General features: G+C 37.4%; 1 protein-coding gene and 1 long non-coding RNA gene across 3 annotated transcripts in view; one reads left to right on the forward strand and one right to left on the reverse strand.

The window, feature by feature from the left end:
- Positions 1–24959: 24959 nt before the first annotated feature.
- On the forward strand, positions 24960–53457 carry LOC123797687 (uncharacterized). Its single transcript, XR_015725806.1, has 5 exons — positions 24960–25103; positions 26259–26370; positions 26731–26884; positions 28571–28714; positions 52726–53457. It is a non-coding gene; the product is annotated as an uncharacterized LOC123797687 (long non-coding RNA).
- A 10827-nt stretch (positions 53458–64284) lies between these two features.
- The window catches only part of RALYL (RALY RNA binding protein like), a 693040-nt gene continuing 685235 nt past the window's right edge, over positions 64285–72089 (reverse strand). For both annotated transcript variants that reach the window (XM_087864778.1, XM_045806051.2), the window contains exon 9: positions 64285–65263. In XM_087864778.1, coding sequence (XP_087720904.1) covers positions 65246–65263 — 18 coding nt within the window. In that variant the 3' untranslated portion in view covers positions 64285–65245. The remainder of the gene's footprint in view (positions 65264–72089) is intronic.

Raw genomic sequence — 72089 nt, forward strand, 5'->3', positions numbered from 1 at the left:
TGGGGCAGGGGCCTGTTGTACTGATTCTCAGATGGACTTGCCCTTAGAGGAAATGAGCCTTCAGGGCTCAGGGAGGAGGAGCTTGCTGTAAGCAACTCCGGCCTTCACTAAGTGGCGCTGTTTTGCTCCCTGAAGGCTTTCAGTACTGTCGGGCAGGTGGAATATGGTGGTATCTTGCTCTCTATCCCTGCAGCTGAAAGTTCGCTCCCCCCATTTTTCCGGGAGCCATCAGAGAAGAGCAGTCAGTCACCCCTCTTATGCCCCTAGTTTCTGTCAGACACCTGCATTCACATTGCCTGTGTCTGGCCTTTTCGTATTTCAGGTACGTGACTGAGTTTCAAACTTCAAATTTAGGGACACCTGTGGTGCGGACCCATGCTGATCCTCTGGAGGAGGGTCTCACCACACTTTTGCAAGCCAGTCCCAGGAAAGCAGTCCAACAACTGTGCAAGGGTTCGAAGTCCATGGCAAAATGGAGCAGAAAGCTGCATCTAGACTCGTTGCTCTTAGCTGACATCCCCGCTCCTATGATTATGAACAGTGTAGCATGTTGGTGCCACCCGTTGTTCTTGTGACCCAGAGGATTCTCAGACCATGCTGTCACTCCTGGGACTCTGCCTCATTTTGCCACCTGAGCACCTTTAAGCCAGGCACCTCTGCCAAGGTAGCCAACTTCTAACAGTTAAGATTTTGCATTCTGGGCTTATTATACTTTGCAGTAGCCTCCGTAAGCAGGGCTCCCTCCCCGCTGTGGTATCCAGAGTTATTTCTCTCCCAAATCAACTCTCTACACCTCCTACCTTCCAAAAGGTGGCCGCTTTTCTAATTTGTAGCTTTTGTTCTCTCAGACCTCCGATTAATTTTCTTGGGTGTTCAGAATGATGTGGTAACTATCTAACTGTGTTTGAGGGATGAGACAAACTTAGGATCCCCCTACTCCTCTGCCATCCTAACCTAGAAAATATTTATTAACGATATTAATAAGTATACAAAAATAGCAGAATTTCATGTATGACCTCATTACAAGTACTTAAACATTACAAATAGGGTTCAATTCTGTCTCTGTCTCTGTCTTTGTGTTGGCTTTATTTTCATAGACTCTGTGAGGTTGTAAAATGGCCAGTAGAGGCTTTGGCCTCACAAGACCCTCAAAGCTTCAGACCCTGGAGAAAGTAATTATTTTTCCTAAGGCTTTGGGGAAATACCAGGGAGAACTCTAATTAGTCCTATCTGATGGAAGTCAACCTCACCTCAACAAATGATGTGAATGAGAGGAATTTCCCTAAAGGAAGAGATGTTGCATGTCTCTTTCTCTCTCTCTCTCTCTCATGCGTGTGTGCACACATGCACACACATATAGTGCACCAGGTCTACTATAAGTATATTTTATTTTAGTTTGTGAGACAATAATATGAGGCCAATTTTGGAATTACTATGTAGCCATCAAGACAGAGTGGAATATCATTACTCTTATTTTTTGAATATTCCAATAACTTTCTATACTCAGAAATGAACTGAGAATTAAGGTAATAGTATTTCAACTTATTTGAGAAAATGACTCACTTTTAGGTCATTTTCTTTAATCTACCTTGTAATAAAAGCTTTACTTCAGGCCTTCAGAAGTTCTGGATGAAGGTAAAATTTACTTTGAATACTTCTAAAACTATAAAAATACTGCCTTTGAGTGTTCTCTATTGATTATATATGTAGATTACCTTTATAAACTGCCCTTCTTATGAGGTATTAATTTGTGCTTGGAATATTTTATGTCCTTGGTAACTTGATTGATTTTGAGCAAAGTGAGTAAAACATAGATTTCTCACTTAAGTAAAATTCAATAGAAAGGCTTTCACCTGACATCAATCAGATTTTATTGAGGGTTTAATATAATTGTCTTTGATATAACATTTCATTTCATTAATAATGGAAATAGGAGTATATGCCGGATCTTGAAATGAATTATAATTAGAGCTATGGATATGATTCCAGACCACATTCGAGTATAAATTTACTTCTGTTTCAACTAACTTGATAAATAATCATGGCTTAGATGTTCACAATTCTATATCCATTACTTAACAACCTCAAGAAGTAGGTAAATTATATTAACATAAAACTTGACATGAAAAGGTTATCTGCAGTTATATGGAGCAATTGGAAGGGGCCAGGACCTTCATGGTGGAGTGGGATATGAACAGTAGGGGAGTAGGGGTAGGAGGGTTTAGATGCATGGAAGGACAGTGCTAGAAGTACAGAACACAGTTTCAGATTCCAGAAAGAAATGGTAAGATGTATGGATTATGTATGAAAGTGTATGGCTGTTGATGATTGTCCAATATATTCAGTTCCCATGTGTGGGAAGGAAGTTCACTTGGAAGGAATATGAGCTGTAGCACCTGTATTACAGAAGAATACAGGGACAGGAAGGACTAGACTAGGGTGTCCACAAGAAAGAGTATGGGTTTATAATTACTGGGAGTATAATTTCAGAGCTAGATAAACATACAGTGTATTGTGTAAGTTTGGCATAGGGTTCCAGCACATTTGTTTCAAAAGCCACAGAAATGATACACCTGGTCCATAGTGAAAATACCAAGTCAAAGTTCAGTCTAAGATAGCAGCATTCATGACGTATTTGGGAGCCAATGTTAGACTTTGAAAGTCAAGGCAGTGATGTCAAGTCCAGAAGATGAGTGAGGGAGGACATAAATTTTAAAAAAGAAAATAATAATGAATTCCTTGTTTTTTCGGGGGTGGTGGTGGTGGTGCTGGCCATATATCACAGCTGTGAGTTTACCTGTCTGTAGGCATAAGGCTGGTTGAGGCATGAGGACATAGTTGATATAAGGGAGGTGAAATATTAGTCTGAGAGTTTTGCAGAAATGCAGTGGTCAGCAATGGGCTCAAAAATTCAGACAAGCAGTTAGATTGCCTCATAAATTCAGATAAGCAGTTAGTTTTAGGGATGTCTATCATGAGTAATAAGGTCTCAACCACTCAAAGGATTCAGAGTCAAATACTTTATTTTTTTGACAGAGAGAAATGGGAAGATAGTAAGGAGATTACATATATATAAAATACATATGCCTAATGTATATATACATATATACACAATAATATCTAATATCAAAAAGGGGAAGGGGTATGAACAGATGATTCACACAAAAAACACTAATGAAAAAAACGTAAGAAAAGCTGACCAACCTTTCTGACGTAACAAAGAAAGAAAGAATAAGCAGATAATTTTTTGAATCATCAAATTGGCAAAAATTAAAAAGTGATAAGATCTATATTAGTTTCCCATGGCTGCTGTAACGAATTACCACCAACTGCATGGCTTAAAACAACATAAATTTATTCTACAATTCCGGAGGCCAGAAGTCTGCAGTTTCATTGGACTAACATCAAGGCATTAGCGGAGCTGTTTCCTTCTAGAGGACCTAGAGGAGAATTCATCTCTAGTGTCTGGAGGCCACCTACATTCCTTCCTCACATCACTCTAATGTCTTGCTTTCATCATCACATCTACTTCTACATCAAATCTCTCTTATAAAGACATTTGTGATTATATTTGGGGCTCTGATTGTATTGGGGGCCATTCCAGATAATTTAGAAAAATTTCTTCAAGATCCTTAACTTAATCACATCTGCAAAGTCCATTTTCCACTTAAGGTAATATTCATCAGTTTCCAGGGATTAAGACTTTGTTCTTTGGAGGCCATTTTTCAGATCATCACAGCATCTAATGTTTGAAGAATGTGTGGAAATGTTTTTTATAGAAAATATGGCAGTACCGAGCAGATGTCAAATATTTTGACTTTTGACCCAGTAATTTAGCTTCTAGGAATTTATTTCATAACAAAAGGTGCAGATATGCATGTAGAAGGATGGTTACACATATGAGTGAAAAAAATGGAAAGCAGTATAAATGTCCTTTATGATATTGCTTAAATTAATTATAACACTTTCATGTAATGGATGAACATTTGGAAGCACACAACATTCATTGTAGAAAATTTGTAGAGTCAGAAAATAAACAGAAATAAAAAATGTTTTTGTTAACAGTTTAGAGAAAACCCTTCTAGTGTTTCAAATGTATATATGCACATAAAATTGTGACACAAGATTGGGAACCTATTATACACTTGGCATTGTAACTTGCATTTAAAAATATTTTTACTGTGAAATACATACAGAATGGTATGGAAAATAAAATGTACAGCCGGACATTATATCTCAAAGCAAGCACCTGTGCAATCACTGTAAGGGTCACATGAAATCCAGCATTCTCAGCTTTGGCAGTTCAGAAACCCTCTAAAGCTTTCCTCCCAGTCCCAATACTTCCCACCCAAAGGTAGCCAGTATTCTAAATTGTATGTTGATGAGTACTTTGATTTTCTTTGTATTTTTATTGCCTAAGTCTAATTACTAACACCAAAATTTAATTTTGCCTGTTTTTGTATTTTATTCATATAGAATGATTAGATATGTGTTGTTGTTTTTGTTTGTGTTGGTTTTTTTTTTTTTTTTTTTTGGTCTGGCTTCTTTCTCTGAAACATGATTTTTTTGAGGTTTAGTCACAGGCTATAGTTAACTTACTTTCATCGTTGTGTAGTGTTAAATTGTATGAATATATGATAATTTAATCTATTTTACTGTTGATGCAAGTGTGGATTGTTTTCATTTTTTTGACTATTTAAAAATAATTCTACTACACTTCTCTTCTAATGTTAATTGATATTTTTGTCCTCTCAATCAAGAAATTTAGAACACTTTAAGACCATTATCCCTCTCCTGTCTTCTGTCTTATTCTTGCCTTCTTATTTTAATTCTCTTGTATTTCAAACCTCTTAAGACATTTAAAAAATTTTATACAGTCATTATTCATTTGAATATACCCACATATTATTTTTTTTCATTTATTCCTTATTGTATCTTTTTCTTGTTTAGATTTTTTTTCCCTAAAGAATACCTTATAATATTTTACTTAGTGTGGCTCTGCTAGTGGCAAATCATTTTAGTTTTATTTATCTGAAAATGTCATTTCATCCTAATTCTTAAAAATGAAATAAATTCTTTATTTTAGCTTTCTAGGTTTGTAGAAATCTTTCAGCACATTAAAAATTTCATTCTGTTGCTTGTCCACTTTCATTAAATCTGTTGAGAAATTAGAAGTCAATTTTACTTTTGTTCCTTTGAAGGGAATCTTTCTTTTCTAACTCTTGACATTTTCTCTCTTTTTTTTTTTTCACCAGTTTTACTATATTGGACTGAATGAATATGTAGACATTAAACAGTGTCTAGTCCATTTGGGCTTCAATAACAAAAACATCATAGACTGGGTGGCTTAAAGAACAAATATTTATTTCTCACAGTTCTGGAGGCTAGGAAGTCAAAGATCAAAGTGCCAGCAGATTTGGTGTCTGGTGATTTTTCCTGTTTTGTGGTCTGTGCTTTCCTCACTTGTCCTTCCATAGTAGAAGGTGTGAGGAGGCTCTCTGGGGTCTCTTTTATAAGGGCACTAATCCTATTTGAGGACTCCACCCTCACAGTTTAATTGTCTCTCAAATGCCCCATTTCTTAATAGCATCACACTGGGGGTTAGAATTTCCACATACAAATTTGGGGGGGATATTCAATCCATAGCAAACCCATTCACTGAGTTCTTACTTTTGCATATTTTATTTTTTCATTTTAGATTTTCTGATGGTAGTTTTTCAAACAAGCCATACCAATTGTATATATTTCTCAGTTATTTGCTATATTTACCATGTTTTTAAAATCTTTGTGAATGTAGAATTTTGTCTGCTCAAACAAAAGCATAATTAATTACAAGTCTGTGTTTAATAATTCCAATATCAGAAACCCTTTTCCATTATCTGTTTTTTTTCCGTGCAACAACTTTCATTTGTTTTTATCTAACATGCAGGGCACCCAGTAAAGTTGATTCTCATTATTCACTGTAGTTATATTCCATAAAGTCACTGTGAACAAATATGGAACCTTTGTTCCTAGGAGAAATACAGAAATAAGTTCCCGTGAGCCTCCGATCACAACCTTATCATCAACTAATCAATATGTAACCTTATCTTATGTGTATTTTTGTTTAAAGACACCTTAATTTAAAAAAAAAGATTTATATATTTATTCTAGACAGAGAGCATGTGAGTCGGAGAAGGCAGAGAGAGGCAGAGAGAATCCTCAAGCAGACTGAGTGCAGAACCCAACACACAGCTTGAACGACCCTGAGATCAGGACCTGAACAGAAGTCAAGAGTCAGCAGCCTGACCAACTGAGCTACCCAGGTACCCCATAGAGACACCTTAATTTTTACACACACACACACACACACACACACACACACACACACACACACACACACGTTTCTTTACAAAGAATTAGTTACATGGTCTATAGGTTCATTTGCTAACATCCTTCTAAAACAAGCCAGTCTCATCAGCATTGAAACAGCTCTTCCACAGAAACCTTTTCCCATAACACTTAGCAGATATTAAACAAATTCTCCTGTAGTTTCCTGATCTGCAGAACCTGCCTTGCTTATACTTTTAACATTTTTTGCCTATATCAACTTTTGAAATGTAGAAGGCAGAAGCCCTAGGCAAGAAGGGTTTAACAATTTCCTGATCCTGGGTAACGTGACTATAAATTTCTGACTTTTAGTCTCATGAGTGTGCTGGTCATTCTACTTTCCTTATTTGTTGTCATCTCACGAATCCACAAATGTAGCCACTTCTCCATGGCTTCATCACACACTATAGATGTTATTTTAGCACCTTCCTCAGTGGCCTGGTTTATGGATTGATAAATTTCCTCTTTCTTTTTCTGGACATATTGTATTGGTGATTCCCTAACATGGAACTCACAGCCAATGACTGTAGAATCAAGCTTATTTAGCACAGACGTTTTCTACCTAAGGAGCCTTCTCATACTTAGGAACGCTAGACAACACTTAAGTACTCCATTTGGAGGCCATTTTAAGCAACAAAATCATCACCAAAAAGCACAAAATTGGAAGAATGTAGAACTAAGTAGACTGCAAAAAGAATACTTACAATATGAGAGCTGACATAGGAAGGCAGAACATCACCTTGTTTGATCTCAATTGGAGATATGTATGTTGAGTGACTCAAATGTTTTGGCACTCTGTGCATGTCCTCAAACGACCATGAAAATGCCATGAGTATTGATTTGGGGGTTACAAATAAATTTTAGTGAATAGATGAATAATCAGGATTGACTTTATCTGGCATTTCCTAAAACCAATTTCAGGAATTGAGATTTTTGTGTCACCCAGATGGCTTGAGGCTAGGATGCAGTCTTTGTGAGGGCAATTACTTCCAGTGCACTCTTATTCCAGCAGTGTAGCCTTTTGGTGTCCCAACCGAAAACATGGAGTGCCTCACAATCCAGCTTTTTTCCTGTCTAGCCCTGAAGCTGTCAAGAATGTTGCTCAGTCACTCAGCTACTTTTTCTAGAATTGGTCACCAGCCTAAGGGTAAAATATTCCAGGCTTTCTTCTCTGAATTTCTGTCCTGTCCTGGACCTTGTCTCAGTGATTCTTCACTAATAACATGCTTTTAAATTTTATCATATCCTGATCATTTTTACATCATCATCTTCATCAGATAACAATCTGTGAGATTGGACTCCAAGATCTCTTTAACCTAAGACTTTGAAAAATGTACTATTACATTTTTATGAATTTGTTTTTGTTAGGACACAGGGATAGATCACACATTTGGGGCTGATGGGAATGTAGTTTCTTTTAAAGAGTATAGACATTTCAATTTTCAGTTATTCTGGCAAGAGGTAAAGATAAGGTTCAACAGTTGGGTTTTATAGAAATGAAGTGAGGGGTCATTTTACTCTGAGAAATGAAGTGTTTCTGGTGACATTGTTGGAGAAAGCAGTAAGCTGCTATTAGTCATGAGCAGCAGATCAAAGCTGAGGAAGATACTTCCTGGTAAGGAATCTAGGTTAAGTCTGGGCCTTGACAGAGTTATAAGTTATTTCTTGTATTGACTTGCCTTTTATTATATCTTTAGCAACACATCATTAAATGCAATAACCTAGAATCACTTGTCCCATGCAGAATTATGGATGCATTCATTCAATTCCTGGAGGAATGAAAGACAGTTCTCTTCCTCTGACATCAGAGTATAGAATGCACTGGTAATAGACAGCTATGCCCTACTTGGCAGTGACCTCACAATAGCCGTCTCCATTGGAGGTAGCATAATGAGTACATTAGTTTCCTGGGGCTGCCATAACAAAGAACCAAAAACTGGGTAGCTTAAAGCAACAGAAATTTATTGTTTCCTAGTTCTGGAGGTTAGAAGTCCTAAATCCAAGTGTCAGCAGGGCATTGCTTCTCTGACAGCTCTAGGGGAGAGTCCTTCCTTGCCCTTCTAGCTCCTAGTGTTTTCTAGCAATCCTTGGCATTCTTTGACTTGTAAATGCATTACTCGCATCACGTGGCTTTCTTCTCCCTGTGTGCCTTCACATCATCTTTCCAGTGTGTATGTCCACATTTCCCCTTTTTATGACCTTGTCACATATTTAGGGGTTCTGGGGTTAGAACTTCAACATATCTTTGTTTGAGGGGGCCCAATTCAATCCATAACAATGAAGAATCCAAGAAAGAAAAATGTTAGGGATCTGATCCTAAATACAAGTGAAGCAGTGTACTAGGAAACTCTCCTATTCATGATTGAGGCATCATTTTTGTGGGTTTATGCTATTTTATAAAATATAACATAGGCAATGTGGGATATTTATCAGTTAAGTTTCAGTCAGGGGAGCAGAGTCACTGTGAGTTTTGAAATGAGGAATTTATTATGGGACTTCTATCTACACAAGTGAAGGATCTGGGGAAAGAAAGGTCCAGAAGGGGAGTTGGAAGTTCAGGAAAGGAGTCATTAACATGTTCATCTGAGAAATCAACCACATCTAGTCACCAAAGTGAAACAGAAAGGGAGAAGCTCATGGGGAAATGCATGGGAAGCCGTTGCTTCTATTTGGCTCCCCCCATGTGTGTCTGTAGACAAGTGGTTGTTTTGGGTCTGGAATCACTGTCAGTCAGGAAGATGAGCAATTAGGAAAAAGGACTGGATATGGAATGAAGGGTAAAGGAATCCAAGAAACCTAATTTTCCTCTTTAACTGCATGCCACAAGAGAAGGGCAGAGGTCTTCAGGGATTCACAAATTGAACGTGAAACAGAAATAAAAATTTATTACAACATTAATGGAATTATAAGAAGGAGATCTAGGGAAGTTGCACTAAAGGGATTAGATTGTTTTATTTCACAGACAAAGAAAGTTAATAAAGTGATCTATATTCACATAAGGCTTATGAGAAAGAAAGTAAGCACTGCCTGTGACCTGGGTATAAAGACTAACTTTTCCTTTTGGAAATTGAATGTAAAACTTAGGAGAACCAAATTATGCCTTTCATGTATTGAGCCACTGACTGGTTCAGTATAGTTCAACATATATTTGTGTACAGATTTTTTTGTTTGAGTAAAGATGTTTAACCAGGTCTTCCTTTCTTCTTTTCCCTACGTTCTTCCCCCAAAAGACCAGGTCATTTGTATTAGCGTTTTCCACATGTATGTGTGTGTATATATATACACGCATATCATAAATAATATATATATATCAATATATGTCACATATGTATGATATATATCATAAATAAACTATAAATTATAAATACTATAATAGTATAAATATGAATAAATAAGATATATTTATTATGAAGAATTGGCTCATACTGTTGCGGAGGCTGACAAATTCTAAGATCTTGTAGGGTGAATCAGCAAGGTGGAGACCAAGTTTGGGTCCCAGTAGGAATCTGAAGACCTGAGAACTAGAAGCAGCAATGGTGTAGCTTTAGTCCAAAGGCCATCAGCATTGAGACTTAGGAAGAACAGATGTTTTGGTTATGTTAGAAGGTAAAAAAAGCCAATCTCCTAGCTTGAAGACAGCAGTCAGGTAGAAACAATTCCCTTGCTTGGGAGAAGAGTCAACCATTTTGGTCTATTCAGGCCTTCAACTGGTTGGATGAGGCTCACCCACATCAGGGAGGGCAATCTACTTTGCTCAGTCTACCAATTCAAATGTTGTTTTTTTTTTTTAAGATTTTATTTATTCATTTGACAGAGAGAGAGACAGCCAGCGAGAGAGGGAACACAAGCAGGGGGAGTGGGAGAGGAAGAAGCAGGCTCCCAGAGGAGGAGCCTGATGTGCGGCTCGATCCTCAAATACCGGGATTACACCCTGAGCCGAAGGCAGATGCTTAACGACTGAGCCACCCAGGCACCCCATACCAATTCAAATGTTAATCTCATCTAGAAACAGCCTCACAAACACACCCAGAATAATGTTTAACCAAATATCTGAGCACCCAAATATCTGTGGCCCAGTCAAGTTGATACATAAAATTAACTATCACATCACGATTCTCAAAAACTTTATAGGCTAGAACTTAATCATGTCCTGGAAAGAGCCTCTGAGTACTTTTATTATTATCTCAAGTTAAGGGTATTTAATTGTTTTGTTTTGGTTTGTTTCTATTTGAGTGTATAGCCTATTTCTCCTGCATCTCCATCACAAATGTTAAAGAAAAAAACCCCCACCTTAATCCAGGGGTCCTTAAGGGGATGGGCTGTTTTTATCCCAAAGGCATTTTGGCGATGTTTGGAGATATTCCTGGGTATTACATAGCTGAGAGTATGAGGGAATTCCCTGTAGTAACTAGTGGGTAGAGGCCAAAGATGCTATTAAATATCTTACATGCACAGGGCAGCCCCATACAACAAAGAATGATCTGGCCCAAAATATCAATGTTATCACTGTTGAGAAACCTTAACTATAACCCAAGAAAGATTTGAATATCAGTTTCATTTCTGGACTACTTAAAGAGCCCTCTCTGTTCATTGAATAAGCCCAAAAGCTGAGAGAATAAATGATTTAAGGAGATAAAATTAAAAAAAAATTGAGCAGGGCATTTCCAGCAAGGAAGGAAAAAGATAACCAGAGGTAGGAGCTATTACAGATCGTTTTTCCTCCAATGCTTGGCTGACTTCTTTTCCAAGCTGGTTTACCAGGTCCTCATTCATTTGCTCAATGTGAAGATTGAAAGATTATATCAGCCTTGAATAGGAGACGCTTTTCTCCTGAGCCAGTGCTTTTGAGGGAAGGGATCCATTCCTATCAATTTGGAAAGTAGCTGGAGCACATATATCTAATTTTTTTAGCAGTGATTATCCATCATTTTTCAAGTGATACTTAAATATCAAACATGTTCTAATGAGGTTACGTAATTCTTCTGTTTTGTATTCTCCAAATGATTTTGGGAGTGAGGGACTAGAACAATGGTCACTTCAGAGGACTGAATCCTGTTTCTGGTGGTGTTTCTCATGGCAAGTATTAGAAGAGGGTGTTTTGTGGGGGTGTTGTCACATTCGTCTGCACTCTGTTTTTCTAGCCTCTATACAACACATATATACCTACACACTGAGAGTGCTTACACTGTGAATAGTTTAGTAACAAAAATGGAAAGTAAGAACATTACTTTGTGTAGGAAAAAGTTATCCTTTTTAGAATAATAAGATTTTTCAAACCTTTATATTTTGGGAATGCAAATCAGCTACTCTTTCCTTCTAATAAAAGAAACTAGCTCGTTAGAAAAGCTGGCCAATTTACTTTGTATGGCACAGGCATACATTTTTTCTTGTCAGTTTGGAAGCTCTAATGACCTAATTTGATAAATTGGAGTGATATCAAGGTTTCCATCTAAGTATTTTATTTATGCAAATAAAGATTTCTATTTTACATTTCATCTAAAATTTAAGGGTTTTGCACTTGTGTTGTGATAGAACAGTGTTATTTATTTCAGACTTCTTATTTATGGAGATGGCTGTATTGTAGATTTCTATTCTTGGAACTAGAAATACAGATAGGCAAGTCATAAAAATAGCAAAGCATTTATTTCAGAAAATACCCTGAATACAGTAATTGGTCACTAAAAAGATAAGGTGGTAATTATGGCTTTTCCGAGAAATGAGAACCTGAAGATTTTATAATTAGATCATTTCTAATATCTGGCAGGCTTCATTTTCACAAATTCTATTTTAATATACATATGGGTTATTTCATTCTAGGTTATTTTATTTCTACTATCCAGGGGACTGTAACCTTTCTTTCATCTATGAAAGTGAATGTATAATATCCTGATAAATTTAATATACTCTTTAAATTATGATGTTAGTCATGCAGAAAAGCACATAAATAATTGAAATATCTTTTCTCTAAAAGGAGACATTGTATTATAATTAGATCATTAACTGTAGTGAATTGGTTATATTTACAGGAGTTAAAAATAATCTGTATTTTCTTGGTCATGAACCCCTAGATTATATCTAGACAAAAGAAATGAGACTTCATGAAAGTTTCTGACCATTTTGGTGAGAAATTTGGTTTTTCTCTGTTTTCTTGTATTCCTATTTAATTCCAATTAATAAACATTTTTTTAAAGATTTTTATTTATTTATTTGAGAGGGGTGTAGGGACACCGGGAGAGGGAGAGACAGTCTTAAGCAGACTCCCTACTGAGCAAAGAGCTGGACCCTGAGCCTAAACCAAGAGTCAGATGCTCACTTGACTGCACCACCCAGGTGCCCCTCCAATGAATAAATATTAGTAGTTGTCTATAAGTCATCTTTATGTGAGGCCATGCACTTTATGATGCATTTTTCCCCATGAATTACTTTACATTTTGGGGTCGAGGTGATGTGGAAGTCATTCATGTAACATCTTCCCCCTTAACACTATTTTCTTGTTTTATTTGCATAGTATTTTAATTTGAAGCAAAAAATCATTCTCTGGATCCTTAAACAATTTACAACACTTCTAAACAGTTTCAGCTCATGTGGAACCCTCTGCTCTTTGTATATTCATACTACTATGATTGCTGGAAGTCAGAGCATCCTTGGTACCTTTTTTTCAACATGCCATTATTTTTTTAAGTGAGGGAAAGCCTACTTTAAATGCCTTGGCTTGACTGTCAACAGACTATGAATTTGGCAGCTGATCCATTATATGACTGATTTACATGCTAATAAGAAATCATGACTTGTCAATTCGTTCCTGTTTCAAAGTAATGCGTGGAAGCATTCTGTTACAGAAAAACTTTCGAACATTTACAAGTTAAGCTTTACTGGGCTCCTGGGTGGCTCAGTTGGTTAAGCATCTGCGTTTAGCTCAGGTCATTATCCCAGGGTCTTGGGATCAAGTTCTGCAAGGGGCTTCCTGCTCAGCGGGGAGTCTGCCTCTCCCTCTGCCTCTGCTCCTCCCCCACACTCATGTGCACTCTCTCTCTCTCAAATAAATAAATAAAATCTTAAAAAAAAAAAAAAAGTTAAACTTTACCTTTAAGCTGTCTCCTAGGGATTGCATGTGTGATATCAGTTAGCTTTTACTATTGAAATGATAGAGGACCCCGTTGGCACTCTGAACTGTGGTATTTGAAGGCTTGCTAACACTATTCGATGTGAGTGGCCAGAATCACTGGATTCTAATGTATGCAAATCTGAAATTTTCCTAGATATTAATAATTGTTTCTCAAAAAATAAATGTTTGCTAATTTACACATCAAAGTGGGTACTATTCACTCCCAACATCAAGAGAACTTGGTGCTGTTAAACTTAAAATACTCCTTTTCCCCCCTCATTATGATTTGTAAGAAGTGGCAATGCCTTATTGTTTAATGTGTATTTCCTAATTTTTATGTTTTTTAAGATTTTATTTATTTATTTGAGAGAGAGAGAGAGAGAGCCCACGAGCAGGGGGGAGGGGCAGAGGGAGAGGGAGAAGCATGCTACCTGCTGAGCAAGGAGCCCTATGTGCTGCTCAATCCCAGGACGCTGGGATCATGACCTGAGCTGAAGGCAGACACTTAACCAATTGAGCCATCCAGGCGCCTCTCATTATACTTTTTTAACCTATGAATTATTCACACGTATTTTATTATTTTTTTGATGTATGAGCTTTGGGGGCCCACTTTTGACATTACTTTCTAGTTGTACTATATATCATGTTATGAGAAAGTAGTTTTTAAGATTTTTGGTCGAGATTTGTTTTGTGACCTAAGCCTGGTCAGGTTTTTAAATATTTCACGACTGCTTTCTAAGCATGCATGTATCCTGATTTTTTGGTGTAGACTTACATATATATTTCTTAAGTCAGCCTTCTAAATTATATTATTAATATTTATTCATTTTCTGTCTATCTGATCTATCAATTACTTGTTTGTAATGTAGGTTTGTTTAAATCTCTCTTTTTAATTGTAGATTATCTAAATTCTCCTTATAATTCTGTCACTTAGAAATATTTTGAGTTTATGTTAGGTTATTCTGAATTATTATATTTTTTGGTGCATTGCCTCTTTCACCATATGTAATGATCTTATTTATCTCTAAAATGTTTCTCCTTGAAAACAAATTTTTTTGTGATATTAACATAACTAGGTTTACTATGCTTAGTACTTCTTTTACATATCTTTGTCATCTCATTACCCGTAATAATTTCTGTGTAATTATGTTTTACTACAGTTTTCTGTAAAAAGAATTTAGCTGAAAATGTTTCCTCTTTAGTTCTTTGGTTGTTTTTCTTTTTAATGTATGCCACCAAGAACATACAATTCTGGATTATAAAGTCACCTGAAATGATTCTGTCAAATGGATGTTAATGTTTTTGATTTAAGATTTAGGGTTTATTTTTTTATTTTGTTTCCTTTAGTTAATTGTCATATTTAGTAATTAATTGTTTTATTTGATTAGAACCATGTGTCTCCTCACCTCTCATTCAGTCTGAACCAATGGTATTAGCTTTCTAAGTGTTGATCTTTTACTAATAGGTATGATTCAGACTTATGTCTTGATTTATCAGTTTATTATATTCTTTGATGCCCACCTTTGAGATAATTGATGAACTATTTCTTCTTTCCCTCTTTGTACCTTATTTCCCCACTTTTTATTATTTTGTTATTTTCACACGTTCAAGTCATATGGCATTTATTTATCCCCTATGTTATTTATGTTTTTTAAAAATACTTTTTGGGGTGCCTGGGTGGCTCAGTTGTTTGGGCATCTGCCTTTGGCTCAGGTCATGATCTCAGGGTCCTGGGATTGAGCCCTGCATCGGGCTCCCTCCTCAGAAGGGAGTCTACTTCTCCCTGTCGCTCTGGTCCTCCTCCCTGCTTGTGCTCTCTGTCTGTCTCAAATAAATAAATAAAATCTTTACAAAAATAAAAAAAAATAAAAAATACTTTTTTTGTGTAACATATTGCTCTCATAACTCAATCTACAATACAAATACTTATTATATCATGTTTCTTTTTTTTTTTTAAGATTTTTAAAATTTATTTGACAAAGATAGTGCACAAACAGGGGGAGCAGCAGAGGAAGAGGGAGAAACAGGCCCCCCACTAAGCCAGAAGCCCAGTGTGGGGCTCAATCCCAGGGCCCTGGGATCACAATCTGAGCCAAAGGCAGATGCTTAACCAGCTGAGCCACCTAGGCGCCCCTGTCATGTAGTTTCTGAGGACCAGTGGTCTACCAGTGCTTAGCTGACTGGTTCAAGTTTGGGTTCTCTCATGAGATTGCAGTTAAGCTGTTGGTTGGCATTGTAGTCATCTGACAACTTAACTGCCACTGGAGGATACATTTCTAAGATTACTCACTCCCACGGCTGTTGGCAGGATGCCTCACTTCCTTGCTGGTGATTGGTGGTGGTTCTCAGTTCTTTATCATATGGGCTTTTCTTCAGAGTTGCTTGAGTGTCTCATTACATGGCAGCTGGGTTCTCTTAGAGTGAGTGCTCCAAGACAGAACAAGAGGAAGCTGCAGTGCCTTCTATGACCTAATCTCTGGAGTCACATACCATTACTTCTGCATTTTTTATATTTGTTAGAAGTAAGTCTCTATATCCAGTTCACACTGAGGGGAGGGGAATTAGCCTACAGCTCTTGAATGAGGCAGTATCAGAGAATTTGTAGACATATTTAAAAACAAAGAAACAAACAAAAAAACCCACTGTTAATCCCTTGGCCACAAAGTATTCTTCTCATATGCAGGATACATTTTCCTTCTCCCAGAACACTTAAATGTTTCCTATCATTAAAACATCACCTTGAAGTTCAGAATCTTGTTATTTAAATCAGCTCTAGGTATGTGTGAAGCTCCTTGAGTATAGTTCCTTTGGTATAGCTTCTTTAGTATAGTTCATCTAGATCTGAACACCTGTGACTAAAGAGACTAGTTATCCTCCACCTTATTTGAGGTAGGACAGGCATTAAGATAACCTCTCAAATTCTGGGGTGCCTCGGTGGCTCAGTCAGTTAAGCATCTGACTCCTGATTTCGGCTTGGGTTATGATTTCAGGGTGCTGGGATTGAGCCCCGCATCAGGTTCCATGCTCAGTGGGGCATCTGCTTGAGATTCTCTCTCCCTCTCCCTCTGCCCCTCCTGCTTATGTATTATCACCATCCCTTTTATTCTAGCTGGAACTGTTTCTGAAAATATAATTCTGTTAAAAACTCTGTGGGTTTCCTGTGAATCTTAGTGGGGACTCACTCCATTAGATAAGAGCCGTGCTCACAGATCTCTTCAGGATAAGCCCCCTCCTCCCTCTCTTAACCTTCTGCTGAGAGAGCTGAGGGATAAAGCTCTTAAGCTTCTTAGAAATGCTATTGTTGGGAGATATGCCCCAGTGTGGTATATCCTTACACTCTTTAGAGTGCCTTTTGTCTGACTGAATGGTACTCTTAAGCACTGCCTTAGAGCTCTCTGCAGTCTTAAGAAATAATTGTAATAAAGATTGAAGCCATGCTCTGCTTCATCTTTAGGCCAAGTTTTCCTGGCAGTGCCCTGGATTTCACCTTTACTTGGAAGGCATTTCTTTTTCTTTTTTAATAATATTTATTTTGTTATGTTAGTCACCATACAGTACATCCCCAGTTTTTGATGCAATGTTCCATGATTCATTACTTGCATATAATACCCAGTGCACCATGCAATGTGTGCCCTCCTTAATATCCATCACCGGCCTATCCCAATCCCCCATCCCGCTCCCCTCTGAAGCCCTCAGTTTGTTTCCCAGAGTCCATAGTCTCCCATGGTTCAGTCCCCCTTCTGTTTACCCCCCCTTCATCCTTCCCTTCCTTCTCCTATTGGTCTTCCTATTTCTTATGTTAAGTGAAATAAGTCAGGCATTTCTTAATTTTAATATCATTTGTGATCTGGTGAGGCTGGGATTCTTCAAACTAGCAAGTCCTGGCTCCTTTTGATTTAACAGGTTTTTTTTTCCCTCTCATCTCTATTCTCTCCTGTACTATTAAGTATCAAGAATAAACCAGCTTTAACTTTATGATAAAACCTTTGCTGTATCACCCAGTTCATTAGGTACATTTTCTGATTTCTGGAGAGCTACAGGTCATAGTAATGCTAAACTTCTTGTCACTATATAAGGAAGATTCCCCTTCCTTCAGTTTCCAATAATGTGTTCCTCACTTCCCTTTAAGGTCTCATTAAAAGCCTCTTCACTGTATAGACTTCTACCCATAGTCTGTTCAAGGCATTTTAGGCTTTCACTAACAACCTTTTCAAAGTCCTTGCAGGTTTTTCCACTGCCACATTCCAAAGGCAAACTCACATTTTCATTTTTTTCCTGTGAGAACACATCCACTCACAGCTATGAAAATCTGTATTTGCTATCCTTGCTATGTAACAAATTACCTCAAAGTGTAGTAACTTCAAACAATGAAAACTTATTATTTCTTGCAATCTTTGAAGTCCAGGAGTGGATTAACTCAGTGATTCTGGCTTCAGGCTTCTCACAAGATTACGCTCAACATACTGGCCAAGGCTGAAGTCATTTGAAGACCTGACAAGAGTTGGAGCTTCTGCTTCAAAGATGGCTCACTCACATGGCTTTTGGCAGAAGGCTCAGTTCCTTATCCTTTCCACAGAGCTGCCTGAGTAACCTTATGACATGGCAGTTGGTATTGCCCAGAGTGAGTGAGTCCTGAGAGACAGAGAAAGCCATGCTTGCTATCTATCTATCTATCTATCTATCTATCTATCTATCTATCTATCTATCTATCTATCATCTATCTCTCTATCATCTATCTATAAAAGATTCATTTATTTATTTTGGGGAGAGGTGGGGCAGAGGTAGAGGAAGAGAGAGTCTTAAGCAGACTCCGCACTTAACACAGAGCCTGATACAGGGCTTGATCTCAATCCTGAGGTCATGACCTGAGCCGAAACCAAGAGTTTGTTACTTATCTGACTGCCACCCAGGCACCCCAGAAGCCATGCTTTTTAAAAATGACCGAGTCTCCAAAATCATACACCATCAGTTCTGCTTTTTGCTTTTTTATATTGTGAGGAGTCACTAAGTTCAGCCATCACTCAACAAGAGGGAAGTTAGGCTAGACCTCTTGAAAGGAGGTATATAAAAGAATTTTGGACATATTTTAAAACCACCAATTCCCAACTTTTTATTTTTATTTTTTCAAAATATTTCATTTATTTATTTGACAGAGAGAGGGAGAGAGAGAGGCAGGCAGAGGGAGAAGCAGGCTCCCTGCTGAGCAGAGAGCCCTACATGGGGCTCAATCCCAGGACCCTGTGATCATGACCTGAGCCAAAGGCAGATGCTTAACTGACTGAGCCACCCAGACGCCCCCCAACTTTGTTTTAGTCTTAGATCTATAGTTCAATAAATTCAGTGCTCACCATCAGTTCTTTTTCTGAAGTTGCCCAATCATTTATTGGTTGAGTGATTTTTCCTAACAAATTATTCCAGAAGAACACATTGCTACAATATTTCCTGAGTTTGGCATTTTTCAAATTGTCTTGTTACTGAAAGTACGCTGGGCTAGATAAAAACTTGTGCTTACGGGGCGCCTGGGTGGCACAGCGGTTAAGCGTCTGCCTTCGGCTCAGGGCGTGATCCTGGCGTTACGGGATCGAGCCCCACATCAGGCTCCTCCGCTATGAGCCTGCTTCTTCCTCTCCCACTCCCCCTGCTTGTGTTCCCTCTCTCGCTGGCTGTCTCTCTCTTTCCAATAAATAAATAAAAATCTTAAAAAAAAAAAAAAACTTGTGCTTACACTCATTGCCTTGAGTACCTTATAGATATTGCTTAACTGTGCTTTGGAGGTCAATGTGTTTATGTGGAGAGGATTATGACAATCTAATTTTCTTTCCTTTATAAGTAACTTGCGTATTTTTTGTTTTGTTTTTTTTTGTTGTTTGTTTGTTTTGCCCAGAGATTCAGAGCATTATTTTCTTTATATTTAAAGTCTAATAATTTTATTAGCATATGCCTCAGAGTTAACATTGTTGTCATTTTACTAAGTATATGGTGTCTGCTTGCAATATACACACATGACTTTTTTATTTCTAGAAATTTTCTTAATCTTGAATTATGATTTTAAATACTTCTGCTTAATTGTTTTAGTTTTCTTCTTCAAGAAAAAAATACACATATTATATATGTTATATATAACATATATAATTGTTGTGAGTTGAATTGTGTCCTTTCCCCCCTCTCCAAAAAAGATATGTTGAAGTCCTAACTCCCAATACCTTAAATATGACCCTATGTGGAAATAGGGTCAGAGCATATATAACTATTTAAGTTAAGATGAGGTCTTGCTAGAGTAGGTTGTGTTCCTAATCCAGTGTGACTGCTATTCCTTATAAGAAGATGGTCGTGTGAAGATCGAGACAGAAAGCCATGTGGCAATGAAAATAGAGATTGGAGGTGTGTAGCTACAAGCTAAGGAACCCAAAGATTGCCTGCGAACCCCCAGAAGCTAGGAAAAGGCAAGGAAAGTCTCCTCTAAAGGTTTTAGAGGAAGCGTGGCTCTGCTGACACTTTGATTTTGGACTTCTACTTCCAGACAATAAATTTCTGTTGTTTTAAGCCACTCAGTTTGTACTACTTTGGTACAGTCACCCTCATAAACTAATATAGCAATCTTTTTTGCCTGACTTTCATTTGTACCATGTTGTCTCTGATTCTTTTTATTATTTCTATTTCATTTTTTTAAAATCAAGGATTCTTTCTGTTATGTGAAGAGCAGTTTCTTTAGTATATGATGCATTTTTGTGCTCAGGCTGTCCTTGATTTTTAGAATCTGTCTTGTTTCAGTAGGATTCTATCTAGTTTCATTATCTGCTTCCTTCCTTTCCTTTCATTTATTAGCAGGTGTTACCTCTAAACACACTGCCTCTGCCTTCCAAAGTGTGTCCCTCTCTCTCCCCCAGATGCGCTTTCCAGAACCCTTCATTATAATTCCCTTTGCCAGTGTTTGACCCACCAAGCATCAGACCTGCTTTCAGAAGTTTCTTTTCAGTGTAGAGCTCTTTTCTTTCGGAGATTTATCCTGACTAGTCCTGCATTCCAACTCTGCCAAGACTCTCCTCACAATTTTGTGCATTTCCTGCTAGACTCCCCAAACTACTCTGGTGTCTGGATATTTTTCCCCTTTTACATATAAATTGGAGTTTTGTGGGACTTTTCCTTTTAGTAACACTGTCAGTGATGCTTATAAATGCTTTTTATTAGTAGTCTATTTATATGGAAAGCTGTAACTTGGCATATATATTATGTAGAAAACTGAAGTGAAGCTAAAACAGCAGGACTCCTAACTTAAAAGATCTGTAATCTCATTAGTTTGGAGTATACACAATGACTGTCTTGGTTTCTTGAAAATAGGGATCATTGATGTTATGACAGTTCTTTAATTTTGTGAAGTTAATATGGCCTCCACTTGTTTTATTAATTCACAGGATTTGAAAGTCATAGTGGAATTTCTATTACCTGCAGGTAGGTATGTCAAAATAAGGGCTCATGTTTGACAGAGGCCAAGATCCTCAACTTCTCCAAGCCCCATTTCCTTTACTTATAAAATGGTTTTAATACTAGCTATTTTGCATTATTGCTCTTAGTTCTCTATTTGATAATTTACATGAGCATAATATTTTTTGTATGTTAAAGGTATTCAGACATTGATAGAAGTTGTTATTCAAAATAACATTAATATTATAGTCAGTGAACCAATTATATGTAGGCTAGTTTGGCTTATTAGCTATTTTAGCATTATGAAATTGATTTAAACCACAAAACCCTTTTGAAATCTTGGAATATATCCACCTGTCAAAGGAAACTGAGAAGGCAATTAAAAAGCATTGGTTAGAAAAAAAAAATACTTGCAAATTCATTTTCTCACTTAGCTTAGAATGGCACATGCTGATACATTTTGTTTTGGCAGTCCTGATTTTTATAAAGCCTTGGACCAAAATGAAAATAATTGAATTGGAAACCTTGTATCACCCACTTCAGGGAATAGTACAACAGCTTCTGCTATGAACTCAAGTGCATTTAAAGGGAATATATTCCCAGGTACATTGTTTATATTCTACTTGGAAAGTAGTATTATTTCCCCCACATCTGGTCTAAGGACCGCATTTAATTCTTTTACGGGAATTCAAAGCTCGTAAAGAGAACTGATGGTATAGAAGACTGAACACTTTTATTCTGCAGTAAACAGAGACAAGTTTAGTTGCTATCCAGTTTTTATGTGAATATTCTGGTGTTATCACATTCGTTTTAACCACACTTTAGGGAAGTGGTTCCCAAACCTGGCTGGCCATTAGAACTACCTAAAAAACTGTTCAAGCAGACATATCCCTGGTATTTCCCATACCTAGTGAAACATCATCTATCTCTTACAAATCTCCTCAGGTGATTGGTGAACTTGTAATTACAGATGCTTCAGATTAGTCTCTATTTACTTGGATTTGAATTAAAATGCCAAAATTTGAATTAAATGCCAAACGTATTGTTAGGGGTATTAGAAGAACAACATAGACCCCTGCTTTCCAAAGTGTGGTCCATGGACCAGTAGCATCAGCCTCATCCAGAAGCTTGTTAGAAATGGAGAATTTATGCCTTTCCCTAGATACGGTGTATAAAACATGCATTTTAACACAATTCCTAAGTGGTTTGTATGGACATCAAAGTTCTAAAAACACTGACAAGAACTTTTGTAGAATAGGTTTTGACCTTTTTATCCAAAAACTGAACATAAAGATTTCATGTACCCACAGGAGTGAAGATGCAAAATCAAAAGGCAAAATATTGATGGTTCTATATACAACATAAAGTTTTTTATTGTAATTGCAATTGTAAAAACTAGTTCATTGTTTTGTCTGAAGCTAGAATTGAGTTCACCCACTACCACTCATTATTTCTGTTGTTTATAATGATTTGTCGTTAGGAAGCTGGAGGTCTTAGTTTGAATTGTACTTTATTCTTATCTTACTGACATGTGAAATTTGTAATAGAGGCAGCATCAATTGCAGCAAACTAAAAACTAAAAGCAAAACATTTATCCTACCCTTTCTGGGAAAAAAACATGTTGCAATGTGGTACACTTTATTTGGTGAACAATTTAATTTACTAGTTTCTGTTAGGCTTTCCCAATTAGCTCCACTGATCATCCCTGCTGCATTGGCTCTTCTCTCTTAAATTTCTTTCTTGTCACAACTGTGTTTTAGAATGACTTAAATATTTTCATTCTTCAAATTGCAATTCCTTGAGGGCAACTTGTATTTCCTGCTATTTGTAGCTCCCAATGTCCTCATCTGCCCCATCCCCCATTCCTAACATAGTTCTGAATAGGGTGATGAGTAATTAAGGTGAACGCATCTCCTGATTTAACTGGGGCAATTCTAGAATAAACCTGCTGTCCCACAATAATTATATATAGCAGCCACTTTCCTTTTCAAAAATGTCCTGATCAGAACCATACATTATATGGTCTCCTCTTAGTAATGAAGATGATACTGAACTGTGGTTAATTTTGTAAGGAGACCTTTTCCTTTGGAGGAACCTCAATAGCTGTTGCTAGGTGAGACCCCCATTCCTTCCTCCTTTCTTTGCTTTAGCTGTCTTTGATCAGTGTGAAAAAGCCAATATTCAAAGGATCAGGAATGACATGCCAAACTTCTTTGACAATACAGTATACTAGAAATAACTCACTGTCTATTGTGGCCATTCAATTTTATTTGAATTTCTTATTATGGTTTAATATTTTTAAATTTGATTGTATTATACACACTATGGGGTTTTCTCAGCCTTATTGAGGCATAATTGAAAAATGAGATTGTCAGGTATTTAAAGAGTACAATGTGATGATTTGATATACATATGCAGTGTGAAATGATCCCCCCCATTGAGCTAATTAACACATCCATCACCTCACATATTTAATTTTTGTTGTTTTTGAGAACATTTAAGTTCTACTCTCTTAGCAAATTTCAATTATGCAATACAGTGTTACCAATTATAGTCACTATGTTATGCATTACATCCTCAGATCTTACTAATTTTTTAAGAGGTGGGGGAAGGGGAGAGGAGGAGAGAGAGAGAGAATCTTAAGCAGGCTCCACATGGAGCCCCATGAAGAACTCAATATCACAACCCTGAGATCATGACCTGAGCCAAAATCAAGAGTCAGACGCTTAACTGACTGAGCCACCCAGATGCCCTACATCTCACTCATTTTGTAGCCAAAAGTTTGTATTCTTTTACCAGCCTATCCTTATTTTCCCCACTCCTCAGTTCCCAGCAACCACTTTTTTACTCCCTGTTTCTATGGGTTTGATTTATTATTATTATATCTTTTAGATTCCACATATAAGCAATACCATGCAGTCTTTGTCTTTCTCTGTCTAGCTTATTTCACTTAGCATGATGTCCTCAAGTTCATCCATGTTGTCACAAGTGACAGTATTTTTAAAAGCTGAATAATATTCCATCGTATATTTATTTCACAATCTTTATCCATTCACTATTGATGGACATGTAGGTTGTTTCCGTTATCTTGGCTATTGTAAAAATGAAGCAACGAACATGGGAGTACAGATAAATCTTCAAAAAATTGATTTTGTTTCCTTTGGGTAAATACCCTGAAGTGGAATTGCTGGCTCACATGGTAGCTCTGTTGTTAATTTCTTGAGGAAACTTCATACTATTTTTCATTGTGGCTGTACCAATTTACAGTTCCACTAACAGTAGATGAGAGTTTCCATTTTTCTACATCCTCACCAGTATTTGTTATTTCTTGTCTTTTGGATAATAGCCATCCTAACAAATATGAAGTGGTATCTCATTTGTGGCTTTGATTTGCATTTCCCTGATGATTAGTGATGTTAACCACCTTTTCATATACCTGTTGGCCGTTTGTATCTCATCTTTGGAAAAAATGTCTATTTAGATCCTTTGTCCATTTTTTAATTGGGTTACTTGTTTTTCACTATTAAGTTGTATGAGTTCCTTGGTATTTTGGGGGCTATTAACCCATATCAGATATGTGGTTTAAAAATATTTTCTTCTGCTCCATAAATTGCCCTTTCATTTTGTTGATGGTTTCTTTTGCTGAGTAGAAGCCTTTTAGTTTGATGTAGTCCCATTTGTTTTAGTTTTTGTTGCCGGTGCTTTTTAGAGTCTTACTCAAGAAATCATTGCCAAGGCCAATGTCAAAGGTGTTTTCCTCTATGTTTTCTGCTAAGAGTTTTATGGTTTCAGGTCTTATGTGGTCCTATAAGTCTTTAATCCATTTTGAGTTGATTTTTGTAAATGGTGTAAGATAGGGGTCCAGTTCCTTTCTTTTACATATGGCCGTCCAGTTTTTCCAGCACTATCTATTGAAGAGGCTATCTTTTCCTCAGTGTATATTCTTAGCTCTTTTGTTGAAAATTACATCATGTATGGGTTTATTTCTAGGCACTCTTTTCTATTCCATTAATCAAAGTTTCTATTTTCATGCTGATATCAAAGAGTTGTGATTACTATAGCATTGTAACATTTGTGCTATTTGTTTTTTAGGGCGATAATTTTCTCCATGCTTTTTGGTTGTTCCTCCTTCGTCCTTTTCTTCATGTCTCCTGCATCCATAATCCATCCCTTTTGAAGTAACTGATGTTAATACCATAGTATGTATGTATGTATCTTTCTCTATTTTCCTTCATGATCATAAAACAAATACACACACACACACACACACATAAAATATGTTGGATATTTTTTTGTCATTATTTTTTCATCTCACCAGAACCCTGTAGAAATCCATTCCGGTAATTATTTCGGTAGCTGCCTTTCCAGGATGTAGATGTATTATAATTTGCTTAGCCATTCCCCTGAGATTATAATTAAGTTGTTTCCAGTTTTTCTTCTTATTATTTGCCAATACATACAGTACTATAGTAAATGTTCTTTGACATATTCCCTTACATACTGATGACTTTATTTTTGTGTGGAGTAGGATTGATGGGTCAAAGTTGTGTGTGTGTATTTAATTTTAATAGATTTTGCCACATTACTTTCCAAAATAATTGTAACAATTCCTTGTGCTGTTGCCCTTAACTCATTTGTTGCTCTCTGACTCTAAGACCAAAGTTGGGCCCTGGATGTTAGAAAGGCCCTGTGAGACCAGGCTGCTACGTTCTACTACAATCTTTTGGTATAAATAAAAAACCTTTTCAATATTGAAGAGAGAGTGCAACAATTTGAGTTTTACATTAAATTAGTTGCTTTTATGAAAGAACAGAATTACTTGAAATCTGGACTACCACAGCAAAGCTGGGACATATGATTGCTGTATAATTTTGACACATAAATTATGAAAGCAGTGCATTGTGAACTGTGTACTAAACAGGTATAGGGTTAAGAAGTTAGAATTATGTTGAGAACACTCACTGATATTTATGATTTATATTTACTAGTTTGTTCAGGGTCAAATAAGGATAAGTTCTAAGGATAGTTTGTGTGTCTGAAATACAATTTAGATGATTTGGCAACCTTTTCCTAAAGGGAAATTTTACTTTCTTTTGATTTCATCCTCAAACTCACATTGCCATGGTGACATTAATATAGGCTCGGCCTGGGCCCAGTAGCATGGATTTCCATTTACAAAGGCTGATCTAGGAATTACTGTCTTTAAATGTCTAACCTGTCAGAAAGAGAACAAACCAGAGCCTCCCCACTCCCATGAAAGGCACTATTTTTCAAGGACACCAAGCCATTACTTGGTGGCAAGTTGAATACATTGGGTCCCTTCTATCTAATTTTGAGTGGGATTTGCCTTTTCTGCCTGCAGAGCCTCTGCCAGCACCACTATCTGGAACTTATGGAATGCTTGGTCCACAGACATGGAATCTCACATATCATGATATCTGACCAGGACACCCAATTCACAGTGAAGAAGGCAAGTAAGCAGGCCAGGACTATGGGATCCTTTGGTTGTATTAAGGCATATTATTCAGAAGCAGCTGGCCTCATAGAATGCTGGTATGGCCTTCAAAAGGCAAAGCTGAAGTGCCAGCTCAGAAGAAACACTCTGAAAGGATGGAATGCCATCCTTCAGGATGTATATACACAGAATATACATAGAATCAGACCTGATTCTATGGTGCTCTGTCCATAGTAGGAAAGGTGCATGGGTCCAAGAGACAAGAGGTGGAAGCAGGAGTGAGCCATGTACAGTCATTCCCAATGATAACTGGGAAATTTATGCTTCGTATACCCATAAGTCTTCTCTACAGGATTTGGGATTCTTTTTCCTCAGGGAGCATGCTATTGCCAGAGAACACAGCAAAGGCTTTAATGAACATTAAGCGATGGCTGCTGACATGACACTTTAGACTCCTGTTGCCCAGGGACCAGAGGAAGAGAAGAGGAGGCATCATTCTGGAAGGAGTGGTTGGACCGGATCAGTAGGATAAGGTAGGCTGCTTTTACATGAGGAAGAATACATGTGGAATGCAGGTGATTCACGTGGATTCCTCCTGGTACTCTGTTGTCCCAGTGTAGCTGAACAAACACATGCAGCAATCCTAGACTGAAAGGGTAGGATTCTTTTTAGACCCCTCAGGGATATAGGTTTGGGTCATACCATCAGGAAAACCACCAAGATCTGCCAATGTAACAACTGTGGGTAAGGGGAATTTAGAATGAATGGTGGAAGAGAGAGGACAAAGTACCAGTTGTGGTTCTGTGATCAGCTACCCAATGGTGGCTGTCATTTATCTCACTGAATTTTCTTTCAAAAATTTTCTCTCAGGAAAAGAGATCCATGGGGATCATGGAAGTAGCTGTGCAGGGCAGGGTAGACTGTGGTATTTATGAAAATGCACCACTCAATTTGTCCATGACTACACCACTACTTTTGCATGAAGGCCATACTTCTCACAAACTACTGTCCCCCAACAACTGAACTGGCAAGGATACTAAGGCAGGTCCTTCCTGTGGGACTCCTCTCTTGGCTCAAGGACCCTTCACTGGATTGGCCAAAACTTTGTTAAATCTGAGTCTGAGGCTCTTCATACCCATCTCTCCTTCTCCTTCTTTCCACCACAGGGGTCAGACTTGCATCTCAGTCCTGGGGCTCTGCCCTCCTCCTCTGATTCCCCGCTTCCTCCTCTTTTCCCTCACACGTATTTCTCTTGATGCATCTCTTGCATGTCTAACCCTGGTTTGGTGTCTGCTTCTCCAACAAACCTAATTAATCTGAATATTTATTAAATATATTATATTGAGATTATTTGAGCCCACGGAGGAAAGCCTTTATTTGGAAATTGATGCAGGGAAAAGCTTTTTCTTTGGAACTTTGTTATAGCAGAAAATGAAATCTCCATTACACAGTTAGGAAGCATATGCTCTAGAGTAACATTTCTTTTTTTTTTTTAATATTTTATTTATTTATTTGACACAGAGAGAGACAGCCAGCGAGAGAGGGAACACAAGCAGAGAGAGTGGGAGAGGAAGAAGCAGGCTCATAGTGGAGGAGCCTGATGTGGGGCTCGATCCCAGAATGCTGGGATCACGCCCTGAGCCGAAGGCAGACGCTTAACGACTGCGCCACCCAGGCGCCCCTAGAGTAACATTTCTGAAACTCTCTACTATAGGCATCTACATGCTGTAAGGGAAATTAAGAATAAAGAATTCCTGAGATTAAATATACTTGGAAAATACTACATATTCCATTTTTTGTTACTCTAGATATTTATGTTGCACATTAGTGTGTCAACGTCTCTGTGACATTCTCTAGTAAAGAAACTTTGTTTTACCTAGCAATTCCTCAAATCGTTTGGCAACAAGTCCTTCCCCCCTTTTTAGTTGGGCATCTCTAATCCACGTAGAGAAGAAACACAATTTGGATCCATGGCCAGTATCAATGCTCTCTATTGAAATAGTGGCAATAGTTTAATTGTACTGAGTGATGTATCTGAATTATTCATGTGCTTTGCTAACTTGCTTTATCTACATTGTCTTCTATAATCTGCCAAATAGCCTTTTGATACCCACACTACTTTACAGATGAGTGTATTAGGGTTTTCCAGAGAAGCTAAACCGATGGGATATATCCCCATCTGTGTCTATGTCTATAATCATCTATCTATTTTTTATAAGGAATTTACATGATTATGGAGGCTGGGAAGTCCCACACTCTGCCCCCTGCAAGTTGGAGACCCAGGAAAGCCAGTGGTGTAATTACTGTCGAAGTCCAAAAAGCCTGAGAACTAGTCCATGGCCGTGGATCCAAGGACATGAGAGGTGAGAAGGGATTGCAGAGGTGGCATCTATTTGTCTTTCTTGATTTAATTTGGCAAAAATACATGTTGATCAGTGTCTGAAAATTCTCCAATTTATTATTCAGAATTAGATCCATATTAATTCTGAGTATCAAAAATCAAAATTGTTGAAAATAGCAGACGATGTGCAATGCTGTCCTCCTTTGCTGCATGTATTGTATTATAGTGCGTTGTATTGAATATGCAACACTGATAAACATCTTTTCATAGAAAAAAAAGAAAAAACACAATTTGGAATTTATAATTCTGATGACATCCATTAAATCTAGAGATCATAATGAGGTACAGATTCAAAGCTAAAGTTTGACCTAATGTCCTAAGCTTCAATTCATTCCATTTCTTTAATGACCTTTCTTCCTTAATGATCTTTATTTTGCTACTCTGTCTTCTCCCTTTGTATTCGTTCTTTCAACATGATTAAGTCCCTTTAATTTTGGGAAAAAAGTCCCTTATCCCTAGGATCCTCTTTCACTAAAACCCATAAATCAAGTCTTTTGAAGATAAAGTCAGCGTTCACTGGAGTTACTTTCTCATTTCCACAGTTCTGGTCACTCCATTGAATATACTCCTATCACATGCGATGTCTATCTTCCTCTTTTTTTGTTATGATGCTATTGGCAGCATTTATGTATCCTGGGAATGGATGGACCTCAGTCCAAATACTGATTCCACAACTTGCTACCTGTTGACCTTGGTCAAATTGGCCTACTTTATCTACTTGTAACATAGGAAATACTTGCTTTAAAGGTATGTTTTGAGAATTAAGTAAAATGACATAGAAGAAAACACATAACACATTGCTTAATACTTTTTACTACTTCTTATTGTTTCCTTTTTTTTTTTCTTTTGAGACTTTATCCCTTGGCTTTTAAGACACAGTACTTAGCAAAATCTCCTCCTACCCACTGACTGCTTACTCCTCTGTCTGCTTGGCAGTACTATCGTTCTCTTCAAATCCGTTCTTGATTCTCTTTTCTTCTTATTTTTATATTATTTCTGGGTGAATTCATCTGTTTCATGGTTTCCTTTTCCACATATATCCTCATTACCCATAGATTCTTATCACTAAGCTAGACCAGTCTCTTTAATCAGACTCAAATGGAAAATTTGACAGATATGTAGAGCTCAACATCTTCAAATCTGAATACTCTTTCCCCACATTTGACCCATTTTTATATTTTTTTATCTAGCTACTAGTACCACTATCCACCCAATCACACAAGCCAGAAACCTGAGAGTCATCCTACACTTTATCTTCATTGGAATTTCTGTGTACCATGTTACTAACTCATCAGTTCTATCTTTTAAATAATTCTCAAATCAATTCTTACTCTGTAGTAATTTAGCTCTCACTTGTCTCTTAACTGATCTTTCCTCCAGCCCCATGCCTTTGTAATCACTCTTCCATATTATGATCAGAATATTGTTTTAAAATAGAAATCCCAGGGTGTCTGGGTGGCTCAGTTGGTTAAGCATCTGCCTTCAGCTCAGGTCATGATCCTGGGGTCCTGGGATCAAGCGCTCCCTGCTCAGCGGGAAACCTACTTCTCCCTCTTCCCCTGCCCCTCCCCTTCTCACTCCTGTGCACACTCTCTCACTCTCTCTCAAATAAATAAATAAATAAAATATAATTAATAAAATATAACAAATATTATATTATTATAATATAGATTATAATAATATATAATAATAAAATTAAATTTAATTTAAAAAATAGAAAAGAAAATACAAATCCCACTGTGCTACCCTTTGCATGTAGGGTTAATTTCAAACTTCTTTGCATGATATACAAGGCCTTCATTGACCTTGCCTTTGCTTACTTCTTGAGTCCCATCTTGTAAAGCTTTCCACCCCTACTCTCACACAATCATGCCAAACAACTGGTAATTATAGACACCCAATCTTTCTTTTTTTAGTAATTTTTTTGGTATGCATTCATGTACATGAGAATGCATCTACTTATCCTTTAAGATCATGCATAAATCCTAACCCTCTCTGAAGCCCTTATAAAAAACCTAGATAAAATTGATCACTCCTTCCCTTTGCTGTCACCCTAACATAAACTTATCTCTATTACTGCCATAATAAATATTTGGAGGAATAGCAACATTCTTGTAATAAATTAAAAATGTCTCAAGATGACTATTTTGAGTGGTGACACACATTTGGATGCGCACATTCTGATATGCTTGTTAAAAAATCCATTTCATTACTTTATATTCACAGTGGAAACACAACCACTCTGTTATGGGACCTGAATTTGGAAAATTAACTGTTGCCGTGTAGAGATTAATGTTAATGTGGGAATATATTTTCTGTCATTAAATCAAGGAGCTGAACTCTGCAGTGTCTCTGTGTTTAGACTGTATATTTAATAATGTAATGGGTGGCTGCCCATTCTCAAAAAATAGCATTCTCAGAAGAATATGATAACATCCTGCTAATTCCAGTTTATGACTTTTTATAATATACTATTTGGTAAAATGATTATAGGATGATTAATGATTTGTTAAATAGTTTCTACAATTGCCTAGTCAAAAGACGTGGGTGCTTTAAGTTTTAAAAGTCTGTATCTTAAATTATTTGCTAGTTTTCAGTGAAGCAAATAAAGAAAAGAAAAAGGCAACATGTATTTTACCTGTCAGAAATGTAAATCTCATCAGCTCAGCTGGAGCTATAAAATGCATTTTATCCTTCTCAGGCAGAAATACACATAAGAAAATGACTTGAAATACTAAAAAAATAATGGGCACTTGGTTTTTAATCTGGAAATCTTTGATGCTTAATAACATCTGGTAAATATAACCAAATGAATGAATGAATGGATAAGAGGCCAAGTAACTTTGCATATTTTCTATGTGTTTAAATCAAATTTATTATTGAACATTATATTATTTTTAATAAAGTATTGAAATGCCATGGCACTTTGGCACACACTCTTTTTTCTTTTTTGGTCAATTAACTTTTTTTTAAAATGTGCCCATACTAAGCTGGATGCTGAGGATACAAAAAAGAATGAGCAAAACAAATTCCCTGTTATCCAGAAGTTCACAATCTAGTATGGGCAACAGAAGCATATACAAATAATTAAAAGATGTTGTGACAAGAGCTCTGAAAGAAATATGTAGAAGGAATGATAAGAATTCAGCAGGCTAATGTTCAGTGCCAGGCAAGTGGGGAAAGGAAGAGTTAAGGAAGATTGCTTAAATGAACACCAAAAAAGTTCATTGCATCCAAAACAAGATAATATGTATGTTTGAACTCTCATGAAGTTAATTCTCAAATTTAATTCTTAATCCTTAAGAAGTTGTGTCTAAAGAGATATTTTCCTCAATTAAAAAAATGATAAAACAGAAAAAAGCACACAACTTCATGTGCACAGAAGGCATCTGGTAGCTTTATGATGGTCTTCAGGAGCCTCCGTGCACTGTGTCACTCCTCAGTCTGTGCCGCAGCGCTCAGCTCTCCTGGGATGTTGTCTGGGAGAAAAGGAGCCTTGAATGTCCACTATAGAAACTAAAGGAAGCTTCACACAGACTTTGGTGGAATGCCTCCCTTCCTAAATAATGGATGTTAATAATGGATTTTGGGTATGTCTCATCACTAGTTTCTTTTTTTATTTCAAATATTCAGATATCTTTTACTATGAAACTAAGCATATTTCACTGATGAATTTCTCCTTTTCCTTTCTACATACCACACATTATTATAGCCGTATAACATAAGAAACATTGTAGAGTTAGACTCTTCCTTTATCGGGGGTTGGAACATACTGGAAAAGGCAGTCTTTTTTTCTAAGATAATAGCAAGAAGGATCATCTCTTCAGAGAACAAAAAAAAGGTTAAAAATATAGATGTTAATGTCGTGAGAAGTACATAGATGGATAGAAACACATGAGTAGTTAATTGAAGGATAGAAACTGAGATAGAAGTAGTAAGAAAGTGTCCTGGGGACATAGATGAGATAAGACATTACTTTACTGTGTGGAGAAGTAGAAGGGAAAGCACAGTGAGTGAGTGACATTTGAGCTATGCTAAACAATAGAAAAAATATATATATATATAAAGACCCTAATAATATGCACGAGGAGCACAGGGTGATGTATGGAACTGTTGAATTACTATATTGTACAACTGAAACTAATATAACACTATATGTTATCTAACTGGAATTAAAATTAAAACTTAAAAAAAAGACCCAAAAATATGAATTGGAGTCTTGCCACTTGTTGCCTTGAAAAAATTTACCAATATAAGGCAGTCTACTAGAAAATTGACAAAAAATGAAACATTTTTATTTTATTTATTTTTTTAAATAATTTTTTTATTATATTATGTTAGTCACCATACAGTACATCCCTAGTTTTTGATGTAAAGTTCCATGATTCATTACTTGCATATAACACCCAGTGCACCATGCAATACGTGCCCTCCTTACTATCCATCACCAGCCTATCCCATTCCCCCACCCCCCTCCCCTCTGAAGCCCTCAGTTTGTTTCCCAGAGTCCATAGTCTCTCATGCTTCATTCCCCATTCTGATTACCCCCCATTTCTTTATCCCTTCCTTCTCCTACCTATCGTCCTACTTCTTATGTTCCATAAATGTGTGAAACCATATAATTGTCTTTCTCCTCTTGATTTATTTCACTTAGCATTATCTCCTCCAGTACCGTCCATGTTGCTGCAAATGTTGAGAAATTGTTCTTTTTGATGGCTGAGTAATATTCTATTGTATATATGGACCACATCTTCTTAATCCAGTCATCTGTTGAAGGGCATCTCGGCTCCTTCCACGATTTAGCTATTGTGGACAGTGCTGCTATGAACATTGGGGTGCATATGGCCCTTCTCTTCACTACATCTGTATCTTTGGGGTAAATACCCAGTAGTGCAATTGCTGGATCATAGGGTAGCTCAATTTTCAACTTTTTAAGGGACCTCCACACTGCTTTCCAGAGTGGCTGTACCAGCTTGCATTCCCACCATAATGTAGGAGGGATCCCCTTTCTCCACATCCTCTCCAACAATTGTTGTTTCCTACCTTGTCAATTTTTACCATTCTAACTGGCCTAAGGTGGTATCTCAGTGTGGTTTTGATTTGAATTTCCCTGATGGCTAATGATTTTGAACATTTTTTCATGTGTCTATTAGCCATTCGTTATGTCTTCATTGGAAAAGTGTCTGTTCATATCTTCTGCCCGTTTTATGATTTGTTTATTTGTTTCTTCTGTATTGAGTTTGAGAATTTCTTTGTAGATCTTGGATACTAATCTTTTATCTGTAGTGTCATTTGCAAATATCTTCTCCCATTCCGTGGGCTGCCTCTTAGTTTTTTTGACAGTTTCCTTGGCTGTGCAGAAGCTTTTTATCTTGATGAAGTCCCACAAGTTCATTTTTTCTTTTGTTTCTCTTGCCTTTGGAGATGTGTCATGAAAAATGTTGCTGTGGCCGATGTCGTAGAGGTTGCTGCCTATGTTCTCCTCTAGGATTTTGATGGATTCCTGTCTCACATCGAGGTCTTTCATCCATTTGGAGTTTATCTTTGTGTATGGTGTGAGAGAGTGGTCAAGTTTCATTCTTTTGCACGTAGCTGTCCAATTTTCCCAGCACCATTTATTGAAGAGACTGTCTATTTATCCACTGGATGTTTTTTCCTGCTTTATCAAAGATTAGTTGTCCAAAGAGCCCAGGGTCCATTTCTGGCTCTCTATTCTGTTCCATTGGTCTATGTGTCTGTTTTTGTGCCAGTACCATGCTGTCTTTGTGATCACAGCCTAGTAGTACAGCTTGAGATCCGGCAATGTGATGCTCCCAGTTTTGTTTTTCCTTTTCAACATTTCCTTTGCGATTTGAGACCTTTTCTGGTTCCACACAAATTTAAGGGCTGTTTGTTCCAGTTCTTTGAAAAATGTCATTGGTATTTTGATCGGGATAGCATTGAAAGTGTAGATTGCTCTGGGTAGCATAGACATTTTAACTATGTTAATTCTTCCAATCCATGAGCATGGAATATTTTTCCATCTTTTTGTGTCTTCTTCAATGTCTTTCAAGAGTGATCTGTAGTTTCTAGAATATAGATCCTTTATGTCTCTGGTTAAGTTAATTCCGAGATAACGTATGGTTTTTGGTGCTATTGTAAATGGAATGGATTCCCTAATTTCTCTTTCTTCAGTCTCATTGTTCGTGTATAGAAATGCAACTGATTTCTGAGCATTGATTTTGTATCCCGCCACATTACTGAATTGCTCTATCACTTCTAATAGTTTGGGGTGGATTCTTTTGGGTTTTCCATATAGAGTATCATGTCATCTGTGAAGAGAGACAATTTGACTTCTCTTTGCCGATTTGGATACCTTTTATCCCTTTTTGTTGTCTGATTGCTGTTGCAAGGACGTCTAGTACTATGTTGAATAATAATGGCGAGAGTGGGCATTCTTGTCGTGTTCCTGATCTTAAGGGAAAGGCTTCCAGCTTTTCCCCATTGAGAATGATATTTGCTGTAGGCTTTTCGTAGATGGTTTTTACGAGATTGAGGAATGTACCCTCTATCCCTACACTCTGAAGGGCTTAATCAGGAAAGGATGCTGTATTTTGTCAAATGCTTTTTCTGCATCAGTTGAGAGGATCATATGGTTCTTGACTCTTTTCTTGTTTATATGATCTATCACACTGATAGATTTGCGAATGTTGAACCACCCTTGCATCCCAGGGATGAATCCCACGTGGTCATGATGGATAATCCTTTTAATATACTGTTGAATCCTATTAGCTAGGATCTTGTTGAGAATTTTGGCATCCATATTCATCAGGGATATCGGTCTGTAATTCTCCTTCTTGATGGGGTCTTTGCCTAGTTTGGGGATCAAGGTAATACTGGCCTCATAGAATGACTTTGGTAGTTTTCCTTCTGTTTCTATTTTTTGAAACAGCTTCAGGAGAATAGGTATTATTTCTTCTTTGAATGTTTGGTAGAATTCCCCGGGGAATCCATTAGGCCCTGGAGTTTTGTTTTTCGGAAGGTTTTTAATCACTGCTTCAATCTCTTCATAATTAATTGGTCTGTTTAAAAAATCAATTTCTTTCTGTTTCAGTCTTGGTAGTTTATGGGTTTCCAGGAAGGCATCCATCTCTTCCAGGTTGCTTAATTTATTGGCATAAAGCTGTTGATAAAAGTTTCTTATGATCCTTCCTATTTCATTGGTGTTGGTTGTGACCTCTCCCTTTTCATTCATAATTTTATTAATTTGGATCCTTTCTCTATTCTTTTGGATAATTCTCGCCAGTGGCTTATCTATTTTATTTATTCTTTCAAACAACCAGCTTCTAGTTCTGTTGATCTGCTCTACTGTGCTCCTGGTTTCTAATTCATTGATCTCTGCTCTAATCTTGGTCAACTGCTGTCTCGTGTGTGGATTAGGCCTGTTTTTCTGTTGCTGTTCCAGCTTCTTGAGGTGAGAATATAAAAATTGCATTGAAAATTTTTCTATTCTTTTGAGTGAGGCTTGGATGGCTATGTATTTTCCCCTTAGGACCGCTTTTGCAGTGTCCCATAGGTTTTGGACTATCGTGTTTTCATTCTCGTTGGTCTCCATAAATTGTTTAAATTGATTTTTGATTTCCTGGTTTATCGAATCATTCTTGAGCAGGATGGTTCTTAGTTTCCAAGTGTTTGAGTTTCTTCCAAATTTTTCCTGTGACTGAGTTCCAAATTCAAAGCATTGTGGTCTGAGAATATGCAGGGAATAATTTCAGTCTTTTGGTATCAGTTGAGACCTGTTTTGTGACCCAGCACATGATCTATTCTGGAGACTGTTTCATGTGCATTCGAATAGAATGAGTATTCTTTTGTTCTGGGGTGTAGTGTTCTATATATATCTATGAGGTACATCTGTTATAATGGCATTCAAAGCTCTTGTTTCTTTGTTGATTTTCTGCTTAGGTGATCTATCTATTGCTGGTAGTGGAGTGTTGAGATCCCCTACTATTAACATATTTTTATCTATATGTCTCTTTATTCTCATTAAGAGTTGGCTTGTGTATCTTGCTGCTCCCCTGTTGGGGGCATAGATATTTATAATTGTCATAGCCACTTGGATAAAATATAGTTTCCTTCTGTATCTCTAACTACAGTCTTTAGTTTAAAATCCAACCTGTCTGATATGAGAATTGCTACCCCAGCTTTCTTTTAGGTCCATTGGCATGAAAAATGGTTTTCCATCCCTTTACTTTCAGTCTGGATGTATCTTTACGTTCAAAATGAGTCTCTTGTAGACAGCACATGGATGGGTCATGTATTTTTATCCAATCTGCAACTCTGTTTCATTTTATGGGAGCATTTAGGCCATTCACATTGAGATTGATTATTGAGAGATATGATTTTAATGATGTCATGTTGCCTATAAAGTCTTTGTTTCTATAGATTGTAACTTTCTGTTCTGTATCACTCATGGGGCCTTTTTACTTTTATAGAACCCCCCTTAAGATCTCCTGTAGTTTCATGGTTATGAAATTGGTCAGTGACTGGTGATTCTGGAAGGTCCTTATCTCTCCATCAATTCTGAATGACAGCCTTGCTGGATAAAGGATCCTTGGGTGCATGTTTTTCTCTGAAAGAGCTTTAAAAATGCCCCCCCCCCCCACTGTTTCTCTCATTCTAGGTCTGTGTAGACAGGTCTGACGTAATCCTGATACTTTTGCCTTGGTACGTGAGAAATTTCTTTGCCCTGGCTGCTTTCAGTACTGTATCCTTGGCTCTAATATTTGTGAAATGCACTATGACGTGACGTGGCGTAGTTTGTCGTGGTTGAATTTGGGAGGGGTCCTCTCTGCCTCTTGGACACGAATGCTTGTTTTCTTTGCTAGATTAGGGAAGTTTTCAGCTACAATTTGTTCAAATATCTCTTTTAGACCTCTGTTTTTCTCCCCCCCCCCGCCAGGGATGCCGATGATTCTGACATTGGAACATTTCCTTGAGTCAGTAATCTCCCGTAAACTACATTCTTAAGATTGGATTTTTTTGAGCCACGTTTCTGTTTTAGCTTTCTCTTCTACCATCCCATCCTCCAGTTCGCTAATTTGTTCTTCTGCCTCATTCACCCTGGCCGTCAGAGCATCTAGTTTTGATGGCATTTGATTCATAGCATTTTTAATTTCTGCCAGATTCACTCTCATTTCCATCCTTAAAGGTTCTATATTCTCGTTAATATTTTTTTCAAGTCTACATATCCTGTTGACCATTGTTACACTGAACTCCATTTCTGATAATTTGGTTATATCCATATCCATCAGTTCTGTGGCAGAGGCCACAGACTCATTGTCTTTTCTTTGCTGGGGGGATTTCTCCTTTTCATCATTCTGATGAGGAGAGGTTGTGGGATTGTCCAGAGCCCAAATTATTGACCTGGACCCAGGCAGTGTGCTCTTGTTTTATAGGGACCTTAGGGATGTGGGCTTCTTGATTTTTAAGCCTGCCTTCTGGGGGAGGGGCCTGCCGCGCTGATACTCAGGCAACCCTGTTTGGGTAGAGTCTCCCTGTCCCCTATGAGGGGGGATGGGGATGGGCACAATGTGAGCCAGTATTTCCGGGCTTTTGTTCTCTGGCACCTTTCCCTGGCAGTTTGCTGTGCCTCTTCTGAAAGTCAGCAGCAGTGGCCGAATCCTAACCTCTGTCTCAGAACAGAGAGATCGCAGTCCGCTTTCCACTGAGCTCTTCTGGCCTCTTTAACTCTGTTTCTGTTGGTGCTCTAAACCCTGCAGCGTCCTTGGATGTGCGGCCTGCAGCCGGCGTCCCAGCCCTCACTTCCAGGGCCAGCACATCTCTGTCCTTTGTGTTTTTAACACTTCCAGCCGCCAGCCATCCCCGCGCTCAGAGCTCCGTTTCAGTGTGGTTCGCGCGCACTCCGGAGCGCCAGTTTTCAGACTGGTTGCTCGCGTTTCTGGGCTCATGGTCTCAGTCTGCTCTCTCGCGGGTGCCTGTCTGTGAGTCCACTCGCTCCCCAGTGCAGGTAACAACTGCTTCCTGGCGTCGGAACGCGGAGGCTCCCTCCGCCTTCCATTTATCTTCCGATATCTGTGCGTGGATTCACGGCTCCCTGCTTCGTACCTCAATACTCAGTGCTGGAGATGTTCATTTGTATAGGTCCAGGTGTATCTTCCTACATCTCAGGCTGATTCTGTGGGTGTTCAGGATGGTACCTATCCAACTTGATTCAGAGGACCAGCTGAAAAAGCTGACAAAGGGGACCCCTACTCCTCCGCCATCCTAACTCAGAAACAGATTTTTAAAAACATGTTTTCTAAGCCCTAATATCTATTTATAGTCTATTTCTTTTTCTTAAAAGCATTTTATTTTATTATTTATTTATTTGAGAGAGAGAGACAGAGAGAGCATGAGCTGAGGAGGGGGACAAGCAGACCACCTGCTGAATGGAGAGCACAATGCGGGGCTCCATCCCAGGACCCTGAGATCATGACCTCAGCCAAAGTCAGATGCTTAACCAACTGAGCCACCCAGGCACCCTATCCATAGGTCTTTATATGAATTCTCTAAATCTGACCAACTAATTAATGCCACATCATCCAAAACACCATGGACTGAGAAGTCACTCCAGCTTTCCTTGAGCTCCCAGGTCCCAAGTGGTCATCTCTTAACACAATAATCACTAAATTATTATTTTGTATACATCACAAAGCTGATGAACATGAAAGTCTTATGATTTATCTAATTAAAACAAAAAGCAGCTCAAACAGGGACAGAAACAGCAAATAGTATCTCTGAGAAGAAATAGACTATAGGGGCTCTTTCTCTCTCTCAAATAAATAAAATCTTTAAAAAAAAGACCTATGGATTATACACTTTTATAAAATTACAACAGAAAACCATGGATACCAGACTAAGGAGTTCGAACATTGGTTCTAGCCTTCTAAAGTCAATGAAAGTTTTTGCACAGAGTAGAAAATATACAAGGTATAAATGATATTTTGAGATAAGGGAAATCTCAAAGAAGAGGCTAAACTATACTGATACAAGAGTTATGAGCAGTGAAGGTACATTACTGAATTACATGGTCCAAAGAGGCTGTGCAATGACCATATTCCTCCACTGGGATAAATGCAGAGGGAGCAGGAGAGAGAATCTCAAGCAGACTCCCTGCTGAGCATGGAGCCCAACCCTGAGATCATGACCTGAGCCAAAATCGAGAGTCAGTCATTTAATCCACTGAGTCATCCAGGTGTCCCTCCCTTCCCCACCCCTTTTAACATTGTTATTATTTATTTCATTTATCCATATGTGATAATTACCCAGTATGTTGTTACTATTATTTTGAACAGTTATCTCTTTGATCAATTAAGAAAAAGATAGAAAACATATTACCTTTATTCCTTCTCTAATTCTCTTCCTTTCTTTCTATAGGTTAGAGTTTCTGACACTCATTATTTTCCTTTTTTTGGGGAAGAACTTCTTTAACATTTCTTACCGACTAAGTCTACTGGTGGCAAATTTTTAGCAGTTGGAAATGCCTGGCTTCCTCAGGGTGGAATGCTGCCCTTCCTGAAACCCCCTCAGATAATGAGTGGCCAGGAACGCCTCGTCCACTAAAGGGCAGAATGCTGCCCCAACGGAAACTTGATTGCTCTTGACAATAGCCCACGGGGTCCAGAGAAACATGTTTAAGAACAGGCGTCACTTGCTTAACGTTACATCATCTACTCCCATGACCTTCCCCATGATGTACTACTATTCACTAGGATGTGCTACAGATCACAAGACTCCCCTTGATTGTCTTTGATTGTTTATTGCCAATAAATACGCAAGGTTGCAGCTGTTCCGGGGGATCACACTCTTGGCGGTGGCACGCCTTGTTGTCGTCCCCTGCACCCACGCTTTCCGTCGCAGCTAACCTGTCTGTGCCTCATCCTTCTCCCGAATCACACCGCGGCTCCGCGGGTGGTGTCGCAGCAGAAGATGTTATACACACACACACACACACACACACACACACACACATATATATATCTTCTTTATCCATTCATCTATTGATGGACACTTGGGCTGCTTCCGTAATGTGGCTGTTATAAATAATGCTGCAATAAACATAGGGGTGCATATGTCCTTTCAAACTAGTGTTTCCATATTCTTTGGACAAATACCTAGTAGTGTGATTACTGGATCTTATGGTAGTTCTATTTTTAATTTATTTTTAATTTTTTGAGGAACTTCCATACTGTTTTCCACAGTGGTGGCACCAGTTTCCATTTCCACCAACAGTGCATGAGAATTCCCTTTTTTCCACATCCTTGCCAATACTTATTCTTTCTTGAGTTTTTTATTTTAGCCATTCTGAGAGGTGTGAGGTGATATCTCATTGTGTTTTTGATTTGCATTTCCCTGATGATTAGTGATTTGAGCATCTTTTCATGTATTTGTTGGCCAACAGTATGTCTTCTTGGAGAAATTTCTGTTTATGACTTCCGCCTATTTTTAAATTAGATTTCTTTTTTTTTTTTTTGGTGTTGAGTTATATAAGCTCTTCATATATTTTGGATACTAACACTTTATCAAATATCTCATTTGCAAATATCTTCTCCCATTCAGTAGATTGTCTTTTAGTATTGTTGATGGTTTCCTTTTCTATGCAGAAGCTTTTTATTTTGATGTAGTCCCAAGAGCTTATTTTGCTTTTGTTTCCCTTGCCTCAGGAGACTTACCTAGAAAAATATTGCTATGGCTAACATCAGAGAATTTACTGCCTGTGCTCTCTTCTAGAATTTTTATGGCTTCAGGTCTTACATCTAGGTCTTTAATCAATTTTGAGTTATTTTTGTGTATGGTATGATGAAGTGGTCCAGTTTCATTCTTTTGCATGAAGCTATCCAGTTTTCCCAGCACCATTTGTTGAAGACACTCTCTTTTTCCCATTGCATATTCATGTGTGTGTGTTTTTTGTTGAAGATTAACTGATTAATTAATCATGGGTTTATTTTTGGGCTCTGTATTCTGTTCCATTGATCTATGTGTCTATTTTTGTGCCAGGACCATATGATTTTGATAACTACAACTGTGTAATGTATCTTAAAATCTGGAGTTGCTATACCTCAGTTTTGTTCTTCTTTTTGAAGATTGTTTTGACTATTCAGGGTCTTTTGTGGTTCCATACAAATTTTAGCATTCTTTATTCTTTTTCTAGCTCCTTAAGTTGTAAGGTTAGGTTGTGTATTTGAGATTTTTTTTGCTTCTTGAGGTAGGCCTGTGTTGCTATAAACTTCACTGCAGCTTTTGCTGCATCCCAAAGATTTGGGACTATTGCATTTTCATTTTCATTTGTTTCCATGTATTTTTTTTTTTTTAAGATTTTATTTATTTATTTGACAGAGATAGAGACAGCCAGCGAGAGAGGGAACACAAGGAGGGGGAGTGGGAGAGAAAGAAGCAGGCTCATAGCAGAAGAGCCTGATGTGGGGCTCGATCCCGTAACGCCAGGATCACACCCTGAGCCGAAGGCAGACGCTCAACCGCTGTGCCACCCAGGTGCCCCCATTTGTTTCCATGTATTTTTAAATTTCTCTCTGATTTCTTGGTTGACCCACTCATTGTTTATTAGCATGCTATTTAACCTTCATGTATTTGCATTCTTTGCAGACTTTTTCTTGAGGTTGGTTTCTAGTTTCATGGTGTTGTGATCAGAAAAGATGCAGGGCATGACTTCAGTCTTTTTAAATTTGTCGAGACTTATTTTGTGGACTAAGGTGTGATCTGTTCTGGTGGATGTTCTATGTGCACTTGAAAAGAATGAGCATTCTGCTGTTTTAGGAGGGAATGTTCTGAACGAATGTTCTGATGAATATATCTATTAGATCATTCTAGTTCAATGTGTCTTCAAAACCACTATTTCCTTGTTGATTTTCCATTTGGATGATCTATCCTCTAATGTAAGTGAGGTGGTAAAGTCCCCAACTATCATTGCATTACTACTGATTACTTCCTTTATATTTGTTATTAGCTGCTTTCTGTATTTGGGTACTCCCATACTGTGTGTATAAGTATTTACAATTGTTTTATCTTCTTTTTACATTGTTCCCTTTATGATTATATAGTGTCCTTTGTCTGTTACAATCTTTGTTTTAAAGTATATTTTGTCTGATGTAAGTATTGCTATCCCAGCTTTCTTTTCACTTTCATTGCATGATAAATGCTTTTCCATCCCTTCATTTCAATCTGTTTATGTCTTTAGGTCTGAAGTGAGTGTCTTGTAGGCAGCATATAGTGAGTGTTGCTTTTTTATCCATTCTGTCATCCTACATCTTTTGACTGGAGCATTTAATCTGTTTACATTCAAAGTAATTATTGATAGGTATGTACTTATTGCCATTCTGTTACTTGTTTTATGGTTGTTTTTATAGTTCTTCTCTGTCCTTTTCATCTCTTGCTCTTTCCTGTCATGGTTTGCTGACTTTCTTAAGTGATATACTTGGATCCTTTCTCTTTATTTGTTGCATATCCATTACTGGCTTTTGGCTTGTGGTTACCACTAGGTTTATGTATAATATCTCATGCATATAGCAGTCTATATTAAGTTGATGGCCACTTAAGTTTGAACCCATTCTTTCCTCCTTTCCCTGCCATGTTTTAGGTATATGGTGTCATACTTTATATCCTTTTATTTTGTGAGTGTCTTGACTGATTTTTATAGATATACTTAATTTTACTGCTTTTGTGCTTTTTACTTTTCTTACTCCTGCTTAAGGCCTTTCCTTTCTACTCAAAAATTTCCTTTAACATTTCTTGCAGGGCTGGTTTAGTGGTTATGAATTCCTTTAACTTTTGTTTGCCTTAGAAACTCTTTATCTCCCCTTCTATTCTGAATGATAACCTTACTGGATAGAGTATTCTTGGTTGCAGGTTTTTTTCTTTCAACACTTTGAATATATCATGCCACTTCCTTCTGGCTTGCTAAGCTTCTCTGGAAAAAATCAGCTGATAGCCTTGTGGGGTTTCCTTGTGTATAACTATTTCCCTTTCTCTTGATGTCTAAAAATTCTTTCTTTATCACTACTCTTTGCCATTTTAATTACTATGTATCTTGGTGTGGACTCCCTTAGGTTGATTTTGTTGCAGGCTCTCTGTACCTCCTGGATCTGGCTTTCTGTTTCCTTTCCCAGATTTGAGAAGTTTTCAGCTATTATTTCTTCAAATAAATTTTACACCCCCATTCCTCTCTCTTCTCCTTCTGGGATCCTTATAATGTGAATGTTATTATGCTCGATGGTGTCACTGAGTCCCCTAAGTCTGTTTTCATTTTGTATAATTTTTTTTTCCTCTCACCTGTTTAACTTGATTCTTTCCATTACTCTTTCCTCCAGGTCATGGATGCATTCTGCTTCCTCTAATGTCCTATTTATTCTAACTAGTGTATTTTAAACTTCAGTTATTGAGTTCTTCATTTCTAATTGGTTCCTTTTTACATTTTCTATCTCTTTGTTATGGGTCTCACTGAGGGTCTCCACTCTTTTCTCAAGTCCAGTGAGTATCTTTATTACCATTACTTTAAATTCTCTGTCAAGCATATTATTTATCTCTGTTTCATTCAGCTTTCTTGATATGATTTTTCCCTGGTCTTTCATTTGCAACATATTCCTCTGTCTTCTCATTTTGTCTGTGTCTGTCTATTTCTATGTGTTAGGAAAGTCTCTTCTCTTGAAAGTATCTCCTATGTGTATTGTGTGTGCCTTACTGTTGTGGTTGAGCCACTTTTTGCTTCAGACCATTTGTCTGCAATGGCTCTCGTTGCCCGTTGTGGACAGTTTTTGGTCCCTGTGTTGTTAATGGGTGAGTCTGGGGGTGCCTTGGGCTTGAGTTTAGTCAGACCAGGCATTTTTCAGGGATGTGGTAGCACCAAACTGTAAGGCACTTTCCCTGTGTTGTCCCCTGAGAAGCTTTGTTGATGCATAGGGCCTGCAGTTAGACCAGATATCTGCTCTCAGCCCACTGCTGGGTTGCAGTCAGACTGGGTATGTGTGGTTATCTCCCCCTCTCCCCAGGGCGAGAGTCACTTTGTGGTGGTACTAGCCCCTGTTGGGACTGCTTGCACACTGCCAGGCTTGTGGTACCACTTTGGATGGGCTCTGGCCAAGGGCACATTGGAGGGGGTGGATCTGCAGGATAACACAGGGGCAGGACATGTGGTATGAGCAAGGCTTGGGAGGGTGTACCGTGAGAGGAGACCTAGAGCTAAGGCCTGGCTGGAGGAGGAGTGTCTATAAGAGAACATGGGAGCAGGGTGTGATGTCAGCAAGTTAGGTGAAGAGTGTTGGTACTATGCTGGTTCTAGCAGCTGTCTATGTGTCTGGGATGGGCAGTAGGGAGGGAGATTGTGCCTGCCAGCTTTGTTGTTCCTGGAGAGGTTTCCTAAAGATTCCTGACCTTCCAGCACACCCTTTGAGACTAGTAAATAAATTTCCTTCCTGTATACCCCAGGCTTTTTTTCAAACTCCTGCCCCTATACTGTAACTCCTTGGGGCTGTTTGTTGTGCTGTCTACTTAAGGATGGGACTCAGTTTCCTCTCACCCTCGAGCTCTCTCAGAACCATACCTGCTGATTTTTAAAGTTCCAGGTGTTAAGCCCCACTGATTGTAAGAACCAGTGAAATTAGGCCTCTCTGGTATTCAAAGCCTAATTTTATGGGGATTCATCTTCCCAATGTGGGTCCCCTGTGCCTGAGGTAGCAGGTATGGGGGTCTGGTCCTCTCCCCTCTCCACATACACAGCATCCCTCCCTCCTGCAAACAGTCCAGCAGGTCAGTTTGGCTCCTGACTATATCTCCACCTTTCTTATCCTCTTTGATGTGGCCTCTTCTCTACATTTATCTGTGGAGAGTCTGTTCTGACAGACTTTGGGTCATTTTTTGGGTTATTTACACCAATATGGGTGTTATTTAGTTGTACCCATGGGACTAGGAGAGCTTAGGATCTTTCTACTCTGCCATCTTCCCTGGAAATCTCTAAGAACTCCTTAACTAGAGTCTGTCTTACAACTCTTTCAGTTGTAATCCTCTGTTATTATACTGAAGGTTTGTTGATGTGGTTTTAAGATATGTGTGAGGAGAATCATTCTCTTATCTTATGATTAATTCTCAGTCTTTTGGTGGGCTGAATCGTTGGACTCACGTCAGCCATGTTTCTTAGCCATCTTCCCTCCTTTTAAGTGTGACAGAAAGTGTAGAAGAAGCTGAATTGCGTAATTGCCCTTTTATATAGATAACGCTCTGGTAGTCATTTTCTTTGGGGAACAGGTCTTTGTTATGGAGACTGTTTTGGGCATATTTTGAAATGGTTATTTTCTTGTCTCTCTGACCAAAACACAAGGGGAGTTATCTCAGATCTTCACCTTGAAACCTAGTGGGTTTCCTAAAGATAGAAGTCATGAAAGAGTGAAGACTGCTAAAACTGGGTCCCTAGGAGTTTCTCACTGTCATGCTATTCTACGCTCAGATCCCAGCAATTAGTCAAAGTAACCAAACAAGTATTCCTACCAGTTTATGGATCCAGCGGGTTCTGTTCCAAACTGGTCTTGGCTATGATTCTCAGTATCTGCCTCTCTCCAAGTTTTGGGGTGGTGGTTTGCCCCATGACCTGAATTCTCTGATGAGCCTAAGAAAAGAAGTTTGCAGTAGCTGTTTTTCTGTTGTAAAAATTGATGACTACTAAGCTCTTCACATGTTAGAGCTATTACCAGAAATTCTTTAACCTCCTTTTAAGGCCTTATCTAAACCAAATTAAATTGATCTGTGTGGAATTAGTTGAACTATTAGACTATTCTTTCTGAGTTTGAGTTATAATCTCTGTTTCTGTGACTGTGATTGTCACGCATATGTTTTTGTGTGAATGCAGACGCACAATTCAATATTAGCTCTCAACATGTGAAATGTGCCTGTCCCTTGACTCAGCAGTTCCACTGCTAGGAATCTGTCCTACAGACAGATGACCACAAATGTCTAAAATAAAGCCAAATGAAGATATTTTTTAGAGATTTGTTATAGCGCTGTCTCTGTCATTGAAACTCTTTTAGCAAGACTAAATGACCATTTGAAAGTGTTGTAGAGGAGATTTTTGTGTTAAATAGGAGATTGCACTTGATGTCCTCAAGGGTTCATCTCCAGTTATGCTGTACCTCCTGATTTTTCTCTGTTCAGAGAATATCCAGTGAGTCAAAGTCAAGCACACTCTTCTGCAGAAGGGGAGAGTTTTTGTCATCATAGAAGGAATAAAAGTCACCAGCATATGGGGCACATCATATGATACACTGCATTTTACTTACATCTCTTGTTTCTTGTCCTTTAAAATGTCGGCTCCATGAAACAGTTCACTCTTGTGTTTCCAGCACCAGAACAGAGCCTGACATCACAGTGGATTTTTAATTGTTACCTTATTTATTATCTTGGAGTTCCATTAAGGCTAATAATTTGTCCGTCATCTTGTTCAGTGCCATTTCTTCAGTTGTCATCATGTGGCTTTCATTAATTTGGTTACCATCTCCTCAGTGCCACGTGCATTCTCTACCCATCAGCCCCTCCATGGATGTCACCATTACCTTCCTGGCCTTTATCACCTTTTGCCACTGCCCTAACCAAAACTGCAGTTGATGGAAGATTGAAGCACCCAGAGCTTTGACTATGTGTCTGTCAGTGAATGGCCAATTGCAGTAGGAGAACTAACCAGATGTGGCACATAGAGGCAGGGAAGAGAGGACATGATGGTGACAAAAGAATGTGAAGGGCCAGTTCTGCTTCTTTCCCACTTGGAATTTATGTTACCTTATTTGCGGTCCAACGAACACACTTAATTAATTGGTGAAAAGGAAAGGTGGAGAATTAGGAAGATATTAAAATACCCTAAAAGACTGTTGGGAGAAAATTTTTCTTGGGTCTCTTTCATTTATGGATGTCTTGCAAGCAGAGGTACTGATAGCCTGTGTTCTGAACTACCTTTCTAGGGATGTTTTTATGTGAATGGCCTTGGAAGATATAGTGTCTCAAATTTCCAGAGCAGAGAGTGGACTTTCTTTCTTTCCAGTAAAATCAAGATGGCTCTCTTAAGGGCAAAGAGTGGGTTTTCTTGCAAACCCTACAAAGGATTTGGGTTCCGCAAGCTTACAGTTCCTCAGCTGTGACACAAGTGACTATGTGCAGCATCACCTGGGCCCCTACTTATTGTTTGAACTTAGGGACAAAGGGAAGTGACAAACATAAACATAAAGCTCACAGTGCTTGTTCTGCCATAAATAATAAAGTCCATTGTCCTTGACCCGGGAGTCTTCTGTCTACTGTCAGTAACAATAAAATAGTAACAAGCTAACTTATTAGAGTAAAACTTGAAACCTTTCACAGTTCTTGATAAAGGTGACTCATTCTGTCATTCCTTCCATATAAGCTCCCTAATAAATAATGTTTTTATTAACTATAATTACCATTTTCCACTTTCAAAATGTGTTTTGAAGGCAGACTATTTTAAAATGCAAAGTCTATTGACCTCCTTACAGTTGAAATTAAGAAATAGTATCTAATTTACTGTGAGCTTATTAACAACTTGATGTACATAGATAATACTTGAGCTAGTGAAGCAGGTAGCAATGACTTATTAATATTCAAAAACTCTGGGCTAATAAAGTGATATAAATTATTCTGTCTCTTTTCTTTCCTTCTGCAGTCCTCCAAGATACAGTCAATGATTCTAAGTCTATTTAGTGATTTAAAAGGAGAGATTTATTTCACCCTTCTAGGGTATTGTTCTCCCCAGTGAATTGTTCATTTTTTTCTTTATTCATTCCAGAATATCTCTTATAACTCTATTCTAAATACATTTGCTTTTTTATTATTTAAGATAAAAATAAGGATTTAATTTATTGAAGCATATATCAATTCTGTATAGGCTTGTTGACAAAAATGGCTTTTTAAAAATTAATTTTTATTGGTGAGAAAATAACTGTATGGGAGTCAAGTATTTGAAGATACTTGATTCACTGTGACATACAATCTTTCTTGTTATCATTTTCTTATGTTGTCTTTTGGTTTTTGGAATGAATATCTAATCCAAATCTTAAGAATAATATTAACTAGTAAAATTAATAAAATAGGGATATTTTTCAGACCTCAAAGAGCCTATGGATAGAAACAAAATCAAATAAATAACACACATTCATATAGTGTTTACTATTTGCCATATTTGCCAGCTACTGATGAGGAAATTAAGGTATAGGAAGGTCAAGTAACTTGCTCAATTTCACACATCTAGGAAATGGACAGAGGAGTTCTGATGCTATGGTCTGTGTTCTTATCTACCTCACTGTGTTGCCTCTCTTAAATTTCATTCTGTTTCCACACAGAATCCAGAACCTGTTTCTACCTTTCCTTCACCCCACCTTAAATCATCATATTATTAACCATAATCTACTTCTCCTTTCTCAAAAAACTGTGTATTTTCCTTCAGTTGTACAGTGTCATATAATTGAACACAAAGCTACAGAGGGTATATTCACACAAGACTCTAATAAAGATAAAGGGTATGTCACAGGAGGAGAAATATAACACAGATAAGTATCAGAGAGGTGTGAAATTCTAGGTACAGTTCACAGGGCTCTTTCTTTACACAAGATGTCCTTCATCTCCAGATCGTGAGCCACCAAGGGAGTGCAAGACATCTTGGTTTCAGGGATAGCAAGGCACAAGTTTACTGTGGGGTCTTTTACAAACCAATGGCCATGTAGTTAAAGCCACTGGTCTTGTAGCTAAAACCAGACCTCATAACTGCTTACACCAGGTGCAAACTATTAATATATCTTTTTAAATAATATATGAATTGTTGTATAGTTTCCATTACTATGTATTCAAATTCACTAATCTTTTCTCTGTCCTGCCTCATTTGCTGTTAATCCTATTCAGTATATTTTTCATCTTGCACATTGTATTTTTTCATTTATAAAAGTTTGATTTGGATATTTAAAAATATTTCCCATGTCTCTCGTTGGCACATACAAATTTCTTCTAGTTTCTTGAACTTAAGGAATACAGTATAATAACTTATGATGTCCTGTCTACAAATTCTATTACCTGTATCATTTTTGGTTTAGTTTTGTTTGATTTCTTTTTCTCTTCATTATAGGTCATGTCATCTATATTTTATAGGTCTGATGATTGTTTCAGTACCAGAAAATAGTTTGGTTTTTTGGGTCTTGTTTTAAACTTTTTAGTTGGCACCGAAGCAGCATTTAGTCTAAGGCTAAATCTCCCTCACAATTGAGCAAGATCCTTTTTTTAAATACTGTAACCAACATCAAGTGAATTATGAAGTTTTCCACTGTGACTGTTGGGTATTGGTACTATTCCTGGCACTATGAGATTTCCAGGCACTCTTCCCTTTGTGGGTGGTCCTTCTTCAAACTCAGGTAGTTCTGTTATATATAAGTGCTGATCAGCCCTCAACTCAGTGCTCGAGGGAGAACTGTGATGATCTCTGGAGCTTTCTCTCTGTGCAGCTCTTGCTTGTTCTGTACACTGCTCCGTAAACAATGGTCATCTTGGCTTCCTTGAACTCCTAGATCTATGTCTTCAATTCAAGAAGACTAACTCAGGGTTTTGCCTGAGTTCCACCCAACTGCCACCACCTAGAAACTAGCTCCAGACAGTAAGCTGAGGCATTTGTAGGACTCACCTCATTTGTTTTTTATGTCTTGGGCATTAACTGTCCTTCATTTAGCCATGTCCAATGGCTTGAAAGCTGTTGTTTCATATATTTTGTCAGATTTTTAGTTCCAACCCCTGTTAACTCAAACTTGGCTAGAAGCAGAAGTCTATTCATTTTCTTTTCTTGTTTAAAAAAAGACCCCCAACATGGGGCTCGATTCCAGTACATTTAAATTATGACTTGAGCCAAAGTCAGACACTAACCGACTGAGCCAACCAGGCGCCCTGGAAGTCTATTCATTTTCAACAATGTGGACAAACTAAGACAGATTGCCTCAAGGACTTTCAGATTTTAAACAACATATTTTAATCACCAGCTGGTACAATTTGTTCCTTTCTTGACCTAAGGTCATTACCATGGCTCCAGGCTACCCTTTTCTGCCTGGTAGTCTTCTCTAACTCTCCCAAGCCAAGCTGAGCTTGTACTACCACTATATCTCATTCACTATTGAATCATTACATTACTGCATATGTGTGTACGTATCTATCTCCCTATTAGTCCATAGGGTCCTTGTAGGCAAAGACACTCTATAGCATCAGTGCCTGATATTCTTGGTGCTTCATAATAATACATTGAATGAAATAACGAATAGAATGAATGAATATTTGAATACAGATTATTTTAACGAATAATTAAGCATAGAAATCTTTAGAAATTAATATTAGAACTATGTTAACTATGTTACATAGTATTTTTAAGTTGTTACTTACAATTAAGTTGAAACATCTGTATTGTATGGAAGAATAATTTTCATTTCATTTAATTTTTTTACTTTCTTACCAAATCATTTGATAGTTTCAAGAAATCTGGCCTAAAATAACCCTTGCAAGTACTTTCTATATCAGAGACTGGACTGATTGAATCTTATCTGATGTTTACTTCATTTAAGATTCTCGTATACAAAGTGGACAAATTAGATTTTACTATCATAGTGTTTGTGGTTTTGACAGACTATATATCGTAGAGGTGAAGAGTAGAATTTTATTTTATAACTGGACATATTTTTTGTTGTCCTTGAGCTCATATTTTTTCTTAGCAGCTGGAAACTAATTTTCAATTCTTAGATACTCAGCGCAGTCCAGAGATATTTCTGCCATATTTAAATATTATTATTTAACTCAGCTGGTCTCACAAATGTCTCACAAATGGGATTTCTCTCCCATTCTCCTCCTCAGAGTTGTATACAAGCCAGTTGTATTCAAGGCAGAACATGTGTAGATCAGGGATCCCTGGGTGGCTTAGTTGGTTAAGCATTTGCCTTTGGCACAGGTCATGATCCCTGGGTTCTGGAATCGCGTCCCCATTGGGCTCCTTGCTCTGCGGGGAGCCTGCTTTTTCCTTCTGATTGTGCTCTTTCTCTCTCTCTCTCTCTGTGGCAAATAAATAAATAAAATCTTAAAAAAAAATAAAAGAATGTGCAGATCAGCCTTAGATATGTTTGGTGAGACAGGGAGCGGGGAGTAGAGGAGGCATGCCCATGCCCTCGGGCTTACTTGTTGCTGTCTCCATGTGGCTTCAAATGTCCACACAGTCTGTACTGTGTGGTAATGGGTAATATGCGATGCACATCTTAAGGCTTCTGAATGATCTACTGCAGCTTTCTAACATGGAAGATTCTATGAAGCTTCAAACACAAAAGCAGCCCTTCCCTTTGCTCACTGAGTTTGTCTTTGGCTCTAATTTGACTCATGCCCCCAGCTAACATTTACAGCTTTCTCTGAATAAGAAGAATGCTGTGCTGGCATCAGTCTCTTTAGGAAGATGTTTCAAGAAGCGTGAAGAATGGAATAACTTTCTCCTGATCACAGATACTTCTGAACTTTTAAGAAGAGCTCCCTGGGGACTGTCCCAGGGAAAGGTGAGAGTTGGGTGGAAGAGGGAGAAGAACAGGCTGCTTTGTTCTCTCACTTCTTCAGAATTCCTGCTGTTGAATTTGTCTTCCTCTCCTGACTTCGTATATTAGTACAGATTCTGTGAAAATGCATGCCTTTTCAGATCTTTCAGTTTTACATTCTCACACGTGTATTGGTGGTATGTGTGGACTAGAGAAGGTGCTTCTTTGAACAAATAACCAAAAGAAAGAGACCACTCACTGCTCCCCAAATATATGCTGATTGAAGGCTTATAGCTTGTACTGAGGCAGTTGCAAAGAAGGAAAGCAGAACATTTCGTGCATTGATTCCTGTTATTAATCCACTGAAAATAAACACTTCATATATCATTTTGCTTCACAGGTAGACCCACTCCTCAATCAGGGCCTCACAGACTACTGTATTTGAATTACTTGCCTCACTGTGGAATCTTCCAAGCAGTTACAAGACATTGCACTTCATTGTTCCCTAACACTGCCTAAAACTGTCATTCAGGAATCCTGTGAGGTAACCAAAATGAGCTGAATGTTATTTAACTGAGCTATCCTGAGGCCTTCCCAGTTGTGAAGTCTTCTGTAATAAATCCGGGTTTTTCAGGAGTGAGGATTCAGACTGGTTCATCTCCTTTTTGGCTACTGTTTTAATTTAAGGTTGCAGCTGGAATTCTTTCCTGACAGATTTATTTCAGGTTATCAAACATTTATATCCTTAGCTCTTTTACTTCTTAGGCATAGAAAGGGAAGCCCTTTTTCTAGAAACCAAATGGAAAAAGTCCTTCTTATTTTGCTTTTGCTTGAGGCTATAGCTTGAATTCTGCTTTGAGTAGCCTTTTAGTATTCTTCCATTAGGTAAGGATCTACATGCAATGGGTGTTCAGTAAATGCTCATTGAAAAAAAACAAAAACCTTGTTGCTCAACTTAAATTACATATAAAACATAAAAATGACAATTCTATGGACATATGAGAAAGAGGAACTTTAATATTTCATAGCTATCCAAACTTTTGTGAGGAGTCAACTTTTGTTGATAATGTAGTGAAATGAATGCCTAATCTAGTTCATTGTATATGATGGATGAGCTTTACTAATGACATTGATAATAAATCTCGAAATTAACACAATTTTGTGTCAGAAACATTTTTCACAACTATAACATTGAGATTATTGATAGATTTTTGATAAGCCATGTTTTATTCATTGGGTCTGCGTTTCTATGAGTGGTTAGAATCAAGTGTGAAAGGCAACCTTCATCAGCACCTTAAGTGAAGTCGCATATACAGTTTGTGTTTAAACTAGAAATAAAGGGAGAGAATGAGAATGAGAGTAAGAGAGTTGAAACAGCATCCTTGGACCTGCTACAAATCAATAAGTACTCACACAAGCCCAACCAGGAAATGACTGTTCATCCTTGGGAGCCAAGCTGTGTGCCGTTTTCCCTCTTGGTGATTCATCTGTGGCTTGCATGGGTTCCTCATCCCTTAGAGTGAAGGAGTGCTCTGCCAGTGCAACCATAGGGGGAAAAGTATCACCAGGGATTTTACTCATTAGTTTATGTTTCAGTCAATTCCTTAAATTGTAAATTCTTAAAAACAGAGCTTTTGTCTTACTAGACTTTGTGTCTGCAGGATGCACTCAGGAGATGTGCATTGAATGAATGAGTGAATGAATAAACAATTATAAACAGTGCTCACCTTAAATCCTAATAAAATGGAGTGTATAGAAATGGATATGTAGCAGACATAGTTTTATTAAATATAAGTGGGGGGAATCTAAGCATTGGCAGCTCCTAGAACAGAGAGAGGTTTTCTAACCAAAATAATACGCAAGTCATAATGGATATTACATAAATAGTTTTAAATATTTGTTCAATTGTATTGTGAGAAAGAGAGACTAAAGTGTGCTTGTTTTTGCTATCAACACTGTGCCTACATGGAAGGAAATGGGAAAAGAGAAATTGGATGTGTATGTTGATTTCAGATTACTTTGGACCTTAAATGCTGGATTGAGTATTTAGGTAATGGCAAGTCATTCAGGTTTTAAAACGTAATTTTTTTTTTTTTTAAGCAGGGAAAATGATGCGATCATATCTGTGCATCAGAGAGCTTTAGATGGCAAGAATCTGTATTCTGTTTAATGGAGAAGGTTGCAGATTAATAAATGGAAAATGTACTGAAATGATAAAAGGCCTTTTTTTTTTTAATGCCAGACTGAGTAACTTGCACTGCATTACCAGTTAGTAGAGCAAGGTAAAAGAGAAAGTAATAAAGGTCAGTAAAAATGTATTTGGTTTCTGGGAGTTTCTGATAATAGTTTTGACACTTTTTAAAAGATAAAGCTTTTTGTATTAACCACAATGAGCTAATCTCATTTGAATTGCTTTGAATCCTACAGTTGTCAAGAAGGAATTTAATGCATTAGTAAAAATATAATTCAGAAAAGCTAAAAAGAAAGGCAATCTTCTACATAGACTTAGGATAAATTGTAAGACAGTGACAATGGCTACATATTTTTTACTATTTGTCTATAAAGAATAGATGCTTTCAGCTTTAGAGCCTAACAAACAAAAATCATTAAAAAGTTAATAATACTTTCTCCCAAATATAAGGCTAAAACTAGAATTTTTAAGATATCTAAAAATAACATAAACAGAACACAATTCATAAAGAGAAGTTATGACTCCAGAGAGGATTTTTACTTCAAAGATTCTTTCACTAGAACAGAAAACTGACAGCAAAGCTAATCTTAGAGAGATGCTCTTTTTGTTTGTTTGTTTGGAGGCGATCAGAGAGAAGTGAAGTTGAGAGGGATGAGTGGCTTTAAATGGGACTTCTTTCTAAACTTTTAAAATTAGTCTGGCTCAAATAGTAGTAATGCTATATGGCAAGGGATCAGAAAACTGTGAAATCCGTGGAGGGCTTTCTTCCAAAGGCTTTCAGCCTCAACCTGAAAAGGAGCTATGTATTGGATTTGGGGGCATGGGAAAGACTTGTAGGCAGGATCATATTTAGAAGGCATATTGTGGGCAGATTTCAGGTTATTTGGCATTTTATTTGTGACCAAAATAGTCAAGGCAAGTGTATCTTTCGTAGGACTTGTCTTACCTATGGACCCTCTAGGAGGCATATAACTTGGCTATATACCTGGGACAGCCTAATAATTTTGGACATTTTCTAGTAGGTGATCATTACAGATTTCTTTGACACAAATGTGTTCATGTGTGTATGTGTGTGCGTGTTGATGTGAAGGTGAACGCAAGAAGTATGGATAAGGATATCTGGAGGTTTGGACCCTCTTTTAAATATTGCTTGCACAAAACAGAAGATCTGTATTTGTAGAATTCCCCCTCTCCTTTGTTACTGGTATTACAAGAGGCAGATCGTGGCAATCCTTGCAACTGCCTGCAGTTCTCTTTCCAAGAGAAGTCATGGTAAATAAAATTTTTGTCCTTCTTCCATTTCCAGTAAATCAATTTAGCACACTTTATGGATTTTTGCTTTATTGTCTTGACCTTATCTTCCACCCCTTAATTCAGCCCTGATCCCCAATGAATAAGATCTTTTTCTACTTAAGATTAGCTCTGAGTGTTGAATGGTTTCCAAGGGGAAATTAGGAAGTAGGAATTGAGGACTGAGATTTGAAGAGAAAATGCATTTTCCAAGAAAGAATGTGAACTGATGGGTAAGTGGTACTTTGCTATCTATACTAATTGGGCAACATTGTTTGCTATGTCCCTAATCCCTAGGAGGGCTTTATTTCAAAAGTTTAGGAATACTTGTAACAATTTATAATAAGGTGTTAAAGTCTGCTGATTGTTCTTTCTGATAGGTACCTTACCCCAATTGCATTGATGTAATAAAATGACCATCTGTGGGTTTAATGTAAAGGTTTTTGGTTCAGGGAAACCAACATGTACCGTTAATACATGCAGTAGGGATACCACAGGCACCACTTTCTATTTCAATCACCTAATTTCTCTGCCTTCTCCATTTCTGCCAGTAACGTTTCAAGAGATTAACCCCTTCACTCTCTTTGTTCCCAGATCCTTGAAGGTTTTGTTCATTCCTTCAGTTTTCCATGATGTCTCTGTAGATGACTTTCAAAACAACACCTTCAGTCCTGGTCACTTTCATGATATTTAATCCACATGCTAGGAAATTTCACACTGGATGTGTTGATATTTTCTAAAAGCTAGCATGTCTAAAATAAAAAAAAAAAAACATTGTCTATCTCTTAATCCCTTCTTGATTCATCCATTTTTGTAAACAATAATACCATCTTCCAGTTACCAGGACTTGAATGATATATTTAAAGTGCTAAAAAGTGTAAAGATGGAAGAAAAATCATATATAATCCCACATTTTTTTCAATGCATTTTGTTTTTTTATAAAGGTGAGGTAACCCTGTGTATATAATTTTTATCCTTTTTAATTCTAAATTGTCTATGCTATCATTAGAAATTCTACATAATTTTAATTTAATGATTATACAATTTGTGAATGCTCTTGAGACATACTTAGATATATTGTCGAATTAATTCCCCAAACATTTGCCAGTTAGTACTCCCACTAGAATTCTATGGGAGTGATTATATATAAGAATTTAACCCCCACTGCTTCCTAGCCCCTTCAAATATTATTATTTTAATATTTGCTATTTTTGTCATTGTTAAACAGAATCTCAATGTTACTTTAACTTGCATTCTTATATTTATTAGCTAGTCATTGCAGTATTATAGTTGTATTATGGATTGGTCAGAGGAGTTAACACAAACACATTGCTATAAAGTCCCAGTCTGGCCAAGGTTGCAGAATTTATCGGAAAAGAGATGGCTACAGAGAGCTGAAGCAGATGTGGTGTATCTCCTTGCGACTTCTCATTAATCCTCATTTCCTGTGTGGCTGATGATTGTAGGGTTTTTCCAAAGGTGAGAAAGAATCAGAATTATCATTTCATCAGTTTCTGTTATACTCAGGATTACATCACCACTACTAAAGAATCATACCAACAGCTTTCCTGTAAGGTTATCTTGACAAATATCAAGCTCTCCTGGTTCCTGAGCCAACACATCATTAGCAAGGCCATATCCTCTTCCAGAAGGAGTCAGTGCTCAGGTGAACCGAAACAAGGTCCCTGCTACCAGGTAGCTGAAGTTCAAGAAAAGACTGATTGTCAGATTTTGTGAGTTGCCTATTTATGCCATTTGCCCAGATATCTACTGATGTGCTTAAAGTTTATTATCATTTTGATCTTTATCTAAATTAAGAATTTGAATTTTAATGTTCAAAACTTCTTATAGTTCATTTGATATTATTAACTTATAGATGTTCAATATTTTTTTGTAATAAAATCTTTTCCCATGTGAGTTCTTTCTGCTTTTATGCATAGAAAGTTCCATCCAGAGAAGAGATAGTGTTAGTGAAGATCTTAAACAGAGAGTTTTAAAAATCTGATTAAAAATATTGACTCTATATACATTTGTCTGTTGAAAGGCATCTCGACTCCTTCCATGGTTTGGCTACTGTGGACATTGCTTTTGTGAACATTGGCGTGCATGTGGCCCTTCTTTTCACATCTGTGGGGTAAATACTCAGTAGTGCAATTGCTGGGTCATAGGCTAGCTCTCAATGGAATATTACAGAAGGGGAGACGAACCACGAGAGACTATGGACTCCAGGAAAGAAATTGAGGGTTTCAGAGGGGAGGGGGGTGGGGGATGAGTTAGCCCAGTGATGGGTATTAAGGAGGGCAAGTATTGCATGGAGCACTGGGTGTTATACACAAACAATGAATTATGGAACACTACATCAAAAACTAATGATGTACTGTATGGTGACTAACATAACATAATAAAATTTAAAAAAATAAAAATATTGACTCTAAGAGTAAATCTTTATTGTAATGAGTAATGTAAGGAGTGGTGTGTGTGTGTGTGTGTGTGTGTGTGTGTGTTAGTTTGTTTGTTTATTTATTTATTTAAGGTAGTCTCCATGCCAAGTGTGGAGCCCAATGCAGGGCTTGAACTTACAACCCTGAGGTCAAGATCAAGACCTGAGCTGAAATCAAGAGTCAGATATTGAACCAATGGAGCCATCCAGGCACCCCAAATTTTAGATATTTTTAAAAGTGCCTAAATAATTGCCCCAGATACATTTATTAAGTATTGTACCATTTTCATTGGTATAATAAACACGATAAATATTAAGTTCTTATATATAAGCAGGGTGATCTATTCAAAAACTTACCTGCCATTTTTTCTTTCTTTTGTTCTCTTTTTCTTTGATTTCTTAACACTCTGGTTTAATTATTATGCAATGGCAAATTTTCCTTTCTTCATTGCTTTCCTTCAAAATTCTTTTATTAATTATTACTGTATTTCTTTTTTATTTTATTTGTTATTGGTCCAGATGGAATTTAGAATAAACAAGAGTTCCATCAGAATACAAGTTCCATGATACTATCATTACTTTCCTCCTATGTGCAAGGCATGAGCTGGATGCTGGATGATGAAAAGCTAGAATAACATGCTGGTCTTCTCAAGACCTGTCATTTAGTCTGGAAGACAGGCAGTACAACAATAAACAGGTACACAAAATTACAAATCAGGAAGTTCAGTGAAACATGCAACCAAGGTGTTTTGATAAAGAATAATAAGGTCAGGGCAAAGGATGGGGAGACCTGCCTCAGAATGGCATTTACCCTTAAGCTGGAAACTGGTGAGTGGGTGCGTGCTGCCCTTACAAAGAGATGGAGGAAGAGCATTCTAGACATGGGATTAGCAAAGGCAAAGCCCTAACAAAAAAGCCCTACAAAAAAGCTCAGTGCGTTGAAGAAACAGATAGAAGAGGTAGTGAGGTCAGCAGAACTAGACATCAGGGCCTCATCGGCGATAACAAGGGCTTTGGATTTACTCTAATGGCATTGAGATGGATTAAGTTTTTAAACAAAGATGTAACAATTTACATTAACATTTTTAAAAGATGACATTTAATTGCAGCTGCAGGTAGAAAAGAAGGAGATAAATTAAGAGGTGGTTTCTGGAATATTGGAGATGGATTTGAGAAAAGTAGAGGATTGCAGGGTATATTTGGAGTTAGAAACACAAAATGCAACAAAATGTGGTAGACTGCAGATGGGAGGTGAGAGAGAAGAAATCTAAGATGACTCCTAGGTTTCTTGGTTAAGTAAATGAGTAGACAGACATGCCACTTACAGAGATGGTACTCTAGAAATAGGATCCACTTTAGGTGGAAAAACAGTTAAATTTTGACTCATGAGACATCCAAGTGAAATGTCCAATGAGAAGTTGGCTGTACAAAAAGAGAGGTCAGGACTGTAAGAATACTCTTAGGACTCATTACCATATAAAATGGCATTAAAAGCCAAAGGAGTGGATGAGATCTTTGAGGCTTAGGGAAAAATGTATATTGAATTAATGTATAAAGAATTGGTTTATTTATAACTTCAAACTTACCATCTAGGAGCATCTTATATCTATTCATATATTCATGCCTTTTATTCTATGAATAAAATTTTGTGGTGTGTGCTATGTAGCTTTGTACATTTCTTATCGATTTTATTCCCAAGTATTTTAACATTATAAAATGGAAGTTTTTCATTATATTTCCACAGTTATTATTATTATTTGTAAATTACGAAGTTGTGTAAGTTTTTACTTTTATTGGATATTTAAATTTCTTTAAACTCATAATTAAGCCTGATAGGGTTTCTTCCTACTTTCTTGAGCCATGGAGGTTGCTAATCACATTCTATCCAAACAAAAAAATGTTCTCATCCTTTCTAATGGTCACACTGTTCATTACTGTTTCTTCTTTGTTGTCTTAGCTCTCTCTTCTAGAATGAATTAGAAATATTAATTTAAGTAAACATTATTCTTATTTTAAATGCAAGTCCAATTGTAATATGTTTTCAGTATGAAGTAGAATGTTGTTTTAAGATGCATATTGTATGTATGTGTTTGCATGTGTGCACATGCACAAGTGTGTACGTGTGTGTAGGTAAATTTTTGTCATAAGCCCTACTTGGTCATGGGGAATATTTTATATTTTGTTGAAATTTTTTTGCTAGTATTTTGATTTCTTCCAGATTTTTACATCTATATTAATAAGTTATTTTTTTGGTCAGGTTTTTGTATGAGAGTCACGGTAGTTTCATAAAATGTAAGGAAAAGGACTTTGGCATGCAGTGTTCTTTTTAACTTTCAATATTTTTTAAAACTTTTTTATTCTTGCCATCTTTATTCAGCATTTCCTATTGTTGTTAGCTAGACTAAGGGCCTTGAGAAAAGAAAATGTGTCTATGTTCACCACTGCATGCCCATTGTCAAGTACACATATGGAATATGGTAAGGGCTCAACAGACATTTGATGAGTGAATGAGCAGGTTTCTCTCAGTCTAGCCTCAGCTCAAACTCACATGGCTGTTTCTCAACCTAGAATGCAGGGATTTTTGGATTCTCTTCTTTATGGTCTATTCAGGGCTTAACAACCCAAATGATTCTTTTAATCTTTGAGTTAGATCCTATCATTCCTGTGCTCACAATCTTCTGCTGTTTTCCCATCTAATGCAGCATAAAACCTGTGAACTCTGAATCACCTCTAAGTCTCTATGATCTGAAATCTTGGCTTTTCTCTGGCCTCATTTGTTTTTCTTATCCTTGCTTATTTCAATCCAGCTACACTCCCTCCTTGTTGTTCCTGAACACACCAAGTACATTCCCACCTCAGGGAATTTACTTGATGTCTCCCCAGCTCAGGACACTTTCTCCAAATGGCTCACCCCCTTACCTACTCCACATCTTTGCCTAAATGCAAAGGTAAAAAACTAGAACACACCCCGTTTCTTTTAATTCTCCAAACATTTATGGAGAAATAACCTGTATGCACAAGGTAACATATATGCAGGATATAAAGGTAGAGAAGGTAGTCTTTATTCTTACAGATGCAACCAGATAAATGTGGGGACTATTTTGCATGCTCAGGCACCCCAAATCCTTGCAAAAATCATAATTAGATTCCTAGAGTGACTCTAAATATCTCAAGGGCTGAAAGGAAGCCTTTTCAATAACAAATAGGAAATTCACTTATAAATTCCTCCTCTGCAAAAATGCCTTTGAACATTAAAGTAGCGCGTCTTTCTTTCTCTAAATCATATTCTTTTCTGGGAATCTGCACATCTCTAGGAAAGGTAGATCACAAACTTGCAAACTTCTGATGGACCCAAAGGTCCAAATCTCCACCTCTTTATATGCTACTTATACTACTCACATCTCTATATAATCTATGTGTACATCTATATCTACCCATGTATAAACATTGAGATATAAAGCAATACTTCTATTATGAAATATTAGAAGCCTACAAAACAACATAGAAATAATATAATGAGCACCAGTGTAACTTAGACTTTTATCAAACCTTAACATTTGATACCTGTTTGATTCAAAATATTTGATTCAAATAGATTTCCTAATAGATTAAGTATTACAGATGTTATTTGATACCCCCATTCTATTCACCCTTCTTTTTCTCACCACAGGTAATCCTGAATTTGTTGTTTTTCATTATTGCAAGTTTATTTTTTTAACTTTTACAACTACTAAATCCTGAATATAAATCACAGCTATGGTTTCCTTCACCTTCAGATTCATATGAAAACAAAACAAAACAAAAATAGAATTAAAATCCTATTTCATTTAAAATTCTCGATGTCTGGGGCGCCTGGGTAGCGCAGTCGTTAAGCTTCTGCCTTCGGCTCAGGGCGTGATCCCGGCGTTCTGGGATCGAGTCCCACATCGGGCTCCTCCGCTGGGAGCCTGCTTCTTCCTCTCCCACTCCCCTGCTGTGTTCCCTCTCTCACTGGCTGTCTCTCTGTCACATAAATAAATAAAATCTTTAAAAAAAAAAATTCTCGATGTCTACCTTTTCTTGAAAATCAGGACACCTGGCCAATCTTTTGGATTGGTCGCGTTTCTGGATCAGGCAGCCAGTTGGAACTGGGAGGTGGCCTGTCAGCGCGGTTGTAGTTAATGTCTACTAAGTGGCTTCATGCCTGTTTCTTTCATTTATATTTATCAGGCCTCTATAGGTGTTTGAATTTGTAATTTCTGTCCTCTGCACTTTAACCCATTTCAAATAGTTTCCTTCTTATTTATCTTCTGCTTCATTTCTATGTCAATTTATTTTGTCGTGTGTTTCTGCTTTGAATTTTTTGTTTAAAAGATGGAAGCAAAATGTGTACTTTCCCTTTCACATTGTCACCAGTGACTAGTTGACCTAGCTTCACAAGCAGTGGGTCTGTTTTCCCACATTTTTCTTGAGTTGAATGCAGTGAGTAATAACTCTTTTCTTTCCCTTAGCATTTCTTTTTTAATGGAACTGGTGTCATTTGGAGTTAGAAGTCTGCACTCCCTTTGTCATCTCTTAAAAGTTCCCTTTTAAATTATTACACTAAATCCTCAGGGATTATAATCCCATATAATCTATACTTTGTTGATCTGGTATATATTTTATTCCATCTTTGTCATCAAAAGAAATTCTTAAGCCAGGAATGGGTAATGAATTAAGGGAAAAATACATGATTTCATACTGCCAGGCCTGTGTGGAGAAAATTAAATCCAATAACAAAGAATTATACATTTTAATTATTCATTTTACTTTGAGAATAGTTAATGAACATCTGGGAAAGTATGATACTCTTAATTTATGATAATGTCTGTTATAAATGCTACACTCTATTGAATATTAAGGACCTTGAAGGCTGGGAAAAATATCCACATGTGCATTTTCCTCATACACTGTACCTGCAACATTTCCTTTCTGGAGCATCAGACTATCCCAGGCAAATGTATTATTTGGCAACAAACCAAGAAATCACTCTGCTGATTTTTTTCCCTTGTAGAACCGTAGGCAGCTTCTTTTCAGCTTCACTATTCAGTCGCAGCAGTCGCAAATTTTCCAATACTCATCATGGCCATGAAAAATAGTATACCACATTGTGATTTTCACATTTCTTCGAAAGGCAAGTACATTCCTGATCCAGCCCCTAGGTCCTTGCGTGTGAATTTTTAATTTTTGCTTTCATGATTTAATTTTAGGTGACCTTTATTGGGTGGAATTGTATAATTTTTCATTAGCTTTTATTTGAAACACATAAAGAAAGAGGATGAATTACCATAAAGAATTTAAAATAGGAAAATAAGAAAACATACCAAGGTGATTTTATTTATTTTATTCTTAAGATTTTATTTTTTTATTTGAGAGAGAAAGAGAGACAGTATGAGAAGGGAGAAGGGGAACAGGGGGAGGGAGAAGTAGGTTCCCGCTGAGCAGGGAGCCTGATGTGGGGCTCCATCCCAGGACCCTGGGATCATGACCTGAGCCGAAGGCAGATGATTAGCCAACTGAGCCACCCAGGCACCCCCCCCCAAGGTGATTTTAGATTGTCTTTAGTTTCTTTGAAAAAAGGAGGCCTTAATTCCACTAAGTGTTCTTGGTGACGTTACACGTCGTCTCTCTGCTCTTAATGAGGAGCTTGTAGCCATTAGCAGCAGACTTGTCTCACATAGCAAAAATGCCTCTGTTGAGGTAGTTTTGCTTTCTGTCCTAGAATATTTTCTCAAAATTCTACATTTGAATGAAAAAAATACGCCTTTTAGAAGGTAAACCAGAATGTGACTTCTGTCAAGAATTGAGGGCCATCTTCCTTTGTGTTACATAGCAAATTAATGTGTTCCAGAATACAGGTCACTCCATGAGAAGTGTGGGCATATAAAACATATAATATACATTTTAGTAAAGTTATGCTACTTTCATTATCACACCAATTTTATGGCATTACAGGGACAGAAAGAGTCAAACTGAATATTAAAACGAAGTGCACCCCCAAAAGAAAGATACACACCAACTTTGTTTTAAAAGAAACAGTATTTATTAAGAAATTATATGCTGAGCTCTCCTACAGTCTGTGAAGATGGCTTCTTCCATTTCCACAGCACAAGACAACAGCAAAGAGCGTTTGGAAAATACTTGCAATGCTTGGGAATGGAGCGTTCCTAGTAATAGGAGATGAAATGAAGTGATATACGCACTGTTGAAACTTTTGGAAACAAAGACAAGACAATCTTTTCTTTGCCAATATACTTTTCACCTGTATTGGCACTAAAACCTGTCCACGGGATCTCCTACCCAGACTGAAGTATTGGGTAATAACTGGACCATTTCAGTTGAGTAGAGAATGCTCAATTTAATTACAGGTCAAAGCAACAGAGTCCTTTAGCTATGGAATCACATCTGAAATATTTGCATTCTTTATTAATAAAAATGGTGCTTATGGAGGGCAGAAATATAACATTTTCAAGTATTTTATCATTATGATCTGAAGTACTTTAAACTATAAATTAAGGATAAATTATAAAAACTAGCTTACGATGTATCTTTTCTTACATGACATTGTTGGAAATAAGCTTTAAAGATAGAATTGCAGTATCACCTGACTTTATATATGATCAACAGTAAAACATGCTAATCATAAAAATAGCTTTTACAAATATACATTTGTATACAGTGTCTCCCTTACCATTCATAAATGTCCTTCACATTTTAAGACTTGAAAAAACACAACATAATTAGCAAAGGGGAAAACACATTTACAATCTAAACCATAAAAACCTGACAATTATATAGCTTAGAACATAGAAGAAATGGAATTTCTAAAATTGAACAATACTGTCCATTTTATTTATTTGGGTATTTTTTTAATAAATTGAACCAAAGATGCTGCTATCCAGTAAGAAACCTCCTTTCACATTTCTGGGGGTTGTCACAGTTTCTCTTTTCTGCTTTTGTGGCATCATTCATTACTTCATATCACTTTATCTGTAGAAACTGAGAAAAGAAAAAAAAGTATTTTAAAATATTGAGATTTAGGTTTCATTGTTGATAGAATGCATATATGTAAGTTGGATTTAAGTTAGATTTTCAGGCTGAATCAGGAGATGATTAAAGAAGGACTTGATCTTTAGGAAAAATACTTTTGAGAACTCTAGGCTTTTAGATCCTTTGTTGTAGGCAATGCTAAAATTATTTACACTTACAGTATGCTATAATTTTTAAAAATCCAGTTCATTTATTGCCTGAGATCAGCAATTATCTTGCAACCGGAGCTCTTGACCAAGTCAGAGGGGAAACACTTGAAGTTCTAGTCTAGGAAAAGAGATTTGGATTGCTTTTGACTTTTTGTGGCTCCTCAGAAGAGTGACCGTGGAATACTTTCCCCCTCTAACAGGCTTCGAACAGTGCAGTCGTAAGCCTTATACACATGGGATGGAGAAAAAGCAATACAGACCTTTAATCTGAGTTACATAACCTTGGTTGTAAAAGAAGAAAGCTACATGTGGGGTGCCTGGGTGCCTCAGTTGGGTAAGCGGCTGTTTTTGGCTCAGGTCATGGTCTCAGGGTCCAGGGATTGAGCCCCATATTGGGCTTCCTGCTCAGTGGGGAGTCTGCCTCTCTTCCCCCTCCCCCTCCCATGTGCATGCATGTGCTTTCTCTTTCTCAAATAAATAATTAAAATCTTAAAAAAAAAAAGCTAGATGCAAGAAGGGCAGTGAAAGACTCATGGTGCAACCATGAGGCAGAGACACCATACAAGAGCCAAAATTCAATTGGTGGAAGCATCGAATTGAGAAAGTGAATATGAATATGAATATGAGGGTAAAATAACACAAGATTCCAGTAGTGGGAATAGGCATGGAAAAGACATGTATTTATCTTAGAATCCTATCAAGCAAAAAGTTTATATTAGATAGAAAATATAATTACACCTATTATCTCATCAACTTCAAGGTTTTTCAGTTAGATGGAAAATCTGTGTATATGTCTTAAGAATCAAAGACAGGCAAATCGAGGTATCCATTTGGCTGGGAACTGCTGTTGAGAAAAACATCATGCATCAGTTACCCATCTCGGAGCAAATACCCTCTACCACCGGTTATCAAATCCCAGGAAAGGTCTCCAAATGTTTTTGTCCATTGTACTTTGGTATTAAAGTTATCAGGGAAAACAAAGCGCAGTCAGCATTGGATGCACACAGTGCTTTACAGCTCCAGGAGTGTGCCTTGCTCCCTCACAGCTCGTGCGTCCCCGAGGTGGCAGAGGCAGGGCAACTGGCCTATGCAGAGCCCTCTCTTGCTGGGTAGTAGGACCCTGAACTCTCCCCCATGGAGGCTGAAATACTGAAAGTTGTGTCCAACAATCATTACCATACACATTTAAGCAGAACAAAGAGACACTCCTCCCATCTGAACCGGGAAAAATATTTCCATATAGGTGATAAAACAGACAGGCTTTGTGGGCTCTTTGTTTCTTGGTAAGGAAGTATTCCAGGCCCAAGACCTGTTCCCATGACTAAGCGGATGTTGAAAGACTGCGTGCACAGGCTGCTTTTCTCAACAGTTGCTGACTCCTGTGAATAGCTGGATGATTGGGTAACATGACCATTAGAGTTTTGACGCCCATGATAGAGAGACTATGAAAAAGACTGAGTCTGGCAGTTGGGGTGGTCAGCATAGCTCTGGAAGTCTGCAGCTCCAGATCTCACCTGGCCAAGAGCCCTGGCTGAAAGGTATCAGTGATCTAGGATGGTACTTTTTCTTCCTTCATGGCTATGCATTTGTCACACTCAAAAACATATACATCTGAGTAATTTCAGTTAACTGAGATGTCTTCTTCCTTAGTGAGTACATATCTTAATTCTAGGAAGACATAGAATTAAATGTAAACTATTTGCAGAACTAGAAATCACAGTACTAATATTTTTGTGTTAAGAAAAAGTATTTGAACATTTGTTACTATAAATAGCTGTGTTACATAAGAGAATTTAGCCCATTAGTGTGACAGTCCTCGGATTTCAGTTTAGAAAATCCCATTAAAAAGTAGATTGAGACACAGGATTTCAGTTTTATGATTTGAAATCTTATGACCAAATCTTATGTTTGTGCATGATACTGGAAAGTCTAAGAAAACCTTAGGCCATGTTGATACATTGAATTCATTAAATTTTAAGAATTATTTCATTCTTAGAGAGATTTTGTTAAACTAGACAAGTGAATTACTTAAAAACACAATATAAAAATATATTAAATTTACAAATGTTCACAATGTTCGAATGCTATTTAATTAAGCAATCTGGGACAGCCATTTTTCAGAGGACTCGCAGTACTTTGTAAACCCTGCTATACTTAATCTTAATAATAAATGCCTAATAATTTTTATTTTAAAACTTTCATAAATCAAACAACTAAAAATAAAATATATACCCTAAATAGTCTATTTTCCAGACAAAAGCATTTAAAACTTATATCCTTAGGAAAAAAACTTTAAGGCCTAAGTACATTTTGATACTGTGATATCCTCTCTCTCTCACTCTCACTTTTGCTTCTCTCCCACTCCCTCTTTCCTTTGCTCGTTCCCTCTTCTTCCTCACTCAGTCTATACTATATGCTTACTGGTCACACATACATGTATTTCTAAAAATGAAAATGTTATTCAAATGTGTTCTTCATGCAGTTGCAAGAAGAGTTCATGTACACAGAGTCAGCCTTTAAAGCACAAAGTCCAAAGCAGGCGTGCCCTGTGTTGTGTGGTATAAAGGAAGCTTTATACATTCCCTGTATGCACGTACCCAAAATGATCCATTACCAATGTGAAAATGAAAGTCCTAACAAATACAATTAAATTTAACCTATAGAATGATGCTGACATGTGACCATAAGGCATAGTGGGTTTGGGTTTGGATTGGAAACAGTTGTGTGCAGGGAGGAACTAAAGCTCACTCTTTATATGATTGCCGTCGCCTTCTTTCCTGCGAGGCCTTCATTGATCTCTCTTATTACAGATGGAACATGCTTAAACCGCTGCAGCAGCTGTGTATGTAAAATTTACTAATTATTGTGTTTCTTCAGGTTAAGTCATGGCAGATGACATTAATTTAGTATATTCTTACACCATCGTGCTTGCCTCAAAAGAGGTAATGAATGGTTGTTTAGCAGCTATACATTTTAAGAAGAGAAAAACAGCCTGCAGATTTTTTGTGCATATTCCATTACCCCTGGTATGATTTCTCTTTACCCCTTCCTTTGCTCCTTGATTGTAAATGATTACATAAAAATAATTATCCTGGGAAGAAGAAAAGGAGGTTTGAAAATAATATATTGAAGTCTGACTTCCTTGCCATAAAGCTTCAAAGCATTTGCCCGTCCCTAGTACGAAACAAAAGCTTCATTAACTTTGCTTTGTGAGGTAGGTGTTATTAACCATACGGATACAAGTAATGAATATAATTCTCCTTATCTAAAAACAATGGCAAAATATATTCACTATGCTTTCCATAGATCTTCTAGTCTGAGAAAAGGATTGCTTTTGCTTCTAAAGGCATGGAAGAAAGGGGACAACTATGACATTCTTGTTGCCTTTTTCTCAAGAATGACAGTCATTTAAGGAGCTGATTGGTTTACTATAATGTGAAACTAATTGTGCTTTCCTTCTCTTGAATAGTGGGTAATTTATCTAGTGGCTATATAGAAGCCTGGATGCTTTTAAAACAAATTATCCTGATGATGAATGCTTTTCCAGCTCTCAATCTCTCCCATTTCGGAAAAATAACAAAAAACCACTCAGATGGGCCTGGATTGTACTGAACCAAGCAATTTACTTCTACTTGACAAAGATAATAAGGATAGTATTAATCCAAGAGAAAGCACATTTAATTTTAAACCTCATGAATTAATATATATATATTTATTGATGTAAGATTGGTATATAACATTATATTAGTTTCAGGTGTACAACATAATAATTCAGTCTTTGCATATACTACAAGGTGATGACAATTAATCTAGTTACCATCGTCACCATACAATTGATCTCCTTCAGCCTTTTTGCCCCCAAGCCCCCTTTCCCCCTCTATAACCACCAACCTATTCTCTGTATCTATGAGTTTCATTTTATTTCTTTTTTTTTTAGATTCCAAATATAAGTGAGATCACATGCATGGTATTTGTCTTTCTCTGTCTTATTTCACTTAGCATAATACCTTCCGGGTCCACTCATGTTGTTGCAAATGACAAGATTTCCTTCTTTTTTTATGGCTGAATAGTATTGTGTATATATATATATATATATATATATATATATATATATATACCATAACTGCTTTATCCATTCATCCATCCACGGATACTTAAGTTGCTTCCATTCTCAGCTATTGTAAACAATGCTACAATGAACACAGGGGTGTGTATATCTTTTTGAATCAGTGTTTTCATTTTCTTCAGATAAATACCTGGAAGTGGCATAGCTGGATCACATGGTAATTCTATTTTTAATTTTTTGAGGAAACTCCATTTTGTTTTCCACGATGGCTGCACCAGTTTATGTTCCTACCAGCAGTACACGAAGGTTCCCTTTCTCCACATCCTCTCCAACACTTGTTTTTTTCCTTTCAGATAACAGCTATTTTAATAGGCGTGAGGTGATAATCTCATTGTGGTTCTGATTTGCCTTTCCCTGATGATTAGTGATGTTGAACATCTTTTTATAGGTACAGCAATATGTGGAATAAATACACTTTATTAACAGCTCTACAAAAAAATCATATTTTTAAAGTAGTCTTCTGACTTTTTAAAATATTTTATGTATTTACATGAGAGAGAGAGTGAGTGAGCAACAGAGAGCGAGCACAAGTGAGGGAGGAGCAGACTCTCCGCTGAGCAGGGAGTCCGACGCAGGGCTCCATCCTGGGACTCCAGGATCATGACCTGGGCCGAAGGCAGATGCTTAACTGACTGAGCCACCCAAGTGCCCTAATCTTCTGACTTTTTAATATCAGAAATGCTTCTGTTATTTTTTTTCTAATTGAGACTTATAACTAAAAAGTAATTAGAGAAATATAGATGACCCACATTTTCAGATAACATCTATAAAAGCAAAAAAACATGTGGAAAATATAGACTGTATAACATTTTGCAGAAAAGCAGAGTCTTGCAAGCAGGAATTATCTGTATTTGTTGCCATCACTGATCATGTTTATTGAGTAACTGTTCAGCCATTCACTTTTTACAGACAATGTGAATACATTTGGCTTTTGCAAACCCTTTACTACAAAAAGATACAATTCAATTCAAATTTCTAAATAACACAAACAGGTTCCTGGCTGCTACTGTTGATTATAAGTTAAACTTGCCTTCTATTAATAAGGTCTTGGGACCAAAATTGCATTATACTTTCAGGCTAAAAGAGTCATATCACAAGAACCATAAATGGCATGAAAACTGAGATGGCTACTAACTCACTGAGATGGCTACAAGTGAAGGCAACTGCTCCGTTATGTAGTTCTTAGAGGCTTAATAGTCTCTGTTCCTGAGATGACAGCTATTTAGGATGTAGGGGCTGTGCGGATACAGGAAATACAGGCAAAGACAAACATGTAGTAGCCCATCAGAAACCTGGAAATAAGATAATCAAGCTGCCTTCTGAGATTTTAACTCTAAAATCAAGACTTAAATGATCAGGGTAGAGAATATGCAGTGTCACTTAAGAGAGGCAGAAAGTTTCTAGGTCTTTGAGTCTTGACTACAACATAACTGAAACTTATTAAATCTGCCAAAGAAAAGTGTTGATCTAAAAGAGACTTGTTTGGCACTGCAAGTACAGAAAAACAGGAGAGTCTTAGGGGTCACGATCTTGGGGGTTGTGGGACTGAGCCCTGCGTAGGGTTCCATGCTCAGTGTTGAGTCTGCTTGTCTCTCTCCCTCCCCCTCTGTCCCTTCCCTTTCTCTCTTTCAAGATGAATAAATAAAATCTTAAAAAAAAATAGGACAGTCTAGGAGGGTAACTCAGTTGTGCCCATTCAGGATAAGGTGTTCTCCACAGGAGAAGGCATCCAAATCCTGAAAGTGAATCCAGCCTGTGATGACAGATGTGGACACATCAGGCAATCTCAGAACATTTGATCAACTTTCCATAGGCAAAACTTCTGATTATAATTCTTACCAGTTTGTCTTTTGGAAGAGAATGCTCAAGCCAGAGGGCACAAGACTGGATGGACTCCCTTTAAGGGGTAGGTCCCACTATAAATTCATAACAGATCTTCTGATATACCAGATATTACTTTGCATTTGTCTGAGGTACTGTTCTACTCCCAGCATGCTGATAAATAAGTTTTGTGAGCCTATGAGGCTATGAATCCTTGGGGATCTGCCCTTCTGGCTGTCTCTCGTGGCTTCTCAGTACTTGCCGAGTACATTTCAAGGTCTTTCGTAGAGGCAATATTTATAAAGCTACATCTCAAGAAATACAGAACTTCATTGAATATGAGCAATAAGCAATCAGAAATTATCTAACCCTCTCCTGTTATAATAGGTGAAGATACTAAGGCCCAGACAGTTTGAAAGGCACACCAAGGTAGTTGGTAGAAGCCCTAACTAGACCCAGAATCTTGACTGCGATCAAGAATTCTTTCCATTACATGTCTGGTTCTCAAACTTCAATAGGCCTCAGAATTACTGAGTGGGCATAGTGAATCAGATTACTAAATTTCTGATTCACTAATGCTATGGTCTGAATGTTTGTGTCTCCTCTAAGCTCCTATGTTGAAATCCTAACCCCCAATGTGATAGTATTAGGAGGCAGGGTTTTGTGAAGATGATTAGGT

The sequence above is a fragment of the Ursus americanus genome, chromosome 9 (assembly GCF_024610735.1).
Source record: "Ursus americanus isolate L20-20 chromosome 9, mUrsAme1.1.p, whole genome shotgun sequence".
Classification (NCBI taxonomy): Eukaryota; Metazoa; Chordata; class Mammalia; order Carnivora; family Ursidae; genus Ursus; species Ursus americanus.